This window comes from Tarenaya hassleriana, unplaced genomic scaffold, assembly GCF_000463585.1.
Source record: "Tarenaya hassleriana unplaced genomic scaffold, ASM46358v1 Cleome23, whole genome shotgun sequence".
Taxonomy (NCBI): Eukaryota; Viridiplantae; Streptophyta; class Magnoliopsida; order Brassicales; family Cleomaceae; genus Tarenaya; species Tarenaya hassleriana.
The window spans coordinates 2,434,493-2,495,474 of record NW_010965625.1 but is presented as its reverse complement, the minus strand read 5'-3'; the positions used below and the strand labels follow the sequence as shown (position 1 = coordinate 2,495,474).

The 60,982-nt window shown below is 35.2% G+C and overlaps 10 protein-coding genes across 17 annotated transcripts in view; 6 read left to right on the top strand and 4 right to left on the bottom strand.

Annotated features, from left to right (window-relative positions):
• The first annotated feature begins 1,246 nt into the window (after positions 1-1,246).
• LOC104815395 (peptidyl-prolyl cis-trans isomerase CYP28, chloroplastic) lies at positions 1,247-2,414 on the top strand. The gene is made up of 2 exons (XM_010543778.2): positions 1,247-1,967; positions 2,079-2,414. The coding sequence occupies exons 1-2, from the start codon at positions 1,307-1,309 to the stop codon at positions 2,285-2,287; spliced, it is 870 nt and encodes a 289-aa protein (XP_010542080.1). The 5' UTR covers positions 1,247-1,306; the 3' UTR covers positions 2,288-2,414.
• LOC104815396 lies at positions 2,344-8,235 on the bottom strand. Its single transcript, XM_010543779.2, has 9 exons — positions 5,083-8,235; positions 4,810-4,985; positions 4,659-4,730; positions 4,421-4,573; positions 4,114-4,277; positions 3,212-3,359; positions 2,958-3,080; positions 2,781-2,868; positions 2,344-2,687 (listed from the first exon to the last, which is right to left on the bottom strand). Exons 1-9 carry the CDS (start codon positions 7,829-7,831, stop codon positions 2,539-2,541), a joined length of 3,822 nt encoding a protein of 1,273 aa, XP_010542081.1. The 5' UTR covers positions 7,832-8,235; the 3' UTR covers positions 2,344-2,538.
• Positions 8,236-14,341: 6,106 nt separating this feature from the next.
• On the bottom strand, positions 14,342-15,251 carry LOC104815394 (the record flags this gene model as incomplete). Its single annotated transcript, XM_010543777.1, has 1 exon — positions 14,342-15,251. A coding segment is annotated over one exon (804 nt), but the record flags the coding sequence as incomplete, so codon positions are not given.
• A 4,117-nt stretch (positions 15,252-19,368) lies between these two features.
• LOC104815393 (E3 ubiquitin-protein ligase RLIM-like) lies at positions 19,369-23,383 on the top strand. 3 transcript variants are annotated; one of them, XM_010543774.2, is made up of 6 exons: positions 19,369-19,621; positions 20,354-21,250; positions 21,424-21,594; positions 22,212-22,354; positions 22,462-22,572; positions 23,050-23,383. In XM_010543774.2, the coding sequence occupies exons 1-6, from the start codon at positions 19,484-19,486 to the stop codon at positions 23,129-23,131; spliced, it is 1,542 nt and encodes a 513-aa protein (XP_010542076.1). In that variant the 5' UTR covers positions 19,369-19,483; the 3' UTR covers positions 23,132-23,383. The 3 variants fall into 3 exon arrangements, with proteins under 3 accessions (XP_010542076.1, XP_010542078.1, XP_010542075.1); XM_010543776.2 differs by having other exon boundaries at positions 20,351-21,196; XM_010543773.2 differs by having other exon boundaries at positions 20,351-21,250.
• Positions 23,384-24,724: 1,341 nt separating this feature from the next.
• Positions 24,725-31,834, top strand: LOC104815391 (110 kDa U5 small nuclear ribonucleoprotein component CLO). 4 transcript variants are annotated; one of them, XM_010543772.2, is made up of 11 exons: positions 24,725-24,937; positions 27,509-28,261; positions 28,348-28,416; positions 28,537-29,730; positions 29,818-29,916; positions 30,053-30,211; positions 30,362-30,447; positions 30,538-30,736; positions 30,890-31,000; positions 31,129-31,335; positions 31,559-31,834. In XM_010543772.2, the coding sequence occupies exons 2-11, from the start codon at positions 27,521-27,523 to the stop codon at positions 31,649-31,651; spliced, it is 2,958 nt and encodes a 985-aa protein (XP_010542074.1). In that variant the 5' UTR covers positions 24,725-24,937; positions 27,509-27,520; the 3' UTR covers positions 31,652-31,834. The 4 variants fall into 4 exon arrangements, with proteins under 4 accessions (XP_010542074.1, XP_010542071.1, XP_010542073.1 ...); XM_010543769.1 differs by lacking the exon at positions 24,725-24,937 and adding an exon at positions 26,487-26,584; XM_010543771.1 differs by lacking the exon at positions 24,725-24,937 and adding an exon at positions 26,497-26,589.
• Positions 31,835-33,093: 1,259 nt separating this feature from the next.
• Positions 33,094-34,867, bottom strand: LOC104815390 (40S ribosomal protein S11-like). Its single transcript, XM_010543768.2, has 6 exons — positions 34,770-34,867; positions 34,622-34,662; positions 34,427-34,527; positions 33,592-33,736; positions 33,421-33,510; positions 33,094-33,341 (listed from the first exon to the last, which is right to left on the bottom strand). The coding sequence occupies exons 1-6, from the start codon at positions 34,779-34,781 to the stop codon at positions 33,251-33,253; spliced, it is 480 nt and encodes a 159-aa protein (XP_010542070.1). The 5' UTR covers positions 34,782-34,867; the 3' UTR covers positions 33,094-33,250.
• Positions 34,868-48,140: 13,273 nt separating this feature from the next.
• Positions 48,141-51,534, top strand: LOC104815389 (ribonuclease 2). Its single transcript, XM_010543767.2, has 9 exons — positions 48,141-48,438; positions 48,805-48,833; positions 49,228-49,301; positions 49,483-49,584; positions 49,693-49,696; positions 49,967-50,058; positions 50,530-50,691; positions 50,941-51,025; positions 51,287-51,534. The coding sequence occupies exons 1-9, from the start codon at positions 48,203-48,205 to the stop codon at positions 51,325-51,327; spliced, it is 825 nt and encodes a 274-aa protein (XP_010542069.1). The 5' UTR covers positions 48,141-48,202; the 3' UTR covers positions 51,328-51,534.
• A 794-nt stretch (positions 51,535-52,328) lies between these two features.
• On the top strand, positions 52,329-55,215 carry LOC104815388 (GPN-loop GTPase 3). Of its 3 annotated transcripts, none has more exons than XM_010543765.1 (10): positions 52,329-52,415; positions 52,860-53,098; positions 53,251-53,359; positions 53,448-53,529; positions 53,671-53,756; positions 53,868-53,971; positions 54,080-54,210; positions 54,320-54,413; positions 54,757-54,812; positions 54,912-55,215. In XM_010543765.1, the coding sequence occupies exons 2-10, from the start codon at positions 53,054-53,056 to the stop codon at positions 55,021-55,023; spliced, it is 819 nt and encodes a 272-aa protein (XP_010542067.1). In that variant the 5' UTR covers positions 52,329-52,415; positions 52,860-53,053; the 3' UTR covers positions 55,024-55,215. The 3 variants fall into 3 exon arrangements, with proteins under 3 accessions (XP_010542067.1, XP_010542066.1, XP_010542068.1); XM_010543764.2 differs by having other exon boundaries at positions 52,383-52,648; XM_010543766.2 differs by having other exon boundaries at positions 52,410-52,476.
• Positions 55,216-55,317: 102 nt separating this feature from the next.
• Positions 55,318-58,118, bottom strand: LOC104815387 (60S ribosomal protein L5-1-like). Its single transcript, XM_010543762.1, has 9 exons — positions 58,038-58,118; positions 57,474-57,543; positions 57,288-57,379; positions 56,839-56,965; positions 56,662-56,741; positions 56,456-56,572; positions 56,002-56,136; positions 55,749-55,918; positions 55,318-55,657 (listed from the first exon to the last, which is right to left on the bottom strand). The coding sequence occupies exons 1-9, from the start codon at positions 58,038-58,040 to the stop codon at positions 55,537-55,539; spliced, it is 915 nt and encodes a 304-aa protein (XP_010542064.1). The 5' UTR covers positions 58,041-58,118; the 3' UTR covers positions 55,318-55,536.
• A 2,101-nt stretch (positions 58,119-60,219) lies between these two features.
• LOC104815386 overlaps positions 60,220-60,982 on the top strand; it is a 1,709-nt gene continuing 946 nt past the window's right edge. The window contains exons 1-2 of the mRNA XM_010543760.1: positions 60,220-60,376; positions 60,747-60,867. Of these exons, the coding sequence (XP_010542062.1) occupies positions 60,273-60,376; positions 60,747-60,867 (225 nt within the window). The 5' untranslated portion in view covers positions 60,220-60,272. The remainder of the gene's footprint in view (positions 60,377-60,746; positions 60,868-60,982) is intronic.

The window sequence follows — 60,982 nt, the reverse complement described above, 5'->3', positions numbered from 1 at the left end:
TATGTACACATCATCAAAATTATGACACATCATCATTTCAAACAAAAATAAATTACATAATTTATTTAAATTAATTTATATACATATAAATTTATATATATATATATATTAAATATATATATATTAAATATAAAATTACTTATAACTAATAAAACACACACATATATATATATATTATAAATTACATTATAAATAATATATATATACATATTATTTTTTTAATATATATTGTATATATATTAGTTATAATTACTTTTATTTTAATATGCATATTAGTTATATATATATATATATGTTGCATGTATAACTAATATATATACATATACATATTATTTTTAATAGATGTTATATATATATGTTAATTATAGTTACTTTTATTTTAATATGTATATTAGTAATATATGTATATGTTGTATGTATAACTAATATATATACATATACATATTATTTTTAATATTATATATATATATATATGTTAGTTATAATTATTTATATTTTAATATATATCATGTATGTATATAAAATTAATTATAATTATTTTTATTTTAATATATATATATATATTAGTTATAATATACATATATATTGTAGTTATGTGTATATATTTTATTAATTACAAATAATTTTATTTTTAATATATATATATGTGGAAATTTATATGTATATATATTAATTTAAATAAATAATTTAATTTATTTTTTTTTAAATGATGATTTGTTATAATTATGATGATGTGTTCATGTCATGCCATTGCCACATCATCATTTTTACTTGAGTTGGTATTTGCGGAGATTTTCGTTGAATTTTTAAAAAGTATAGGATTTTATAAATTAATCACATCAAGTATAGAGTTTAGTTGATAATAAAAAAAGTATAAAGTTTTTTCGTTGATATGGAAAAAGTATAGGGTTTTTTTTTTGCGATTACCCTTTTTATGAAAACCAACTTTATAAAAATTTGATTGATTATTTATTAGTTTTTGAAATCCAGATTCCGTAGAAAAACCCAAACTTAAATCTTCAAATATTTCACAAAAATATCAAGCCATGGGACCCGATGTTGTTCATAACCGCAATACGAAAATATCCTTCATCCGACGGACAAAAATGGAATATTCCCAGATCCAACGAACAGAAGTTGTGGTTGGTAAAACGCAGCGTTTTGCTTCACAAACGTGTCCGTGCCAAATTCCAGTTTCTTCTCATGTAACCAAAACGACGTCATTTAAACCTTTGACAAAAAAAATATCCACAGCCCGAAAACGGGGGACCCACAACGTTAGCCTTTCTGATTACGCGCCATTCACATGCTCACAACTCCTCCAGTTCCCATGGCTTCCGTCATCATCCCTCCGTCGCTATCCGCCGCCATCACTCGCCGGAATCTCCTCCTGACCACCACTATCTCAGCTGCATCTCCGTTGCAACAATCTATCTCTCCTCCGCCTGACACCACCATCACCGACCGCGTCTTCCTCGACTTCTCCGTCTGCCCCACCTACTTCCGCTCGGAATCCTCCTCCACCATCACCGCCGCATCTCAGCCATGCTCCGATTCCTTTCTCTTAGGCCGCGTCGTTCTCGGATTGTACGGACGCCATGTCCCGATCACAGTCTCCACCTTCAAGCTCATGTGCACTTCCTCTGCTTCGTCGTACAGGAACACACCGGTTAACAAGATCTTTCCCGGTCGGTATTTTCTTGCCGGAAGACAAGGAAGTGGCCGGAGAGATAAGGCGGAGGTGGTTCCCGATCTGCCTCGCAACACCGAGGTCGTCGATTCTAGGGCTTTTCTTCTCCCTCACGCTCGTCCCGGTGTCGTCTCGCTTTGCTTGTCCGAGAACGACGACGACGATGATACCAGACTAGATCCTGAATACAGGAACGTCGAATTCTTGATCACTACAGGTCCTGGACCTTGCCCGCAGCTCGACGGCGCGAACATCGTGTTCGGGACCGTGCTCGAAGGTCAGTTTTTCTGTAATTCCGATCCGATTACTCCTCGCGAATTAGGTGTTTCCAATTCTAGATTTCACTGTGATAGCGCTTCAATCAAATTCCGATTTCAAAACTTTTTAGGATTGGATGTGGTGACGAGCATTGCTTCGATCCCCACGTACACGCCATCCGAGAGGATTCGACAATTCAACGATCTAGCTGAGTTTCTCGGAGACGAACGAGCGCAGAACGCACGGTCGCTTTGGAACAGACCTCTGAAGACTGTATATATCAGCGATTGCGGCGAACTCAAGGTGACAAATCCTTCACTTTCTCCAACCTTACCTTAAGAACAATCACAGGATATATGCTGTGTCTCTCTCCTGCATCTCTACTCGAAGAACGCTGAATCCGAAATTGTATTATACTGAGAAAGACAAAACCTTTATGAACAAAGCATTTTCCATTTGTGTGAAACACTATCTCCTCCTGTGGGTGAGATTCTCAAACATGGCTAAAACCAAATATGGAAATGTTCAGACCATAGAGAAGAACATATGTTTAAGGTTGCCCTTTAGAGAAGGAAGGAAGGTGATATGTTCTAGGCCATGGAGCAAAGCTCGTTAACGATCTCCGTGAAGCTCGGCCTCTCCGATGGCTCCGCAGACCAGCATCTCTCCATCAGCAGTTTCCAGTCCAAGTCACAGAGGTCAGGGATTGGCGGCCGCAGCGTGTTACTAACTATTCCACCTGACCCGAGTTTTCAAATCGTATGTCAGAAAACCCGGTAAAACTGCAAAGGGACATCGAATGGGGAGAGATTTGGGTAGAGTGTTCTTTTACCTATGATTGCTCCGTAGTGCAAGTCAGCGTAGGGTTCTTCGCCGGTTAGAAGTTCCCAGAGGACAATTCCGAAGGAAAACACATCGACCTGGTTTTGTTACAATCGAGAAGAACGAATTGTCGGTTAGGGAGAAAACACGGGGCACAGATGAAGAAAGATGGGTAATGAAGAGTAACCTTCTCGGAGACGAGACTACTGATTCCATTGAGAAGCTCTGGTGCCATCCACGGGAGTGTTCCACGGACACCACCCGATATCAATGTCTGGCACTTCACCTTCGAAAGCCCTAAATCACCGACCTGAGACCGAGATTCAACAAATTCCACACATCTCACTGGTGGCAAACCAAGATATGAACGCTCGTTTTGGCATTGCGAATAATGAAAATCGACAAAAAATGGACAGGAATGAAATTAAAAAGACGATTGACCTTGCATATCGGGCGATGAGGATCACGAAGATTTACGAGCAAGTTGTCACTTTTCAGATCAAAGTGTACAATATTCTTGCCATGCAGATACTCCATCCCGAAAGCAATGTCCATGGCGATCAGTAAACGTTTTCGCTTATCAAAGTTCCTGAAAAACATATTAGTATCATTTCTGTATTTCATTGGGAAAATGGGTGAACATGCCTCCTAACTCATATAAGTATTAATATTTAATAGGGATTTGCCCCCTCAGCCTCTTGATGGTCGAGTACCCAAGCTTCGGTACCTATGGGGTGCAGCGAGTAGGAGGGAATCGAGCCAGCGAAATCACGGAGGAGGGCGGGGGGAGGAGAGAGAGGAAAGAGAGATACCAATGCGTACCTTATGCTCGAGGAGAGCGATGAGGGACGATTGATTAGCGGCGGAGCCGCGGAGATAAGGGTCGAATTTCAACTATCGGAGACCAAACCCTAATCCCCAATTTTTGTAAAAAATATATAATCCCCAAATTTAAATCCTAACTCGACTCATCCGTGGAAACCCTAAACCCCTCGTGTTCGCCGCCTCACCGCAACAATGACTTCTGCCCTCTCGTGACACTGCCTCTCATATCCTCGCCCCTATCGTTCTCAGTCCTTGACATTGCCTTGAAATGCTAAGGCCCCAGACCTCGGATTACCCGCAGATACGAATAACTAATCGACGAAACCAGAGCTCGAACCCAAAGGGTCGGGTTCTCGCCATCGCCAACCTCATACTCATCCCACTGCTGGATGGGTATACGAAATTTCAGATACCTGACTCGCAAGTCAGGTGGTACTCAAAATTTTGAATCCCGAGCACACGACCCACCTCTAGGTTAACTAGCTCCGAACAATAAATTCAAAGTAAGAAAACCGTACCTCATATTTTTCTGCAAGGCATTTCTTAAAGAACCGTTAACCATATACTCTGTTACAGTTGCCACAGCACCTCCGGGCGAATCAACCACGACGCCATAGAAGGCGACCACATTCGGATGATGCAACCCTGCTAGCTTCCGTGCCTCGTTCCAAAAATCATCTATCTAAATCATTTGCATATATTGTAAAGAAAAAAATTAGTTTAAGCTGTTACGAAGCCATGAAAGAAAAGCTTGAAGATTTTAACCGAGATTGTGAAATAGAATGTAAATGTATCGGATGGATAAATGGATACAATCATACAAACCATTCGTTCTTGCTCAGATGGCTTCCCAGCGAAACACCTATCGTTAATCCGCTTGATCGCAACATCTGTGCCTCGCCATTTCCCGTGATAAACCGTACCGAATGTTCCAGAACCTAGTTCTCGCAATTCTTCGAGATCACTATCCTTTATAATCTGTCAAATAATAGTGTATACAGTTATACTCGATATATACGAAATTCGGTAAAAGTGAACGGCTGTAAAACCTGGCGTCTCTAACCTGCAATTGGTCCAAACAATCGGAAACATTGTGCCCGAAATTCAGTCTTTCTAGAAATTGGTTCCCCATATCCTGAGAAACGATTTGTCACAAATGATCACACTTCTGAACGACATGAAACAGTACATTGAGGCCTTGGAGTGGGATTTACCTTCTGATTAGCATCACCGCTCAGAGAAACTTCTACTTTCGTATTAGCCTCGGGAACGGATTCATCCACGTTGCTCGGAAATTCAGCATCCGAAGGTGTACCCGACTGTAGAACAGATGCAGCAACACCCTCAGCAACATTCTGGAGTTCTTGCTTTATCCGTTCCTCCGAGCCGCCTTTTAAACCAAGATACCGATGAATAATTGTGCTCGAAACATAACCTCATATGAGAGCTACAATGCCAGTACATTTATAAGAAAGCGTTAATATCACCTTTAGAGGACACTGATTGATCTGCTTTGACATCATCCTCCTTCGAGATGGTTACCGACTGGGGAATCCTGTCTTGCAAATAAGTCCTTGTCTTTGGTACACCGCTCAACAAAGACGGGTTCTCGGGAAAATGATCTTGACCAACAAAGTCTCCCTTTTTAATCTGAATTTTGTTAGGTCTGAGAGGAGGAGGAGCATCATGTTGCATATTCCAAGGGTCCTGGTTGTTGAAGAGCGAGTTCGATGAATCTTTAACTTCTGCATCACCATTACTCGATGACAAGGATGACGGTAAATTAGCAGCAGCATCGTAGGCAGAATACACGGAATTCCTGAATTGGGTTTCTGATGGATTCACGAGCTGGACTCCAACCACCGAATGTGGATATAAACCATGATTACCTAAAAATGGTGACTGAGCTTTCTCATATGATTCTATAGGTTGAGATTCATGGCCTTGAAGAACAACTCTTGCACTCGGTAGCATCTCCCTCGGCTTTGTGTGATCCGTGTTATGCATTGATGGAGGTTGACCATACGTGTTATCTCGAAACATATCCCCCGGAATTCCTTCATTGCCAATCTTCTCGGTTGGAGGGACAAAATTCTCGGGGTTGGTATATGTTTCAGGAGCATTTATGTGGAGACTCTCCATCAATCCACCTAGTTGTCTATGATAGTCATGGGGCAAGACAGGATTCAAATGATTTTCCTTTTGGATACTGACTGGAATCTGTTTCGGAGTCTCTCCCATGGTTTCCTGAGGAACATGTTCAGAAGGTTGAACCCGAACAGTCCCGACATTTTCCTTGTGTATAATATCCATCTCCTGATGATTGGGGATCCTCTTTTGGCCTGTAAAGTTGCTCGGTTGGATTCTCATAGCATCATCTGGATGAAAAGTATGATAAACGGAGGTGGCATCTGGTATGGAGCTTGTATCACTGCCTCTTATTTCCTGTGCCACTGGATCTGAATGGGCATGAGGCAATGCCTTTTGGCACAAATGACAGTCCTCTACCCTTTGGGTATTTTCAGGTGAAATTATGGGCCGAGGCACTATTCCTTCAGAGAGAACAACATTGTCTGGAGGTGCCATCTGAGCCCATCCATAACTCCCGGGTGCAACTGTTCCCTGATATGCAGTGTAGTTCAGTTCTGTGGGAAATGGGACTAACTTTGGAACCCCGAGACCGTTTTCATCGGGATAGTTACCTGACCAGGTGTCTTGAGTCTGGACCACGGGCTGAATCACAACTGGCCGAACACCCGAGTGGGTGGTTGAAGGGGCAAATGTCATGTGGACAGGGCGAAAGAACTGATGGGGCGAGACACTTTGAACGTTTCCTTGAAAAGGTTGTTGAGTAAACATGGAACCAGCATTTGCCAAATGATGCTGGTTTGATGGATGGGCATATTCCGGTTGTCTAAATACTTGTAGACGAGGATCAACATAAGCCTGCGAGTGACGTAGAGGCTGTGCAGCTGTCGGTTGCTGGATGTTGACCGGTGGCATCTGCTTCTCTGAGACCACCTCCGGCTGAGAAGGACCAACCCTAGCAACAGGAACAGCCATCGGTATAGCATAATTATCAGCATAAGCCGAGGAATCGGGATGAAGGGGAACCGTTCTTGCAGCATTGTCATTAGAAGTAACAAGATTTTCCGGAGGTGCGAACGTGCTTGTGGTCACAGCAGCAGCAACAAAATCACTCTGACCAGGGCCCGAGCTATCAACAGCATCTGTAGCACTGTAATCAGAGTTCTGGTTTGAACTAGCACTTGCTATACTCTCCTTTCTTGTGATTCCACCGTTAATCCCATCAACAACACCGTTCACAGCCTCAACATATCTCTGCCCGCTATCGAGTGCATCTCCAAACTGCATTGCTCCCAAAGACTCAACCTCAGAAGCCGAAAACAAAAATACCCTCAGCTTAGCTGACCCATCTGGAGATCTCTCTAGCAACTTCTCATACTCCTCCATCATATTATCGAGATCCTCGGGGCACGAAACAGAGACCAATGCATCAAGATCCTCATCAGGAAGCTGGTATTTAATGACGACAGGTTGACCATACACCTCAAACATTTTTTGCTCTAAGTCAATGAATCTCACATTCTTTTGAACACTGATGATCCTTGTCTGCCCACCCACATATCTCAACACTCCATCACTTGGTCTAGGCCAAATCTTGCCCCCAAAGCTGCACAAAAACTTCACCTTTTTCCCTGATACCGAATCATCTCCACCATCTTCAATACCCGTATCAGCACCATTACCACTAGTCCTAATCCCAAGATTTACATCACCACAGTTCCTGTTCATTGCATCAACATTTGATCTCTCACTCCCACTGCTACAATCTCTCATGCTCAAACCCTGATTATACCCAAACCCAGCTCCAAATTCGGTGCTACAATTTTCATGCGCATTAAGAACGACCCTGTTGCCCAAATCGGGTCCATAACCTAACGCACCTGCGGAACCAATTCCAACATGCCCTACCGGAGCCAGAGGACGAGGGCACCACGTGGCGACGCCGGGGACCTGAGTCCCGTAACCTGCACCGACGAACCCAGATTCCGGTAAAGTCGGTGGAAAATAAACCGGCACAGAATTCGGGCTACCAGTTTCAATGGGTCGACCCGGTACAGCATGTACGGATATTCTCGGGTCTTCCGACACCGGAGTGGCTACGTTTATCGGCCTTAGCTCTTTTGGGACCGATGTCTGATCCAACGCCATTGTTAGGGCGACAGATTCCGTAGAGGGGTTCAAACGCAGAGACAGAGACCAGATAGGGCTTTTTTTTTTCTCACCCGCTTATCCGTGCGGACAAATTCAAGCTATCACCGAAGTTTGGAGCAGAAAGGAATAATACAATAGTGAGAACGAATCAAAGGCATAGATTCCGAGCTCAGTTTTCGGGGTGAGAGAAAAGAAGACGAAACCGACTCGGTGAAGAAGAGGAAGAAGAAGACGGAGGGGAATGAGGTTGTCGTGGCGAGGAAATCTCTAATGCTTCGCCCTTTGGATTTGATGTCGTAATCACGTTGACGGATCAGAGCCCACCTTGGATTTTCTCGGATGGGTTCGGGGGAAAATTAATTATTTTCTCGGGAAAATTCAAAAGAGGAACACGAGAGAGAGGGGGAGAGGGAGGGATGGGGCACGTGGTTTAGTCTCATGCAAAAGCTTTCTTTCGTTTTGGTTTTGCCATTTTTTTCCCTTCACCGTTTTTCTCTTTTCTTCTAAATATTTTGTTTTTTTTTTTTTCGTTTGTAAGAATCTCACTTAATCCTAATTTTTAATATATAATCGTACCTCAGTTAACTCCGTTTTAAAAATTAATTCTATATTTTGAAAAATTAAATAAATAAAAATATAATAACACCAAAATATGAAAAATATTTTAAATTAAAATCAAATCTAAATAAAATTTAAAAGGAAACGAAAACCAAAATAGAAATCAAATAATTATATTTTTTAATAACTACAATGCTTATTTCCCGATTTTCCACTGTATATTTTTACATAACTAATTTGTTTAAATTAATATGTGAGTGCATATTAATGAGCTTTGTTATATATATCAATTTTCAACCAATAATAAATGGTCAACGAGAAATTTAAATTCTAAACATATAATAAAAGTTGTAAGAAACTATACAGTTTATCCATACTTGGAAACCAATTGAAAGTATTATATATTTAGAACAAAAAATAATAATAATTTGACGCAAATGGGAAAATAAGTTGAAGTTTTAGGATTCCAATGTCTGAGGTTTCCCAATTTTTTAGGAGATCTTATACTTAAATATTCTTTTTTTTAACAATTTAATATTTTTCCTAATCTCATCAAACAATAGAAAGACACGTTTCAAGTTTATATTCTACTATTTTCAAATTCAAAATTTTAAAACAAATATATTTTTATAATTTTTTAAAATAATTATAGATTCCATTTTTTATATCATATTTCAATGAAATTCAAAATATTTTTTTATTAAAAAATATATTTACTTTTTAAAAACTTTTCGATATTTATTTGTTTTTGTATTCCGATTAGATTTGTTTTTAAAAATAGTTTGAATAAAATTTTAGATCCGAAATTCGATTGTGATACAATTATTTATTACTAATTGTTTTTTCTTTGATACCTGTATGCATGATCCAAAATACATATCTCTATCCAAGAGTGAATTCCATACAAATTTGAATCACCTTTTCTCTTTTAAACTTTAATTATTTTACAACAAATAAGCATGTGTATACTTTTATTCCCTCATGAAATGTATAAAACATAATACCAATTAAGTGATTTTTACACACAAAAACTTTGAAAATTATTTTATTTAAACAACTAAAATAGTCTATGCACTATATGTACATGTACATGGAATCTATCATTTTCACCTTATTTATTTGGGGAAATATAGAAATTGAGAAAAAAAAACAATAAATCATGATGATAATGATGTAATACAGTCTTAAAACATAATCACAAAACAAAGTTGTACTTGAAAATTCACTAAAATTAACAATATATTAATAATAAGTTCATCCAAAGAATTTATGCTATTTATGCACATATGAATGGGTAGATATCGTGCGTATTCATATAAAGAGCTATCATTAACTCTGGATTAGAAAAATAATTACCATCAAGTTCATGTTAAAACTTGATTTAAATTTGTATCAATTTTAAATTGATATTTAGTGACATAATTTTGACTTTAATGAGAGAGTGGGAGAGATACCAATTCGTAGGTTTTATTAGATGATTTTATAACCAAATTGTAGATTTTATTAGGTTATTTTATATTCATAGTTCTCATTAACATAACGAATATTACCATCACCTCATATAATTCTTAGGTCAAATCATTATAATAAACCCTAAATCTTAGTAATATCAAATAGTATTGAACCTATAGAACTTTGAAATAAGATCACTGTTTGATCAAATCATGTTGTATATCGAGAACATCGTATATCATTCAAGCAGCTACGATTGATATTAAATTCGAGTATAGATCAAATATTTGAGATTTTAAAAGATCCAAGCATAGATGAAATATCTGTTATTTTTTATATCATTCTCAAACCAAAAGTAGTTGGTATTATACAATTTGATTTGCAATTTCGAATCTTCATTAATAAATGTTCGAGATTGAAGAATGTAATGCAAGTTATCTATTTTCTTTAGAATTGTAAGGATGAATTTTATAAAAAAAAAATTTTTAATGTTTTTTATATTTCGAAAGGTTATCGAATTTTCAATCTAATTATATCTAAAAAAACTCGAAATTAGATGGTTTATCTGATAAATAAAAGATTAAAAAAAACTTGTTTTCAAATGAGATTTGAGTCTCCATTTAAAGATAATCATTTATATAGATTTTTTTCAAAAAAAAATTATATCTAAAAAAATCTATGTAAATATCTGTTTAATATCATCATATAAAGAAAAACATTGAAGTATAATCCAAAAATGAATTCAAATCCATCCTATGCATATTGTTCTGGTTTTTAATGGTCTTAGATAAAGAATGAATTAGAATAACGTAGAATCCATCATTTTGTCCATTTGCACATGAGAATCCAAATTTTTGTATATGTATATTTATGTTTTACAAACTGATGTTTTTTTGGAGTTTAATAGAATAACATATAACCAAAAAAATTTGGATAAAAAAAAAGGGGAGGCGTGAATGATGGTCTTGGAAATGAAAACAGACATTGTAACGGTTGTTATCTTATAATTATTTTAAAAAAATATCACACACTAATAATCACAAATTTTTTAACGCATATATGTGATTAGTTTTCGCAGTCTTCTTCTATAATATTATAATTAAAAAAAGATAAATGGAATATATAAATAAAACAAAAGAACTATACGGAAGTTGGGGTTAGGACACGACGGAATGATAATGACTCCTATTGAGATTTACATGGGCAGGTGTCTTGTCTCTTCACAGGATACATTTATTTCAGAAAGATATCTTATAAAAATATATTTTTATTGAAATATTGTAAAAAAAATAATTCCTTTATTTTGTTGTTAGATACTCTTCAAAGCCCCACACGTCGAGAACTCTTTTTTTTTTCCTTTAGCGTAAAATATAGATATCTTTAAAATAATGTTATGACATGACAGATAACTTCCAAAACTAATTAGTACACCAATCTAACATATATTATATATAAAAAAGATGTTAGAATCTTTTTATAACAAGACGGTTCACTATTTAGATTTGGATTGTTTATTGATGGAAAAAAATATTCAAATCATGTTTTTATCTCAAATTTAAATTTAAACGTAGAAAAATATTTTTTTCATCCTTTGAAATATATAGTTAAATTAAAAGTTTGATAAATTTTTTAATTATAAAAAAAGTTAACTGAACTTTTAATTCAGAGTCAGTCGTTGTCGAAGGTCTAACTAATTTCTATATCAGAAATCAATCGTTACAGTAGATAAATTCTAAATTGGTTAGAAATTGAATCTAAGGGTTATGCTTTTCCAACTCTAATTTTGAAAGTTACGCTCTTAATTTTTTATTTACGATGAAATGCTATATTAGAAGTATTAACAAATAAAAAATATATGAAATCGTGGAACTAAACGGCAAATAAATGATTGAATAATAATATTTGATTTAATGACAACACAACATTGTAAACACATTTAAAAGTAAAAATAATTTAATAATATTTTTTAGATATTTTAATATATATGATTTAAAAGAAATATATGAAAATCGTGGATAATCCTATCTGTATTGCACACGGGCCCGATCAAAGTTACTCAATATCCAATTTTTTTTTAATATATATATATATATAGTATTGGGTAATATCTCCATTCCCTAGCCAAAATAAATAATTGATTTCAAGAAAATTCGTACTATCTTTTTCACATTTCAGATATTTTGAATTTGAACAGTATTAGAAATTTTTGTGTAAAAGTCACTATCATATGCACAACCAACAAGCGTATACATTCACAAAATACTATTTAAAATTAGAGAAAATAATAAATAAATATACCAATTTGTTAATTTCTTACTCAGAAATATATAAATTTTTTAACTTCCAAAAAAATATATCAATTCACAATTTTCTGACAAATTACTATACGGATACTAACACGGTTAACTTTATAACAGTTTCCAATGAACGGACATGACTTACCGGATTTTCTACGTCAGTGTCATATATCAAAAATTTTCACATCATTAAAAAATAAAAACAAAAGTAAAATTAACTTCATTTAAAATACAAATAATTTAAAAATTTTAAATTTTAATTTTAAATTTTAAATTTTTTTTAAAAATACAAAATTACAAATTTGAAAAATAAAATTTTTAAATTTTAAATTAAAATTCAAAATTTAAATTTAAATTTAAAAAGAAATATTAAAAAATAAAACTTAAAATTTTTAAACTAAATATATACACATAAATATATACATACATATATAATTTTCCCATAAAATATATATACATATATATACATGTACATATACATATATTTCAATATACATATTTATTTTTTTAATATTTATTTTTAAATTTAAATTTAAATTTTGAATTTTAATTTAAAATTTAAAACTTTATTTTTCAAATTTTTAATTTTTTTAATTTTTTAAAAATTTAAAATTTAAAATTATTTTTTAATTATTTTTATTTTAAATGAAGTTAATTTTAATTTTGTTTTTATTTTTTTATGACGTGAAAAATTTTTTATATGTGACACTGACGTAGAAAATCCGGTAAACTATGTCAGTACTGTCACAAAAAATTGTTACAAAGTTAATGATATTATCATCCGTATAGCAATTTGTCAGAAAATTATGAATTGATATATTTTTTAAAAAATTAAAAAATTTATATATTTATGAATAAGAAATTAGTAAATTAGTGTATTTGATATTTTCTCTTTAAAATTATGCACATAAATACGTATATAAATATACATAGTATAATATTTGGATAAAATTGTGCTATGAATCTGACCACCACAAAAAAAAAATCCCAAACGGCACACAGACCGAGTCAATGAAACGTAAATGAACATGGCAGGGCCCCACACTGGTGCACACTTTTACTTTATATATATAGTTATAGCTAAGGTGACTATTTCGGATTTTAAATTTCCGTTATATTCGATTCGATTATATTGGGGTTTAATTATGTTGATTATAAAAAAATTATAATCATTCAGTTTTTATATAAATTTCATTTCGGTTTAGTTATTTTTTGGTTTAGTTCGACTTAGATCAAAATTTTTGTTATAAAAAACTTATTTTTTCGAAAAAATTATCGATTTTTCATTTATTTTTTTAATCACTTTGGTTTTGAATTTTTTAAATTTAGAAAAATCATAACTGTTCAATTTTTATATCGCATTCGGTTTGATTATTATTATATCTTATTCGATTCGATTATTCGGTTACTAAAATTCGAAAAAATTATAATTGTTCGGTTTTTATATCGTATTAGGTTTGATTATGATTATATCTTATTCCATCCGATTATTCAGTTCCTAACCCCATTCTAATGATTAACCTGAATGTGTGGGAGAGAAACTCGTGTGGCCCAATAATAATCGTAAGGGCCTATGATGACTAATGGGTATTTCAGTCATTTACTCTCGAAAATAGAACCGGCCATTTAACCACCTTATGGTGACTATTTCCGTGCCGAAATCAAACAGACTAATCCAAATCCTAATTATATTTATCTGGAATTAAGGTGTTGGATGAGAAGTGGTTTTCAGATTTTTTGGATTTTAAAAATTGAAAAAACTGACAATAAGTTTTTTGAAATTTGGTTTTCCTAAAATCCCGGAAATCTACTTTATGAAAAAAATCAACTAAAAACTAAAAACCACATTTTTTAGAATTTACAAACTTATAAAATCGAAAAGCAAAAAATCAAAAACTAAAAACCAAAAATCAAAAACTAAAGACAAAAACCCAAAATAAAAACCAATGTCATTCAAGGCCTAAATATAGAATTTGCTTTGATCTATTTTTCATTAAATCAAATTTGATTATAAAAGTAATATCGGGATTTTTTAAAGAAAATAAAAGATTTAAAATTAAATTAAATTAAATCAAATTTAATATAAAAATAAATGCATTGTATTTTTAAAATTTTGAAAAATATGAACTAAAAAAATAAATAAATTATAATCGATAAGAAATTTTAAATATCCATATATTAAGATAATTAGAGGGAAATACATAAAATATTTACCGTTGCTTCGAGAAAACAAAATTATTTGCAAAAGAAAAGAAAAAACGACGAAAAAGGAAACGGAACTGAATCCTCATGACTCATCACCGCAATTAACAGTGCGCTGCAAAAATCTCTCTCCCGGCGGCGGATGTCGACTCAGCCTCAGTCTCCGTTGAGTCCTTCGCTGACGACGGAGGAGAATGCGGAAGCCTGGAGGAGAAATTCCGTAGTGGATACTGGTCGAGGTCCTCGTCGTCTCCCTTGTCGAAATTCAGAGAATAACTATGCGCATCGTAATGAAAATCCGTCGAATGCCGTCGGACGTGCCTTCCGCTTCTGCCAGATAATCCGACGCCGGAACCACCACCGATTCGCTGGATCAGACTCCGGCACTTTTCCTGCGACTTTGACAATGTCCGTGAAAGCCTCGGCGACTTCGTCTTCTTGTGAATGTGACGTTCCTTTGGGCTCGCGGTTAAATCGTCATGGCTAGATTTGTCGCCGGGAGATTCCGGAGACGATGACGGAGACAGAGGTTGCGACGGAGCGTGGTGGTGGTGGTGGACCTGCCGGAAACAGCCGCAGATGCAGAGCGACGATTTGAGTTTCTGTTTCAGAGTCGGACTCATTGGTTGGCTCCCAATTCGCCAGAAAAACAACACCGTTCCGTCTATTTCAAAAACCAAGAGGAAATCGAAGACGTTGAATTCTGAACTGAGATCGATTCGATCGATGAGCGGAACGGGCGATAATGATGATGAAGGCGAAAAGATTGCAGAGAACGGGGTTTTCAGGCGATGAACAACGAGGGAGAGAAGAAAAATCGGTTTGAATTCCGTAAGATCTTTTCTTTTTTGCCTTTTTAATTTGAAAAACAACAAATTCGGAGGGGAGGTTTTAGGTTGTTTCCACTTTTTTTTAATGTAGTTTCCAAATAATTATCGGTTTTTGAGAAAACGCTTTATATAATAATAATGTTTACTATTACGGTAAAAGTTAAAAAATACATATTGATTAGTGATATATAACTAATATAGAAAACAAATTAGTGGTATACTTTTTTACCACTAAAATGAAAAGGTATATATTTGAAATATAAAATTTATCCCAAAATTTAATTTTTAACCATAACAAAATCAAGTAGTATCAATTACCAAACCCAAACCATATATATTTAACGTTAAAATTATTATTAATTAAATAATATCATTTTAAATTTTAACCATTAATTATTAATGTATTTAAGTTTTGAGAAAGGAATTAAATAATTAATCACCTTTTTGTATTTATATATTAAAAACCCTATAATATATACTCTTAAACAAAATTTAGTTAATTATTCTACTATGTAATAGTAAATTTATTTATTTTTATCGTTTTTTTTAATTAGGAAATTCTATTCTGGTTTTTCTGCCTTCCTTCCATCGTAGATTCGCAACCCCATTGCGCCTCGAATCCAAAGGCAAAGAAAAATTTATGTTGATGATTTCAAGTACAATGAATTTTTTATATAATAGAAAAGAATATTAGAAAAAAAAATACCAACAAAGTAATGGAAAAAAATTGAACTATATAAAGTATTTGTAGCCAAAATATCCTAACTCGTAATTTTAAAAATTCAAAATATATAGTGAAAAAATAAAGTTAAAACCCGAAGTGTATATACACGATAGTATCAGTAGTTTTTGTAGATTCCTTTCTCTATTTTCATTTCCTTTTCAAGGTAAGTGATGTAATTCTTCATGTTAATTTGATCTTCCCTGCCTTGCCTGTAATTGGGCCGCTTGTCTTGATATGGGCTTCATAATGGGCCTATTGTTTGGTCTTCATCTTCAGCTCGTTGTGTTTTTTTTAATATATAAACTTGGAAAAAGAATTTGTTTTAAAAAATAAATATTTTTATAAAAAATTAAAATAAACAAAATTTAACGTAGGAGCCACATCAAAATCAAAAGTAACTTAAGTAAACACGCCTCCAAAAAAAAAAAACAGAACTTGTTAACACAAAGTGTTCCATGAAAACGGATGTGTCTGTGTATATATACATATATATATATATATATGACATTTTTAACATCATTAATTGGTGAATAGATAAAATATATCATAAATAATTGACCAAAAAAATCTAAAAATATATAATATGTTGCATCTATTAATTACAATAGCATTAACAAATTCATATAATCGTTGATATATCAAAATGAGATGAAAAAATTATGATCAACAATAACCTTAGATATTTACTTACAATAAAAATTCCAACAGAGATTATGTTTTGTAATTTAAGTCCGATCTTTTCAAGGAATTTGGCATCCTTTCTCTTTCTTTTTTAATATATAAAAAAGTAAAAATAGTTGGTTTTTGGAAAAATCACCAAAAAAACCCTTATAGTCTTGTACAAAAAAACTCTTATCATTTTTTTATTATAAAAAAATCTATATTTATACTTTTTCACCGCATTATATTTCTTCAGATATTAGACAAAAAATTGTGTATTTTTTGTATTACCAAACAAATCCTATACTTATATTTATTTGCTGAAATATACCTATACTTTATAAATTATAGCAAATAAACCTATAAACGTAAATGCAAAAAAAAAAGCGGTCAAAAATCTGTTCAAACCTAATCCAATCGATATATATCCGAACCGAATTGAACCGATTAAAATAATATACCACATTGTATATGAATATTTCAAATCCGAAATAACCGAAATAACCGAAGTTATCCCGACCGGTTATATTCGGCTATTGTTAATTCGAGTTCGGTTTATTCATTTTATAATTATTTCGGGTTCGTTTATTTCGAATTTAAAATATTCATATTCAATCTGGTATATTATTTGAATTGATTCGATTCGGTTCGGGTATATGTCGGTCGGGTTCAATTCGGTTATTTTGGATTCGATTATTCTAGATTTTAAATATTCATATCCAACATGGTATATTATTTTAATCGATTCGATTCAAATATATATTGGTTGGATTAGGTTCGGACATATTTTTGATTTTTTTTTGTATTTGTGTTTAGAGATCTATTTATTAGAATTTATAAATTACGTATATATTTCCGCGAATAAGTATAAATATATAGTTTTTTTGGTAATAAAAAAAGTAAATGGTTTTTTTGTCTGATATTTGAAAAGTACATATATATTTCGGCGAATAAATATAAATATAAGATTTTTTGGTAATAAAGAAGTATAAAGTTTTTTTGTCGACATGATTTTTTGGCGATTTTCCTTGTTTTTTTTAGTTGAATATTATTTATTTTTTCCTCCTAGTCGAATTTGGCTTCCATCTATGAATTTGTGATTTCGATCAGTTGTTTCTTCATTAAAATAAATTTTGAAGTACATGATTGACAACGCATATCAGGAATCAAGAATATTCACCACATAATAATTATATGAGGTACACATATTATTAGATTGTTTTTTAATTTTAAAAAGAGTTGTACTAATTCAATTTTTTATATCAAAATTTTATATTAATTTATTTTAAATCAGATTTAATTAAATGTTTGTTTTTATTAAAGTTTTTATATTTAATTTTCATTTTCGTTTATGTCCATACTTTTTAATTTATATAAATATTTTGTTATCAATTTTAAAATAGGTTCGTTTGAAAAAGATTAAATAATATTTATTCAGTTAATTTATATGTAAATCTAAAATATTTACACCATTATATAATTAAAAAAATATAAAACAATTTAGTTGTCAAGAAATATATTTTCATGACATTTCTTACGAATTAAAAAAATGGAAGCAATTTTGCCCTAATTTACAAGCAATAGAACACAAGAAAAGTGTCATATTCTACGATGACAACGACCGGTTCATTAATTAAATTTAAATGATTAATTAAATAAACAAATTTCAACGCTAATGATTATAATTATAATTATAATTATATATATATATATATATTATTTTTTTCTCTCTAAACATCTTGCAGTAGGGATAAAACCGAAATTGCCTTGCAATAGCAGCCTTTCTCACCAACTCTTAGAAAAGCACTGCACACCTTAATCTTGTCTTTACTAACAGAAAAATAATATGCATAAAAACTATTTTGATATAACATATATATTTAATTTAAGAAAATTCAAAATTTTATATATATTTGGAAATTGAATTTATCCATGATAATAATAATAATAATAATAATAATATACTGCTGAATAAATTTAAATTTTATTGAATATTATGGACTGAATTGAAGGGACATTTTTTTGTTCGTCAAGCACCTTTTCCTAACTTTTATTCTTCCACAAAATCCCACCAACTACAGAGACCATTCAGAACCAAGCCAAATGATTACTTTTTTTAATGAGGGAAAATTAATAAATTATAAAAATAATGTATAATATAAAAAAATATAACATTTGGTTAAAAGGACATTCCGGAGTTTAATATGTAGAATAGGAAGGATTCGCCGGTGAGTGAGATGATAAGTTGATAACTACATCAATTTCCTAAAAGTCAATTTTTTTATTAAAAAAAATATTATTCATTTAAAATTTTGGTTTATATTTATATTTTATTGATTCGTATTCAATTATCTTAAGTTAATTTAAATTATTATTATATTTAATCAATTTTAAAATCCTAGGAATGTCTAATCCGATCAATAACAAAAAAATGTAAAGTAGGAGAAAACCAAGAGTTTGGTGGTACTAAATCAATGTTCAAAGAATATAAGATGTGGATAAATATCATAAATAAACAAATAATATAAACAATTTAAAAAAAATTCGATTCCACCTGTGGATGAAATGTAATTTCTAGATCAAAATAGTCTATATACAAAGGTTGGTTCCGGATCTAGGATGGATGTAGTCGGATCGAAGATTCGGAACTAATACTGTTTATAAAAAAAAATTAAAAGGAAGATAAGATAAAAATTTTATAGATAAGATAAAAACCACTAATTGATTTTTTTTATTTAATAAGAATCCACGTGGCACGTCGTTATAGTGCTTCAGAGTCGCATACGCAAATAGATACGGAGTCGTCGATCATTGAAATTTGAAATTTTGAAGCTTCCATAGAAACTTCATTTCTCTCTCTCTCTCTCCCCTTCTCTCCCCCGATCTCCGACCAAATCGGATCAATCTCCGGCGAAACAAGCACCGCATGGGCACCGGAACCAGTCGAATCGGGTCGGAACCTCCGCCGGTGCGGGTCAGCCGGAATAACCGGTCCCGCTCTCGGGCTCGTCTTTCATCTCTCCTTGTTTGCGGGTGTTCATCTTCTGACGTGCGCGATCGCGAGGTTTCTCTCGTTCTCATCTGATTCATATCTTATTTGTATTTCATCGATCTCTACTGGGTAGCTCCGTGTTGGCGTAATCCCTGTAGCTTTAATTTCCTTTGAAATCCAGCTGATGATCTCGGTTGGTCAATGATATTTGAATATTTTGTGCCATGCTTAGGATTCAATTATATGGTCTTTGAGCGGAAACGAAGAATTCATGCGGCCGATCCAAAATAAACTTGGATTAAGAGGATGTTGATGATGATATGTGGTCTTTTAGTGAATCTGGTGTACATATTGTTGACCTTGAATGTATTTGATTTCGACCTCGACCTCCGGTTAGTGATCTGGGCAAGGAAAATTTTTATCTTTTTTATGCAATACTACTGAATTTCATTTTAATGCACTTAGTTCTTCGACCATAGCTGGCTCAATTCCTTTGTTTAATTCCCAATCTTTAGCTCTTATTTATGGCTGTAGTCTGTACGTGAGACCCTTGTCGTCGTGATATGCCGATATCCAAAAACCAATTCTGATTGTTATATTGCTTAAATTTTAATCTTTTGGTTACGTTGGCTTCTGAAGATTGATTCATGTGCACTTTCTTGATTTTGGTTTTTGGTGATCTGACTAAAAGATGCTGCGGATCTTCTGACTTTGTTGTGTGGTTTTTTAGTTTGGGCCCGGGTAAAGCAAGATGTTCCATTATGCGTTTCTTATATGTGTGATGTGCTATTCTAATTCTAGCAGAAGGAACATTTCATTGATGTTAGAGCAAGTTCTTCAAAGGAAATAAGACCTGTTGTGGAAATTACTTCAGAGAGAAGTAGAGGAACAGAGAGGTTAAACTCAAATACAGAAGCTGGAAGCTTGTCTCAAATCAGTGCCTCGACCTCGACCTCCAGATGTGTGTCAGTTCCCCATGGTTTGGTGGGTGCTGAAATTAGTAAAGGAGAGATGTACTTGAAGAATTATGAGGAACTAGATAACCCCAATCGGATTAGTGTTGAAATTGATCATGGATATCCGACGGACAGAAGAGGTACTATTGCCAGTACTTCCTTTATAGAACAATCTTCAGACTTTGTAAATGCATCGGTCAACAAGGAACCAAACGACAGAATCGAAAATCCAGTGAATGAGCAGGGGCATTCTTCTAGTGTATGGTCATCGAGACATTCACTTTCGCAAGAGGCAAATGAGGCCGTTTGCAGCCGTTCGTCAGTTGATCTTGACGGATTTGATGTGGTGGAGGATGCAAGTGTAGAATCCAATGTAAGACCTGTTGTGTCCAGTAGGGGACAGAATGGGATGGATGAGAGATCATCTCATGATGGTCCAGTATCTACATCTTCCTACATTTACTCTGATCACCTTGATATCCGTAGTAACTCCAGAATTTCATCTTCTGCTGCATCATCAAGCACCCGCTCTGCAGTAATGTCTGTGAATCCTAACAGAGATTTCTCAAGTGACAGTGGGAACGATGCCTTATCTCAGAATAGGAGGCCAGCTGATTTAAACGGGGGTCCTCCCTCTGGTCAGATCGGGGTTAATAATCGGAGTGAACAAAGACAACACTCGAGATCTGAGGTACCTCTTGTAAAACCCATCAGTAGTAGTCTTTCTTTCAATCTGGAAAAACAGGTGCGTTCAGGGCATTTCCTAGGACTAAAGTTTTCTTGAAACATTTTGACAATTTTGAGTTGTCTTCATTTGCAGGGTATTTAAGCTGTGACAAAAGTGTGCTAAATTTGTTGCTTCCCCAATCCTCTTCAAAGTTTTGTTCGCGTGAACCATTTCTGAATTCTGGTTTGCAGATCTGGGACATTGTGTTTGGCATCAATGAGAACCAACGGCAAACTAACTCGTGCCCGTTTGGGGTCCATCCTGGTGGTTCGTGCTCATGTGATTCATTATTGACTGGTGAAGAGTCTAGCATTCACCTAAGCATATCACGCATAGTGATGCTTGCTGAAGCTCTGTTTGAGGTAATGTTTTTCAAATTGCTCACTATTCTTTAGAGTTTTCTCGCTTCCTCGACTTGTTTCTTCTTCATGGAACTGCAATAGGAGTACATTTGTTTCTAAAAGTCTTTATAGAATCAAGGCATACAAGTTTTCTCTCTCATCCAGTTTTTGCTATAATGAGGGATTTCGCCATGTTGCAATAATCAATTTCACTGCGCAAACTTGTTTTTACTTGTGCAATTTGTGCATGTTATTGTCTATAATTGAGGGATTTGGGCTCATTGAATGCTTATGAGTATAAAAAATGGCCGCACTACAGCTGCTAATGTAACTTTCCTAATACTTTTTCTGCATCTCGTAATACTTTTGGCCGCCCAATCAATTTTAAAACTTTTTTGCATCTCGTAATACTTTTTCTGCTTTCCCTGAGTTCGGTATTGGGTGAAGATCTTTGATGTCTGTTTTTTTCTCCCCTTAATTCTGTTTGAAATAATTTGTCTCTAACGGGCAGCATCTCCTCCTCTTTTATCAACTGAATAACGGGAAACTTTACAGAACACAAATGTAAAATATATCATATACTGCATGATATATCGTTGCTACATTTTCATCGATTCATTGTTATATCACCCTCTCAGGTGTTGGATGAGATGCAGCCCCGATCAGCCTACTTTTCATTACCATTAACTTCACATGTAGCACCCGAATCAGTTGTTGAATCATTCCCTCTCAGAGAATACATGAAGCCCAAGACAGCCGAGTCAACAGATGATGTACAACAGTAAGTGTCTGTTCACCAAGACAAGTGATACTAAACAAATACCTTATGGTTTTGGTCACAATGAATGGATAAGCTGCAAATGGGCTGATCCCTTTATGTTTTTTCAGGTGCTACATATGCCTCTCAGAGTACGAAGACGGGGACAAAATACGTCTTCTTCCGTGTCACCATGAGTATCACATGGCTTGTGTCGACAAATGGCTCAAAGAGATTCATGGGTGAGTGTTTTGTCCTTGTAGGATGTATGAGCATGGGAAAACTCGAGATTGCGGGTCTCCACTCGACCTGTGAGTTGTGTATCTGAAATTTTGGGTACTCGTTCACCGCCTGGACGAGTACGGGTCTGTTGATGCTGAGAATTCGACTTTCGGATTCGAGTACAGGTCTCAGTCAGCGATTACCTGTATATGTGGGTAACTCGAGTAGAGGGGGAGAGAGGGCGAGGGAACGAGAGAGAGGCTGTCCCCTCTCACTTGCCCTCGTCGGCCGGGTATCCTGCGGGTACCCGAGCCATCCCCACACTCCGCGGGTACCTGAAGTTTGGGTATCTGACCCTTACGAAACCCAGGTCAGGCAGTCCGATCAATATACCCGAGGAGGTCGAGGTTGTGTACACCGGAAAATTCGGTAGCCCACCCCTAATTCTAGCTGCTGCAATTTCTCTGTCTGAACATTTTTTCTTCTTTTGTTTCCAGGGTCTGTCCGCTTTGCCGAGGAGATGTGGCCGGTGGTGTGAGTGTGAATGAGGGTTCAGACTCCATGAACCCTTCTTCTTGACAGAACTGTACATATGGTAATATGTATATAAGCGACAAGCAGACATGTACATATATGCATACAAATATGATTGGTGGCATTTTAGAAGACAGAACAGAGTTTCCTGTTTGGGTCAGAAAGTAGTGGAAATACTCCAAAAACATTTGTAGTGATATGCTTCTTTTGTTCTGTCCTGTTTTGTTCTTCCTTTCATTCTGTTACTACCACTGTCTCCTCACACACTAGAGATACACAAAGATGCGATTGTTAATATATATATATATATATATATATTAGTGTTTCCTAGTGTTCTTAATTCTATAAATACTTATTACACCTATAGAATTACATAGTTATTTACAGAATTACAGTGGTAAATGTGTTCGGTGAAATCCTAATGCTATATTTACAATGATGCCCTTGTAAAATAGATAGATATTATGCATTTCCATGGCTCGTGTCGGGCCCCGGGGCTTGGCTTTGAGGGGTGCTGCGTAAATTGCTCTTACGTCTAGGACATTAAAACAGTAAAATCGCATACTCGTCTCGTGACATCCGACTTTATGATATTCACGGCTATTCATACCCAAATTTAAATCCGAATCCTCGAATATCCACGAATTCAAATCTGAGTTCAGGTAATAGAATTTTAAAAAATGGATACTCGTATCCAACTGATTTTGTTATATATAATTATATCATATATTTATATAATATTTTCATAAAATATAATTGTTTTCCATTAAATAATTTCAGATTTCTCCAAAAAATTAAATTTATTACTATTATTATTATTCTCTTATTATCTTATAAGTAATTCGTCGATATTTATACATATATCTTCATTTTTAAATTTTTTTATATAAATATTATTAGTTTTCTTAAATAAAGCTGAATTTAGATACTCGAGAATTCTCGAATACTATTTCGGAGACCGTATTCCGGATATTTTCGAAAAACGAAAACTTTAAATTAAAATATCCGAGTCTTCTGGGTACAAATTAAAATACCCTAATTTTTCCTGTATCCGACTGATGTCCACCCTTAGTTAGAATATGATATTGCAACGTCAAACAACGTTATGTAAGAAAATATTACATGTGATACGATTCAGGCTGTGATTGGTTGCATCACTGTCATCTGCAAACAGAACGAATACGATTTTTGGTGGGTGGTAGCAGCTGCAAAACTGAATGGTTAAACTGCAGAAAAATAATCGCAACAAAATCTGAAAAATCGAAACGCTGCTTTTTAGGTGAGTTTTGGTAGCATTTTCTAATCTTTTAATCAAAAGACCAAAATATTCTTGCTAAATTTTTTTTTTAAAAAAAACCTAAATCTCTCTTTTCTCTCTCGCGTGAAACTAGAGTTGGATATTTTTATCCGAACCCGTGGTTTTTCGGATACTCTGTTTCACTGGTATCTGGAAATCATAACTTGTGAGATAATAAGACAGATATCGGGTCCTGTGAGACAAAAAATTCGAGTTTCGAATTCGGGTTTGAGTTTGGGTATTTGACAACCGATTATCTCATGGGTACCCGAGTATTAATGAAATTGCAAAAACTCTTAATTATGTAAGACACTTACCAAAATACTCCTTTCCCCAACAACCCTAATTCACCCTAACCCTAATGTCATTTTCAATTTCGGCCTCTCTCTCTCTCTCCTCTCCTCTCCGCAGAAGGGGCCGTTCAGTCTCATCTCCGCTTACCCTTGCGAGTCTCCGCCGTGCTCTCCCTTAGCTCGGAATCTGCCGTGCTTCTCTCTGAGCTTCCCTCCGCCTTGCTCTCCCTTTCATACTGTCAAATTATCTCCGTCGTCGCGGTAAGTTTTCAGACTTGTTCGACCGAGCTTGTCTCCGCCTTGCTCTCCCTCTCTCTCTCTCTCTCTCTCTGTGATTTGTCTGGTTGCAGCTTCTGTGTATATCCTAGTTTTGCTTGCTTTTCTGTACCAGTGGAAGGGAAAATCGGAGAAATCCTTCAATCCCCGACACTGCGTTTATAAAATTGATTAGCCACAAGTGAAAGGATGAATCATCTCTGTAGGAACTTGATCAGTGTTTCTAGTTGAATTCTTCTCGAGCTTTGGGCATTAAAATCACGAGCTTTTAGGGTTGGAATTGGAATTTTAAGCTACAGAATGAATTGGTTGAACTCATTCTCCTCTTCTCCATCGAACTCATTCTCCTCTTCTGTCTATTGGAGCATTTTCTTCGCCGGAAGCTCACCGAAAACTGGTCGAACCGCTTCATCTCTTTCGTCTCCAGGTATGCCTCTGTTTCTGCGAAAGTTTCCTTTTCTCCTTGTGGGTGCTACTTCGCTCGCCTTTCTTCCCTGAAGAATTTGATTCTCATCCGAAAACCCTAATTTTCTCCAGCGATCCATCTCTCTGAAATACATCGTCGTGCCGCTCTCTGATTCTCTGTCGTCTTTGGGTTTTGCAGGATTCATATGGGTTTGTGTTTTGTCTGTGTTTCCTCCTAAGTATGTCTCTGTTTAAATCTTTGGATCAATTCTCTGCATACACTTGTCTTGGTTTTTGGTCATTTCTTCAAATGGCTTTAGGTTTTGGTGACATCAATTGGTTTCAGAAGCAACCCCATGGAAATGATTTGGGTTTATTGTTAAAACACGAGTTGGGTTTTTATCACGTTAGTATAACGTGATAGCAATATAAACTTCAAATATAGTGGTTTTGAAATATAATTTATAATTGTATATATATATGTATATATCAATGATTAATCATTTTGAAATATGATTCAAGTTTTTTCCAATAGACATTTTAATAATAATATTTATAATGTACACAACTCCAATATTCTTTTTATAATACTGAAATTCAGTCAGCATTTGTCTTAACTACATTTTGCAGAGAGGTAAATTTTTTGTGCACGAATAATTAAACTGATGATATCTAAATCGGAGAATAATTAAAAAATTCTTAAAGTTTTAATTGAGTTAGAATATCTAAATTTTTATTTTAACTTAACCTATTTAATTTATAGAAAAAAAAACAAATTACCATCCCAACAAAAAAAACACCTAAATCAACAATATTCATGAAAGACTTAAATGACAAATTTAATTTACTTAAAAGAATATAGATGCATCAACCAAAAAAATGAAATTTGAATTAAATTATATATAAAAAAATGGGTTGCAACCCTAACTATGTGAAAAATAGAAAAGAAAGTTCCAAGAATCTAAAAATCTCTTATATGAATAAACTAGAAAATAATATAAAATTAAAAAAGGAAAATAATTATTTAAAGACAAAAAAGAAAAAGGGCCTAAATGCATTCAAATGAAGAATGGGCCGAATTTAAAGTTCCAGAAAGCCCATTTACTCCCAAGTTTCGTTTCGACAAGAACCGCCCCAAGCGAAAGGTCTGGTGTGATTTGAAGAAGTGAAGAAGAAATCTCCCATCTTCGCATTTCCCTCTTCGTCCGAAAACCCTCAATAAACCTCGTACTGTATTTCTCTCTCTTTAGCTCTCGAGCTTGCTTCTTCTGTTGTTTCGTATCTCTGTGTTCTCTAGGTAGTTCTTACTTTAGTTCCTGCTTGTGGGTTTTGTTCGAACGGATCTCAAATCTGCTTCACTTTGAATCTCGCGCTATTGCTTTTTGTGTTGATGAAATGCTTTGCCTGATGGGATTTTGTTGTAGTGGCCCAGTTTTACTTTAGCTTCTGTAGAAATTCTCGCTTCGGTCTCAGTATTTGTTGTCGGTTTTTACTTGAAAAGGGCACTCCGGTTTTCCGGTCTGTCTGTATCAAGCGCTGATTTTGTTGTCATTGCGGTATGGAGGAGATGTTTTTTCGCTATTGGGTTATAGATGAAATGAAATTTGTAGCTAATTTATTGATGTTATTGGTATCAGTTTAGATCATCTCTTCGGGTTTTGTGTTGCATCTTCACTTGTCTAAGTTCCTGCTTGTGCGTTTGCTCGAACAACTCTCAGTTCATATTCTCTTGAATCTTGGGTTATTTGCTTATGTGGTTGATTAAGTCTTAATCTGAATAGGCACATATCAGGTATGCCAAAGATATATGGAGTTTGTAGTAGGCATGGTGCTGCTCTTCAAGTGATTCAATTCTTCCCCTAGCATCTCTTGAAATTATTGCTTTAGTCGGCATTTATAAGAAGAAAAGGATACTGTTTATTTTTTGTCTCTTTATGGACTGCTGATTTTGGTTTAGTTATAGAATCAGGGAGTTGATTTTCGCCAACAGGCTGTAGATGAAATAATTCATACAGTTTTAGTTTCTCTCTAATTCGAAACAGTTTTAGTTTCTCTCTAAATCATTCTATAAGCTAGAGTTTATCGTAATGCTCTGATTTGAGTTCATGGTGATTCATAATTCTTTGTTGCTTGATGGGGTGTTGTTAACAGGTTTAGCAAAAGATGGATGATAGCTTGTATGACGAGTTTGGTAACTACATCGGCCCTGAGATCGAGTCTGACAGGGAGAGTGACGAAGAAATAGAAGACGAAGAGCTCCCAGACAAGGCAGCAGAGGAGGATGGATCAGATGGCGAACATGATCGTGGAGCTGCTAATGGCTGGATTACGACAATCAATGATGTTGATATGGAGAATCAGGTGGTCCTTCCCGAGGATAAAAAGTACTACCCGACCGCAGAAGAGGTTTATGGTGAAGATGTCGAGACATTGGTTATGGATGAAGATGAACAGTCTCTTGAGCTACCCATTATCAAACCGGTCAGAGACATTAAATTTGAGATCGGGGTTAAGGATTCGTCTACTTATGTGTCGACACAGTTTCTTATTGGCCTCATGTCAAATCCTGCACTTGTGAGGAATGTTGCTCTTGTGGGGCACCTTCAGCATGGGAAAACTCTCTTTATGGATATGCTGGTGGAGCAAACACACCATATGTCTACCTTTGATGTGAAAAACGAGAAGCACATGAAATATACAGACACAAGAGTTGATGAACAGGAGAGAAATATATCGATTAAGGCGATTCCCATGTCCCTTGTCCTTGAAGACAGCAGATCCAAATCATACCTGTGTAATATCATGGACGCCCCAGGACATGTCAATTTTTCTGATGAAATGACTGCTGCTTTAAGACTTTCTGATGGTGCTGTTTTGATCGTCGATGCTGCTGAAGGAGTGATGGTACGAGTTTCCGATCCTTTTTCTATTGGGCTCACATTTGTAATTTGTAATGTCTACAGTCTATAAAGGTTTTTCATTATTGTCAGGTAAACACAGAGAGGGCTATTCGCCATGCGATCCAGGAGCGTCTTCCTATTGTTGTTGTTTTGAACAAGGTGAATGCCCTGCTTAATAGGTTTAACATTGGTGTGCAGTTTGATATTCTTTTGTGCAATGTATCTTCAAACATTCTTCTTGACTTTGTTGACTTGTCTTTTTTTTTTTCTCTACGAAAGGTTGACAGGCTCATAACTGAGCTCAAACTACCTCCAAGGGATGCTTACTACAAGCTAAGGCATACAATTGAAGTCATTAATAACCACATAACTGCTGCTTCAACTACTGCTGGAAATTTACAGCTTATAGACCCAGCGGCTGGAAATGTTTGTTTTGCTAGTGCTACTGCTGGATGGTCCTTCACATTGCAATCTTTTGCTAAATTGTATGCTAAGATTCATGGGGTACAGATGGATACGGATAAGTTTTCATCCCGTCTTTGGGGAGATATGTATTTTCACCCGGATAGGAGGGTGTTCAAGAGGAATCCTCCAGCTGGTGGTGGAGAAAGGTCATTCGTTCAGTTTATTCTTGAGCCACTGTACAAAATATATAGTCAAGTGATTGGTGAACATAAGAAGAGTGTGGAGACCACCCTTGCAGAATTAGGAGTCACTCTCAGTAATACTGCTTATAAGCTGAATGTTCGGCCATTACTTAGGTTAGCCTGTAGCTCGGTTTTTGGATCTGCATCGGGTTTCACTGATATGCTGGTAAAGCATATTCCTTCCCCCAAAGAAGCTGCAGCTAGGAAGGTTGAACATATATACACGGGGCCCAAGGATTCTTCCACATATGATTCGATGGTAGAATGCGATCCTGATGGACCTCTCATGGTGAACGTGACTAAATTGTACCCGAAATCAGATTGTAGCGTCTTTGATGCTTTTGGTAGGGTTTATAGTGGTAAGATTCAAACAGGGCAAAGTGTCCGTGTACTGGGAGAAGGGTATTCGCCTGAGGATGAGGAAGATATGACTGTAAAGGAAGTGACCAAGTTATGGATCTACCAAGCCCGGTACAGGATACCTATAAGCAGTGCGCCTCCTGGTTCTTGGGTTCTCATTGAAGGTGTTGATGCATCCATCATGAAGACTGCCACATTGTGTAATGAAAACTACGACGAAGATATCTACATATTCCGCCCACTTCAGTTCAATACACTCCCTGTAGTGAAGACGGCCACAGAGCCTTTGAATCCTAGTGAGTTGCCTAAAATGGTGGAGGGACTTAGGAAAATCAGCAAGAGCTATCCTCTTGCTATTACCAAGGTTGAAGAATCGGGGGAGCACACTATTCTAGGCACAGGTGAGCTGTACTTGGATTCTATCATGAAGGACCTGAGAGAGCTTTATTCAGAAGTTGAAGTAAAGGTATCTAATTGTGTTCTCTAACTTGCTCTTTGATGTGGTGATCCTGTGGAGTGGGTTTATGCTGATATGTCGGCCTGTGGTTTGCAGGTTGCAGATCCAGTGGTCTCATTCTGTGAGACAGTGGTTGAATCTTCATCAATGAAGTGTTTTGCTGAGACACCAAACAAGAAGAACAAAATAACTATGGTGAGATATGTCCCTTTTTAACCTTATCATATGCTCTCATTTTGGCTGGAGTGAGCTGTTGGTGGGTGAGGGCTTGTGCCTAGAAAGTCACTGTGATTACATTTTGATTAATCGAGTGATTATTTTAATGTCTAAGATTGCGGAGCCACTGGATAGAGGACTTGCAGAGGACATTGAGAATGGTGTTGTAAGCATTGATTGGAACAGAAAACAACTAGGTGACTTCTTTAAGACAAAGTATGACTGGGATTTACTTGCAGCACGTTCCATTTGGGCATTTGGCCCTGACAAGCAGGTAAGAGCCTGTTCCTTATCTGTTTTCTGTCGGCTTTCTGCTGTCTTCATGCCTTCCTGATCATCATGGTTGCTTTCTGAGTAGAGGTCTGACATCGTTGGATTAGTATGTTGATTTCATATGTTAAACTGTTGATTTCTTAACAAGCAGGGGCCTAATATCCTATTGGATGACACCCTACCAACTGAGGTTGACAAAAATTTGTTGAATGCAGTCAAGGATTCGATTGTTCAAGGGTAATCCTTTTTCTTTTCGAATCGTACGGTTTTTTTTTCTCTTGCCACCAATTCGTTTGCTATTGTCTGATCTTCTTTTGTGTTCTGCAGGTTTCAGTGGGGTGCAAGAGAAGGACCTCTTTGTGACGAGCCTATCAGAAATGTTAAGTTCAAGATAGTTGATGCAAGGATTGCTCCTGAGCCGCTGCATCGGGGATCTGGTCAAATCATTCCCACTGCACGTCGTGTGGCATATTCAGGTTTTCTTATGGCAACTCCCAGGCTAATGGAGCCCGTGTATTATGTAGAGGTATTATCCTTTTCTAATCGCATTCGCCATTGACGATACGTTTGAGCTTTCGCTACAAATGGAACTTTGCTAATCTTGCTCTTTTCATTGCCTTCTCTTTCTGCTGCCTATGCATTATTTGACTTAGTGTCATCATAATTGTTACTGTCTCAGATTCAAACTCCGATTGACTGTGTAACTGCAATCTACACGGTACTGTCACGTAGACGTGGGCATGTTACTTCTGATGTTCCTCAGCCGGGTACCCCTGCTTATATCGTGAAGGTCTTTCCCTCATCCTTTTTTATACCCATACTGAGTTTTCTTGCTTCTTTTGCGTCTTTTTTGTGATCCTAATCTTCGTTTTTTTTCTCTGGTATTTACTCCTTTTCTTCATTGATTCGGGCATTCAGGCTTTCCTACCCGTAATAGAATCATTTGGGTTTGAGACGGATCTGAGGTATCACACACAGGGACAGGCCTTTTGCGTATCGGTATTTGACCATTGGGCCATAGTTCCAGGAGACCCTCTTGACAAGAGTATCGTGTTACGCCCACTTGAACCTGCTCCTATTCAGCATCTCGCCCGTGAATTCATGGTGAAGACTCGACGTAGAAAGGTGCTCTTTCTCACTGAAGAATCTCCTTATGATACCTTGTTCTGAAATTCATGTTGCAAGATTTTTTACTCCTTTACTTGTATAATCACACATCAAAGTCCTAAAACATTGGATTCTAGGGATTTGTGCAGAAGAATCCTGATCATTAGTAGAACATCATGCAAAATGCATAAGTGATCGTAATATTATGATATGTAAAACCGTGTTTCTCGGGTTTTTGCAGGGAATGAGTGAAGATGTGAGCATCAACAAGTTCTTCGACGAGGCCATGGTGGTGGAACTTGCCCAGCAGACGGCTGATTTCCAAATGATCTGATAAAAAAACACTTAGAATCAAATCTAAGTAGGTACCGCTTTTTCTTTTGTTGTTTACGACTCTTTACTTGTTTCTCTCATGCCGTATTGTGGAAATCTCTCCGAAGTGTTAGGTTTGAGTTCAGAGACCTTTAGAAGAACGAGTTTTTAGACCGAGATTTATGCAGTATGAAGTCTGTTTCCATTCTAGCCAGCAAAAAGCTGGCCCCCGAGCCACTCCTATCGAGTCATGTGTTCCGAGATCGGCTGCAACGACTGTGGTTACGAGGTCATATTGGTAATGGTAACCCGGAATTTCGAGTATCTGATTTGAACCGCGAATCGGATACTCGTTCAACGGTGGAACGAGTACCGGTTTTGCGACGGTGAGAAGGCTGACTTTTGGAATCAGATTTGGGTTTCGCCCTGCGGTTATGGATAATATGCATGGGTAACCCGAGTGTCGAAACGAATAGAATTAGGGTTTTCTAAGAAGGGTCTCGGGAGATTAGAGTTTAGGATGTGAGGCCGTAATATTCTTGTCGTGTTGTCCTCACCCTCGAGCCTCGGCCTTCGCTTCTCTCGGATGCGTAAGCATTCGGGATATCTCGCGGGTGTCTGAAACTCGAGTACTCGATCATTACAATTTTGAAACCGGATAGTCTAACTGAGAAGCACGAACGTGAGGTTGAGATCGAGTGTCATGAAAAGTTTGGGTATGAAAAAGGCGGCCCCCGGAGCCACTCCTATCGAGTCATGTGTTCCGAGATCGGCTGCAACGACTGTGGTTACGAGGTCATATTGGTAATGGTAACCCGGAATTTCGAGTATCTGATTTGAACCGCGAATCGGATACTCGTTCAACGGTGGAACGAGTACCGGTTTTGCGACGGTGAGAAGGCTGACTTTTGGAATCAGATTTGGGTTTCGCCCTGCGGTTATGGATAATATGCATGGGTAACCCGAGTGTCGAAACGAATAGAATTAGGGTTTTCTAAGAAGGGTCTCGGGAGATTAGAGTTTAGGATGTGAGGCCGTAATATTCTTGTCGTGTTGTCCTCACCCTCGAGCCTCGGCCTTCGCTTCTCTCGGATGCGTAAGCATTCGGGATATCTCGCGGGTGTCTGAAACTCGAGTACTCGATCATTACAATTTTGAAACCGGATAGTCTAACTGAGAAGCACGAACGTGAGGTTGAGATCGAGTGTCATGAAAAGTTTGGGTATTTGATTGGTGGCTATGCAAAGCCGAATCCAATACCACTTGACCAAATTCAATACAAAAATCAAATAAAAACCGATTGTGGCAAGTTCCACTGCTTACATAAATTCCGTACGGACGGACACAATGCGACGAAGCGATCGCATAGCGACAGTTCTAAGCATTTTCATATTCTTCCTCTTAACCAAACGAGCCTTGAAACGTTACTTGCCATCGAATAAAGACTAGCACAGTAGGAAAGAGAGAGAGTAACGCTTTGAAACCTTGATTAAAAAAAAACCCGAAATAGACAAAATCGTGCGCAACAAAACACTCGAAATGATTTGTCTTACACAAACTTGAAAACAGCGTTTTGAGTTCGGTTCTATCCAGAAAAGCAAACTACTGACTGATCAAACTCTTACATCCCAGTGAATGCCTTCTTTCCACCGGCGGCCGAACCGGCTGGGATCACCTTCAGCACGTTGAACCTAACCGTCTTTGACAACGGCCTGCCATCAATTCATAAAGACATCAGCATCTGCCAAAAAAACTGGCGATTCAACATGTAGAACCAAAGAGAAACTGTACCTGCATTGGCCAATGATGACGTGGTCGCCTTCCTTGACACGGAAGCACGGGGAGACGTGAGCCGGAATGTTGGAGTGCCTCTTCTCGTACCTGTGGACAAAGGGTAGATTTGTCACATCTATTTAGATATTCTCGTTATACATAAAAACCCAGGTAAGCCCGAAAAGCTACCTTTGGTATTTCCTCACAAAGTGAAGGTAATTCCTCCGTACAATAATGGTTCTCTGCATCTTGGCGCTGTGGCAAGTACCGGCCAATATGCGGCCTCTGACTGAAACAGGTCCGGTGAACGGGCACTTCTTGTCAATGAATGTTCCTGGATCAAGACGTAATCAACACCGTTACGTCACGATGGGAAAAAAGAGAAATCATTCTAACAAGTTGAAACACAATTGACACCAAATCAGATACTTAAACCTATTCTCTGAACATTAAAAATACCATTCTATTCACCCATCTACAGAATCCCAATATGTGACCCTCGAGCTTAACCAAGATGCAATAAAACCATAGGTTAGATTCTAATGTAGAAACCAGACTCTAAATCGCAACCGAGTCATCAACCAAAGTGGTTACTAAAACTTATATTCAATTACAAGGCAACCCAGTTTGGCTAATTGCACATATTAATCACAAAACCAGACACGCAACTAAATGCAGGTAGAGATCATCTCACCCAAAGAAACTACAGGAAAACACTACTTACTTGCAACAGTAGCAACAGAAGAGACAACATAAATATAAAAGACATTGTTCCTCATCAAATATCGGAATCTACCCTTTTCTCCAAAATTTCTCTCAATAACGTGAAAAGAAGAAAGCTTTACAATGAATTTGACAGCTTTTAAGAACAAATACCACGAGTTTAACATATTGACCGACCATGTTAGGAAACGTAAGAACAATTAAACTAGCATATTCATTAAAACTAACAAAACAATGAAACCAAGTTCAGATTGAAAACTGGATAGTGGATCAAGCTAAGGCTTGGAAGAAAAAGCCACACCTTCAATGGCTTCACGAGGGGTCTTGAAACCAAGACCAACGTTCTTCCAGAAGCGGTTTCCACCCTTTCCGGGCCTCTTCCCCTTCCCAGTTTTCTTCGAGCTGAGTTATGAAAAACCACAACAAAATCAAAAAAATTGGACAAACTCAGAAACGAAAAACACGCAGAAGTATAAACTCTTATCCCGCATATTACCATAGGAAAACCCTGGGTTGCTTCAAGAAAGCCTTCTCGGTCTGCAGAAAACAAAACCCAAGAGAAGAGTTTAAGGAATTAAGATCGACCATCGAAAAAGACGAAGTTAACGGAGAAGGCGGATGGTTCAAATACGACGACTAGAAACCTGCTCGGCCATGGCTGGTTGCTCTCACGTGAAGCTTGAGGCAATGTGGGAGATACAGATGCGAAAGAGGCAGCGACTGAAGCTTACAACAACGAGGAACCCTAATTTAGGAGACGTATATAAACAAAGGTACAGAAAGTGGTTTCCCGTTAGTTTTCGGGCCGAAACTCAATGGCCCATTTAAGGCCCATGGATTCCATTTATATATAATTTAGTAACTGAAAATGCTAGCAATACCGACCCATTTAAGGCCCATTTGCTCTAACTAATTTGGTTCGTGAGTTAAACGAGCGGGTCGCAAGTGCAACACCGACTCATAAATTCAACACAATATTCAAAATATATACCTTTTTTTCTTGTAAATATAAGTATGTAGATAAATATTAAAACCACGCCCAATGATAACATTTGGATTGATAAAAGAATATTAGACGAAAAAAAAAGCCTAAGAAGTCTAAAACGCCAAATATGATATTCTATTTTTCAATTTTAGCATTACGTAAAATATGAGGGGTAGGTTTGAATACGGATAGAAACAAATCTCAAAAGTTAAAAAATAGATCCACTTCGCGAGTTAACCTGAAATTTTAATTTTTATTATGGATCAAAATTTAATTTTATTATTATAAATGTATTTAACAATTTTTATTTAAAATTTAATAAAATTTTATGAAAAAATTAATAAAATCTTATGAAGAAATTAATTTTTTTTATCATGACTATTGTCAAAGATGCACTTGTGATGATGAAAGCGGAAAATGTGACAACAAATCTGTACATGCTTAAAGGAGAGACACTACGGGAAGGAGAAGCAATATGATACTCGTAACCCGTATACAGTATACAGGTTGTGCCACATGGACGAGTATGATAATAAAATAATAAAACGCGGAAGTGAAAATACGAAATCCCAAAACATTTTATCAAACCAGAGTAAGCAGTGGAAAATACATCATGTGATCGACGTCGCAAAACAACACATGTCCGAATATCAAATAGTACAATTGTACAAAAGGCAGGAATACAAGTCCCGCAATCCAAAATATAAAACCCGTACATGATGTTATCTCTCTCAAGTCGTCATCGTCTAGATGCGCTATGCGTACTCATCGTGATCTGGAAAAGATAAAACCACGAGGGCTAAGCACAACTGCTTAGTGAGTAGCCCGGGTTGAACCCGGTAATCTCGTTCTCAACGAGAACGGTGTCAACCGATGATTCACAATCAACATGAAAACAATAATAATCACATCAGTCACAATCACATCATACCCATATGACGTCGCATCATATGGTTAGCCATAGACCCTAGTCAAGTCAGCATGACTAGGAGCATCTCACACGTCCGTCACCTCGAGTGACGTTGGTCATCGCATCGCATGCGATTACACGCGTTTCACACGCTTATCACGTCTCATGACTACCGATGTCAAGTCCATGACACAACGGAAATACAATCACACCCGTATGGAGTCCACCATAGGGTCTAGCCATAACCCTAATCAAGTTAGCATAACTAGGAGCGCCTCCCCCGTCCGTCACCTCGCGTGACGTTCGCTGTCGCATCGCACGCAACTGTATCACAATCACACCCGTATGGAGTCCACCATAGGGTTTAGCCATGAACCCTAGCCAAGTCAGCATGACTAGGAGCACCTCACGCGCCTGTCACCTCGCGTGACGTTGGCCGTCGCGTCGCACACGACTAAATACATACACAATCACGCTTTACTCACGTCGCACAAGCAAGCTACAAACATGGCACACATCGAGCATACATATACCTCTGGTACAATCATGTGTATCACGATATTCGGTCTCGAGCATACATATACCCCTGGCACACATCGAGCATACATATACCCTTGGTACAAACATGGCACACATCGAACCTACCCAAGATATTCATGCAACGAGTCTCACTCATCGTTAGATCGCACATCTCACTACGCGTAACCAATCCAAAATTTTCCGAAAAGTGGATTCTGTACCCTGGACTGGTTGGTCTAGACGTCTGTTTAAGGTTTCTGTAATCGCGAGTCCAGACCGGTCGGTCCATGTCTGGAATAGTCGGTCTAAGGCCTCCCAGGTCAGACCGGATGGTCTAATCCCAGACCGGTCGGTCTGCGACCTGGACTTCGTCTTCTTCACGAAACAGGCTTCTGGTCCGACTTTGTTTGACAATTTCTCCCTCATTTCTCAACCAAATCAAGTCTCGTTTGTTGTTTAAATGTTCATTGAAATCATCGAAGATCACACGATGAAAACAAGTTCACACAGATCGAACTCAAGTCACTCACCTTGTTCTTGGCTCAGATCTGGTTTTGACTGAATTTGTTACCGCTTTCCAATGTGTTTCTCGTCGGAAATCTCTTCTAGACACTCTAGGGATGTCTTCCTTCGTGTTTTCGAGCTCCCTTTGCGTTGGTTCTTCCCCTTTCTCTCCCTCTCTCTTGTTCTCTTTTCAGCAATATCTCTACCAATGGCCAACCCCCAGACATTGGAGGAGTTTATGGCGTGTGAGGGAGATGGAATGGGCTCAAGCCCAGGCCCATGGTGGAACCTGCGGCGTCCTGAATCAATTGGGCAACCATTTGACGTTGGTGGGCCCCTATTCTGCCGAGAAAATGCGAACCAAGGTGGCAAGTCGGCCACTTGCGTCCTCTGTTCTCCAGACTGCTCGGTCTGGCTCTGGACCGGTCGGTCTGGATCAATTTTTCAGTTTTTCTTCGCATGCCTCAGTTCGCTCGGTCTGACCTCGGTTCAACCCTGGACCAGTCGGTCTACCCCCTAGACCAGTCGATCTGGACAAGTTTCCGCGTTTTCTTATCTTTTTCTCGTCTCTTCGCACGTGGCGATTTCTGTGCCTTCTCTTGGTACTATACTATTCCTTTTTTATGATTTTTTTTTCGCCTTGTCCATTTAATTATTTATCCCGAAATCAATTAAATATTCGGATCGGATTTTGGGGTATTACAAACAAGTGCCGCATAATCAAGATCTTGGAACATATCAGATTAAGTTGGCAAAGCGAATGAAATAGGGGGCCGGGTTCTCTTTCTACAACCCTTTTGAACAGAAGAATCGACGATGTTGTGACACAAAAAGCTTGATCACATGCCGGAACGAGGCTTGAAGATTCTTGCAGAACGAAATCTTCTCCCGGGGCTCAAAAAGGTGACATTACCCTTTTGTGAGCATTGTGTTACAAGTAAGCAACACAAATTGAAGTTTAGCAGTTCAACTGCTAGAAGCAAGGTTGTCATGGACTTGGTTCATTCTGATGTTTGGCAAGCACTAATGACATCCTTAGGAGGTGGAAGATACTTTGTATCTTTTATTGACAATTACTTCAGGAGATGTTGAGTATACCCCATCAAGAAGAAGTCAGATGTATTTGAATCTTTCAAAATCATCAAAGCACGTGTCGAACTTGAATCTGGAATGAAGAACAAGTGTCTAAGATCAGACAATGGAGGAGAATATACCGGTGATGAATTCAACCGGTTTTGTCAACAAGAAGGTATCAAGAGGCAGTTCACGGTGGCTTATACACCACAACAAAAATGGTGTAGTAGAGCGGATGAACATAACCCTGTTGGAAAGAACAAGGGCAATGATGAGAGCTGCAGTATTGGCCAATACGTTTTGGGCTAAAGCAATTGATAACTCCTAATTCTCTCTATATTTCCTGGACGTTTTTATAGGATTTACATGAGGATCATGTTCATTTGTAGGCATTATGGGCGCGTTAGGCTACGGAACTCGGTTTGGTTGTGTTTTTATTGGATTACAGGTCTTGGATGAGATTCGGACCAAGATGGAAGCAATCTGGAGCTAAAAGGATGGAATACATCAAGAACTTCCTATCCTGACTCGGCCAGAGTCAACCATGGAAAGTGGGCCGAGTCAACACGCTGAAAATGGCCCAATTCAAGCCTGTTACGAGGAGTCCGAGTCAGAACGTCCGAGTCAGACTACCCCGAGTCAACATGCCCGAGTCAGAACGTCCGAGTCAGAAGATTGGGCTGGGCCGAATTTCTTATGTCTCGTTTTGACTCGGTCGAGTCAGAGTACTGACTCGGTCCGAGTCAAAACCCAGAAAAAGCCCAGATTCGAATTTTCAGAGTTTGATCGGGAATAGAACTTCGGGAGCGCCGCCTAGGGTTTATAAAAAGACTCTACAGACGTCCAAAAGGGACACACAGACTTTATACAGACTTTGGAGAGCTTTGGTGAGAGAAATAAGAGTTTTACGGGATTTCGGGAAGAAGAAGGAGAGCTGGAACGTGAAGAACGCATTGCTGTCCATATTGTGAAACACAATAATTATCATTAAATACTTTATTTATTAAGTGAACATAAAAAATTTTAAAAATTAAAAGGTTCATGAAAAAAAATAGAATTTAATTATTTTATATTTGGTCGTAAATTTGAAAAAGTATAAAGGATAGATAAATCGGAACAGATAATTGATTAATCACTTTTAATATTTGTTTGTTACTAGAATTACAAATAAAGAGTCTAATCACAAATCATATTATAGTGAGTGATTTTCAAAGAAAACATTTGAGTATTGGTCGTTATCCACTTAAATAATTTATATAACAACTAAGTATATTTGTCCATTTCATTTAATTTTATTAGATGGAAACAATTATAAAGATAATTATCAAGATATGATAAGTAGTTTTTCTATTGACATTTGCATTAATTTTTATAAATTTCAAATGGGTCTAACGAAAACTGTAGAAACTTTTAAAATTTGGATGAGATATAATATAAAATTTTAGTTTGGTTACGTAAGGATTCTCTAGATGTCATTGGATTTTTATTTTAATAATTTTGCAGAAACTTAACAATTTTGGTCTTAAAGTGTATACTTCGAATAAAAGGTCATACGGAACGAGTTCTATTAGAGTGTGTCTCGGTTTGAGATGTGACATTTTATTTGAAACTTCAACTCACATCAACTGCTTAATCGCATAATCAAATATCTTAGAATGGTATATAAATGATCAAATAAACCAAATTAAGATGATAATAACAATACGAAATAAATTTAATAAAATATATGTCGAACTAAATGAAATATTCGAATAAATGAGATTCCGATTTATATTTATTTAAATTAAAAGTGGTTTGATTTCATACGGGTTGTTAAATCAATATTATTGTGATAAAATATACATATCAAATAAATATGGCATAATCTTGGTTTTTTTATTTAGGGAATATCCCAAAACAATACTTGAACTTTTCAATTTTCATAAAATAAAACCTAAACTTTGTTTTTTATCAAATAAAACCTCAACTTCATTTTTCAGTCTAAAATAAACCTGAACTTTATAATCATTATCATTTTTAACCCTATTGTTGACGTGATATTTCCGACATCCTACGTGGCAAGTCAATACTTTGACCGTATTTGACACATCATCATCCACGTGTCACGATATCGAAACGTCACGTCAGCAATAGGGTTAAAAATGACAAAGGTTATATTAATAATATATATATATATATATATATCGATTTAAAACTATCAAATAAATACATAAATTTCACTATGATTATTAATGTTTTGATTTTGATAAATATTATCAAGAAACGATAAATACTTTTCCTATTGACATTTACGTTAACTCTTAAAAATTTAAAATAATTCTAACGAAAACCATAAAAACTATTAAAGTTTTAAGGGAATGTAATGTAAAATGTTAATTTTATTGGTAAAGATCCCTTGAAAGTTATTGGATTGTTATTTTGAATATTTTTCTCAAAATTTATCAAAGTCTGACTCGAAGTATATAATCCGAGAAAAAAATCATTAGGAATGAGTCTTAATAATATCTATCTGAGTTTGGTAAGCAATATTTTATTTGAACTCCAACTCCTATCATAGATGGTTTATAAAATAATAAAAGATCTTTCATAAATGAAAAATTAATTTAACATATTCATTGCATAATCGAATATCTTAAGATGGATACGATATGATTAAATAAATCAAATTAGAATGAGAAAAATAATAAAAAAATGAAACTACAACTCATATTTATTTAAATTAAAAATGATTTGATTTCACATGAGTATCGAATTATTATTAGTATTATGATAGAATATATATAGCATACAAATATAAAATAATTTTAGTTTTATACTTAAAGAATAAAAGTATAAAGATGATAAAATCTTAGTTTATAAGAAAAAGAATACACTGGCTTAGTATCAGTGTGGTATTTCGACTCTTAAATTTTTAATATAAAACACGAAAATATAAATATAAACGTTATTCACAATCATTTTTTTCCAAAAAATACTCAATATCTTAAAAATTATTTATAATTTTCATTTAAAGATATAAAAAATAAATTTAAAAACAAAATATAATATATTGAACTCTAAAACTAATAATAATTTTTTTAAAATTTATATATATTTATAGTCCGCGCGATGCGCGCGGGATAATACCTAGTAGATTATAAAAGTACAGTTTGTATAATATGGGGTTGACATGTGTCTCTACAAATTTTTCATTTATCTGATTCTACCATCATGGAATTAATGAATATATTCAATGGTCTTCAGTCTTCGTGTATTAAAAGAACCATATTTAAAGAGAACATGGACTACTTAGAGTTCGTTTTATGAGGATATGACTACAATGATTATTTTTTAAAATTAATGTATTACACGATTTTCTATTAGATCAAATAATTAATCATTTCTCAATTAGTGGGAGTTATGGAGATTGATAAACAAATTCAATGGACTTCGTGCATTAATCGAACCAAACTTAAAGAGAACATGAACTAATCATTAAGGAAAGACGTGTATATAAATGTGTGTAAGATCATGGAGGTTTCTTCGTCTGATGATAGGTCCAGAAAAAAATGGATTATAACTTAGCGATTGTCAAGATGCTCTGCTTCTAGCTCCGACAAGCCAAAGCCACGCCATCTCAGAACGCCACCTCGTGCATTAATCGAACCAAACTTAAAGAGAACATGAACTAATCATTAAGGAAAGACGTGTACAGAAAAAAATGGATTATAACTTAGCGATTGTCAAGATGCTCTGCTTCTAGCTCCGACAAGCCAAAGCCACGCCATCTCAGAACGCCACTTCTCTCGGCGATGTTTTTTCAACACATCTGATGTCACCTTATACACGTTATCAATTTTAATTTAAAAAACGACATCAGCAATCCGTCAATACGTGGATTTCCGATCGTTTGAAATTGTGGTCAAACCGGTCAAAGGTTTATTAGAACAATAATTTGCAAGTTCGAGGTTTTATTTAGTGACAAGTTACAAGTTCGGGGATTGAATGATAGTTTTTCAAGTTCAAGGTTTATTTGTATATATTTTTGCAAGTTGGAGGTTTTTTAGGGGTTTTACCCTATATAAATATTATTTGTTCAATTTGAAAATATATATATTTCGAGGTTTTATTTAGTGACAAGTTACAAGTTCGGGGATTGAATGATAGTTTTTCAAGTTCAAGGTTTATTTGTATAAAATAAATTATTATAAAATTAATATTTAAAAAAGTAAATAAGCGATGAAAAATGAGTATCATTAAATAAATAATTTATGAGATCGATATCAACGATTTATTTTGGGTGTTCTTATTGTTGATTTGTTGAATTCGAATTTTTGTTAAAAAAATTAGTTATAATACAATATTGAAATAATATTATTAAATATTATAATTATCGTGTGTTCTAAAATAGTTAAATTTATATAATAACTTAGTTATAAAGATCATAAAAGTATTAGTTAACTTAATATTATAATTATACTATTTTAAATCATATATATTTTTATATTTATATAGATAAATATTTTAAAAATTAAGAAAAAATAGCATATAAATACCTAAATTTTTACAAAAATTCCAGATAAATTATCTTAACTATAAAACTTTCATATAAATATCTGAACTTTTTAAAAATCTATATAAATACTTAGACTTTTAAAAAAATTTCAAATAAATACAAATTTCAAGTATTTTTTAAATAAAAATAAGTGATATCATTAGCAGATTTGGATTTTATTTAGGAGTTTTTCAGAAGTCTAGGTATTTATGTAGGATTTTAGAAAAATTCAGGTATTTATATGAAAATTTTATAGTTTAGGTATTTATCTGAAAATTTTGTAAAAGTTTAGATATTTATATGCGATTTTACCAAAAATTAACAAAGTTTTAAAAAACTTACATATAAATATACTTTATTTGAACTTTAAAAATTTTACAAAAATACATGAATTTTCTAAAAAAAATTAAATCTACATCCCCTCTAGCACCGTTGATTGCCTAACGTATTTGATGACATATTATTATCATGTGGGATAAAATATCACATAATCATTATCGCTCGGAAAAACTTCAATAAAAACAGTAATATATATGTAATATATATAGATATATTCATAAAAATATAAAAATACATACTTTCATATATATACACATTTATATATATAAATATATATATATATATTATCAGCTATTTTTCCTTATATGTATTTTGGAGATTTATATATGTTTTAGTAATTACTGTCAATAAATTTTGAATTTACAGGTTTTTTGTTGTCAAATTATCTCTTTAAAATTAGAAAAAATTAGTTTATTCGAAATTAATTACGTGAGATATATATATTTTGAATTATATAGATTTCAACTGAATTATAACGTTTAGAAGTAATAAACGAATAACAATTTTCAAGATTTGATGACACGATTTGTAAATTTGATCATTCTACTATGACTTATACTCCAATAATATCCGTCAAATAAGTATATGGTGTAGTGAGAGAGAAAAATATTTGATTATTTTTTTATATTTAAAATATTATAGTGTGATTTTTTTTTACCAAAAACTCTAATAATATTTTTTAAAGAATAAATATGGCATATAATATATAATTAGGTGTTGCTAACGTGACAATACAGTCCAACGAAAAAATTTGACTTATCACCTCTCATCAATAATGAAGGTTGAAAAAGACATGTTTATAAAAATTTAGGTTTATTTTGGGATAAAAAGAGTTTATATATATTCACCATCAAAAAATTGATAAGTTTGTATTTATTTCCTTTTATTTTTTAAATATATTTCATATAAAAGAAGTTGAATCTTTCTAACATATGTTTTATTTATGTTTTTCTTCTTAAATTTCTTATTATTTTATACTTTTATAAGATTAGTAATTATTAATTTTTTTTCAAATTCGCTTTGAATAATTCAACTCAAATTTAAATTTAAATTTTATTATATCTATTTTATATTTTATCATTAAAAATATTATTTAATTTTATGAATAAATAAAAATTAAAAAATAATAAATTAATAAAATAAATAATAAAATTAATAAATAAATCTATATATACAGACATTAATAACTTATTTTAATATAATTTTTTTTAAATTGTTATCTCCTTTATTGTACATCTACAATCATAAATCGTCTATAATAAAAAAATTATTAATATAATATTATATACTTTGAATTTTAACCACAACCATGTATCATTTGTTCAATTCAACCAAAATGTTTTTTGGTGTAATGTGATTGTTGTATTTATCTATAGAGAAAAAACCAGTGTATAAATACTATATATCGTCAGTCATTACAAAATAATCTTGGGATCTCATGTGCAAGTGATTCTAAAATAACTATTTCTACGCTCACAACATAATTCAATGAGTTAAAGTTTCGCGGTTCCATAGTTGAAATCCTTCATTCTCAGTCAAATGGGTTATCTTCTGCAAAGATATAAGAATGTCTCGTATCCCTCTATCTATTATGGCTCTTACCTGGTGTATAGGATTGAAAACCTCTATGTGGATTTTATAGGAAATTTAGCAATTAACTTGCTTCCTCCATTATGCAATGATATCTCCGGTTCGACCAAGTTATAACAACAACTTTGTAATTTGTTATTAAATATATATTGTACATTCACGATCACAAATAATTTTATAATCTTTTTTCGATTTATATTAAATTTTATTTTTACAAAATCTAGACACTAAAGTTATATAAAAAAATCATTGAAAATAAATTTTAAATTTTATAGATATCTAAATTTAATTTTAAAACAACCGGATGAATAGAGTTATTCCAAGTTGACACAAATTCTATTGGTTTTCCATTAGTTTTTAACAAAAGAATCATGATTTTCAAATATTTTTGTAAAAACAAAATCTCTCTTCTTCTTGTCTTAAAGTTAAGTTGACTTATTATGATCATTTTTTTGTCCGTACATTAGTGTTATTACATCTTAGTATATCTTACCTTGGTTGGCCATAATAATAATAATAGTAAATGCTACCTTGATTATGTTGAGTAAATCATAGCCGCTCATCCCAGACATGTAGTCTATCATGATCAAGTTTACCTTTGCTCCTTTCAACATTTCACATTACCCCAAAATATTCAAAGTAATTTATTACATTTAAATGAATTTAAGGTATGATCGACACAGTTCATAATATCGAATGTCAAACACATTATTTGATCAAAGCAATGGCATTATTTTAGATGGGCTTTTGGTATACACCTTTTATATATAGTAACCGAAATTGTATGGTCACTGCACACAACCAACCATACATACATACAACCAACCATACATACATGCATACATAATGTATGTTCTTCTATCATCGCCCATATTTTCAATACATATATGCATATGGCGGTATATACATGAAATATAGGATCTGCACACACCCATATATATATATATATGTATGATGAGTTCGTGTATGTAATCAAGAGAAAGGGAGACATCATGGTAAGAAGAAACTGTCAAAGGTTTCTGAAGAAGCTTCCTCAATGAAACTATCATCAACGGCCAAAACATGGAAGTGGTATATTATTCTTCTTGTTTGGTTTCTGGTTCTATCTCTATTCTCTTTCGACAATGAGATAGAGAAAGAGAGAATGAGACAGAGAGTTGATGTTTGAGCTTGAGAATCTTGGTTTCTCATAGGTCAACTAAGTTTAGGTTTTTCGCATCTCTCGGAAATAATGAAACACAACATAGCACAAAACCAAAAAATGTTGTGTTATGTATCTTGACTATGAACTCTCGGTTGCTACACAGATAACATCCGTTACTGATTGAGCTGTAGATGCAACGATCAGAGACAGTCTTCCGAAACCCTATGAATGAATGAACAATCGAATTAGAGAAAACTGGAATCCGCTAACACCTCATATCATCACCGAAATCAACCGCAAAAAGTATCCAAATCACCTCAGACGTGACGGAGGAGACATCACCCTGCTGATTGTTGTTTCATCGGTCACATGACGTACTTGCCTCATATGAAGAAGCTCTCCGTGTTCGTCGCAGAAGCCTCCAGCTTCGACCGCATGTAGATATCCTCTGGTGAGTGGTGTACCTCCGCTGCCGCGCTTCTCCGATGCTCTAAAATCACTCGCCGATTCATTCTGCCGCACGTCCGGGACGGATTGATTCAACAACATATGAAGATTCCGAACGAAACCGCAGAACTTAGAAAAGTAATATAGTAACTATGATATTAATAACCACGACGTTCTAGTTTCAATACGTTTCTTGTTTTATTTTATTTTTCAAGTGTTTACTCTATTAAATATTATGTATTTCTCTATTTATTCTTTATTATACCCGTTTCTTCTTTATGTAATAAAGCTAATATGAATTTCTCCCTTAGAAAAGTGATATAATGACTACGATATTAATGAGAACTGTCGACCTCTAGCATAAATACATTTTTTTCCGTTTCAATTGTTTACTCTATTAAATATTATGTATTTCTTTCTTCACTCTTTAGCATAACCCACGTTCTAGTATAAATATAGTTTTTGTTTTATTTTCAGTTGTTTACTATATTTATTGTATTTCTCTATTAACTCTTTACCATAACCGTTTAGTAATAAAACTATAATGAAGTTCTCTATTTAATTCTCCATTTACTCCAAAATATATTTATAATGGAAATTTTGAATGACCAATCAAAATTTATAAATTTGCCACATGGATGATTATGTGGATGATGAGGTGGCTTCACCAAATCTCTTTAAACTTCTTTATTAATATATATAGATTTAGAAATGCATTGAAAAATTCCATAAATTAATTCGTTATTCATTCACGAATCAATAAATGCATTAAATATTTACGATTATACTTATTCATAAATATATTAATTCTTCGTTATAATTATTCTTTATATTGATTTTGGTGGGAAAAAATTCAATAAAAGTTGTAATATGGTAACAAAATCATTTTTAAAAATAAAAATCGACTTTCTCCATATACCTTTTGAATTCTTTTTTTATTTCGTGGATATTTTTCTCTTCTATTAAAAAATGTATGTTTAGTTCGCAAAATTGCTACACGTAATTTAAACATATACAAAAAACATTTTGAATATTTTACATCTATTTCTGATTTGAATTTAAATAAAATTTCATATATTTTTTTATGAAAATATAATTTCTATAGACATGTTTTTAAAATTGAATATAATTTTTTGGTGAATTTTAGATGAATCACGCATTAAAATGTTTAATTTTTTTTGGATTAATAATACGGAATTTTGTAGAATACATAATTTAAGAATTGATAACAATGTGTATACAAATTATTCGACGTATATGAAATTGAATAGATCCAAACCAAATATGTTGTTTTCAATGTGCATGATTTACGATAGATTTTTTATGTATGAGAAAATAAATCAATATTTGCATCACAGAAAGAAAATGTTTAGGTTGGTCTGCGATAATAAAAATACTAAGAAACAAATTTAACAAAATACAAGTCAAACTAAATAAAAAGGTCCAACTAAATGATCCCTAACTCATATTTATTTAAATAAGAACCAATTTTATATGGTTTGTTGAACTAATATTATTATGATAAAATACATATATCACACGTATATGGTATAATTTTAGTTTGTATTTTTTTTAATAAAAGCGATCATTTATCATATTTTTAAAAACTATTTATCATTTTAATTTAAGATGTGAATTATAAATTCAAAAATAAAATAAAATATATTTAATTTTAAAACTAATAATATTTTTTTTTAAATTATACGTATGTAGTCCGTGTGATGCGTGCGGGTTTAAAACCTAGTAATATGAAAAGCGGAGTCGGGTTTTTTTGGGCAAAGTTCAGTATTGTGTGGTATTTGTTTTGACCATTCTAATTTCTGAACTTAAGGCAAACGGCAGCGTTTCAACAATAACCAAACGACGTCGTCATAAGATTTGATCGAAACGATGCCGTTTTGGCTTAGATACTTTTCAAACACGCAATGACTAAATCACCCCGCTGTCCCATCTATTAACTCCATGATCCAATCCGAATATTCGTCGTCGTTGATTCAGAGGCAGGTTGCAGTTTTCGATCCAACAGAGACCATGGCATCGACCTCGTCTCGGAGATTTCTTCTTCTTCTTCTCCTGGAAGTCTCGCTCGTTGTGTTTCTCGCCGGAGATGCTGCGTCGCTTCCGGAGATCGGAGGACTCGCCGGTGACGACGTTGGAGTCGGTCGCCATCAGAGAGAGTTTGATTATTTCGCTCTCTCTCTTCAATGGCCGGGAACCGTATGCCGTGGAACTCGGCGTTGTTGCTCCAAAAACGCTTGTTGCCGTGGGTGAGTTTGATTGCGCTCTCTCGATTTTGTATCATTTCTTTATCTCTCAAAACTCCTTTAGGATCATGTTTACTTATGGATCTTTGCGGCGTATGTCGAGAATCTGTGGAATTGAAGTGGGTTTTGAACAATTCATATATGAACAATGACTGTGATGCTATCGGTCAGGCGTTTTCTCTGAATTTCAATTAGATGCGACAATTTCTTTTAGCTGCATTAAGATGGTACTTGATTGAGTTCAAATGATTTACTGTCGGTGTCATGCCATGCTTGTGAAGTGTATGGATTAATCTATTAATGATCCAATGGACCGGATGCTAAATCTGGAGCAATCAAGGCTTACATTTATTTGTTTCCTTTTTTCAGCTCGAACTCTCCAACTCATTTCACCATCCGTAAGTATGATTCTCTAAATCTTAGTTTCAGTTTTAGGAGTTGATGTCTCAGTTTTGAGTTTGAGAATCTGTTGTCTCAAAATTTGGCTGTTCTGTTGCATCTTTGGTAAACTTCGATTTGCTGCTGTGGCTGTTTTAGGGCTTCTTTTTTCGGTATAAGAAGCTGTATAAGTGTGTTTTCATGGAAACTTTTCTGTAACTTTTAGGAGGTGGATAACATACTGGAGTGAGTGGGTGGCTGATCTTGTTTATAGGATATTTCTTTCACCATGGTTATTGCTGAAATAGATCAGGCTTTGTAATTTTTGTTTTGGAGGGTTGACATGAATGTCCTATCAGCCTCTCTATATCGATATAATGACACTCTAATCATCTCTGTATATTCATCTGGTAGATGGATTGTGGCCTGACTATAACGACGGATCCTGGCCTTCTTGTTGTTACCGATCTGACTTCGATGAGAAGGAGGTGAAACATTTAGATTTCATTTTTCCCTTTTTTTCTTTTCCTTCTAACGGGTAATAGGGACAGTTCCCTGGAATCTTGGGTGCTCCTTTTAATTGGCCAGAGAATACTATTGGAATAAGAGTGAAGTAGAAATACCGTCTTAATACCTGAACTTGACCTACTGAAAGAGTGCAAAATGCAGATCTCAACGTTGATGGATGGTCTTGAAAAGTACTGGCCCACTCTCAGTTGTAGTTCACCATCAGGATGCCATGGTGGAAAAGGGTCATTTTGGGGTCACGAGGTGATTATCATCATTTAGTACAATTTCATATCTCAGTCTTCTTCACCAAAAACTAACTGAGTTTCTCTTGTCGACTTTCATGGATCTCCATGCAACACACTCTGGCAGTGGGGTAATCATCGTCAATCCTTGCCTTTTGAAATTCATTTATCGTTTTGAGTTACCTCCACACATTTGTATGCGAATTTGGATTTGTTCATGGTATCAGAAAATGCAGAAATCATACCTCTGTAACTCTGTTATTCAAGTGGAAAACTTTATGCTTAAATTCAGAATCCTTTCATCGTGTTTAGTTTATGAATTAACACGACTCAGCATTATCTTTGTGGCCTTTTGTTCCCCAGCAAAGTATTGATTGTGTTGATAATTTTCTTTTCTGCAGAGAAACACGGGACTTGTTCTTCTCCTGTAATTCGCGATGAATATAGCTACTTCATTACCACACTTAATATCTACTTCAAGTACAATGTCACGGTAAGTTTTTGATAGTTAAGCTTTGTATTTTTGAAGTACCCAGCGGATTGAACTTTTATTTCAATTTTGTATCATGAAACACAATTTAAGGTCTGGGATCGGAATCTGAATAAATGTTTGGAGGAGTGTGAAAAATTGATACTTTGAAATTTTGTTGTCATATATCAGCTTATATGGCTACTGTTTTGAAAGCTTTTTTGGTTGGGTTTTTAAGCATTCGAATCAGTATAAATTTTTCAATAATGTGTCGGAGCTTCCAGAATGTGATGACCGTTGTATTCTCATCTACTCTTTAGCTAATGATTTCTCCATGATATGGATATGGGCTGAACTTTTTGAACCGTGTAAATTACATCTGGCATGCTTTCTCACTATCTAATCTCATTTGATCTATGCGTGTCATACGTAATTCTGTCATAGCTCAGTGATGAATTAATGATGTCATTCTGCCTTCTGTAAAATCTGGAGTAGGATGTTCTGTTTGAAGCTGGCTACGTTCCTTCCAACTCCGAAAAGTATCCCCTCGGAGGAATTGTCACTGCCATTCAGAATGCTTTCCATACAAACCCTGAAGTGGTTTGCAAAAAAGGTGCAGTGGAGGAAATCCGCATCTGCTTCTATAAGGATTTCAAGGTCTGAATTCGAAACCTCTTTTTTTCGTATTGTCAGTTCCCATACTGCTGTGTGTGTATATGCTAAGGTTTGTTCTTCAAAAACCTAGTCTCCCATCCTTTGAACACTAGAGAGAGTAGAGTGGTGAAATAATGCCCATGAGGATTGCATTTGATGCCTATATGTTTCTGTTCTTGATTCGAACATATGTATTGTTATATCGTAAAGAATCGTATCAAGCATCATCTGACCGTTCCTCATGGTTTACAGCCGAGGGATTGCATTGTTTCGAAAGATATATCATCGAGGAACTCTTGTCCCGAGTACGTAAGCTTACCGGCATACACATCCTTGGGTAAGTGACTACGCTCTTCTTTGTATATATTTATGTAAGGTAAGGTTCGCCTACAATACACCTCGCTCAGTGGAGATCCTTTGTGCGCTGGGCTGCCTTTTATATATATGTTTCATCCTTGCTTGTAAATTTGGCCATTGCAAGGAGTGAAATGATTCGCCGCATGAGAAATGTGATTGTAAACCCTGAAAATGCACGGTAGGGAGATTAGGCACATATGTTATCTTATAAAGCCAGGCGATGGTTTTTGGCATTGAACAGGGCATGGGGATGATGGTGATGGAGAGGCCATGATCCTTTAGGTGTTTGCCCGACACAGGAAGAGGCTCACATTCATACGAATTGGATGGATCTCTCTCTCTCTCTCTCTTGTATTTTTAGAAGCATATATTCCAACAAGTGTTTTTTTTTCCTTCATAAAATGTTGTTATTGTATAACCGAATATGGAAATTGCTATGGTTGGGATAAGAAATGGACCACGGGAACATGTGCTCAATGGTTGGTATTATGTGCTTTTTTTTTTTCAATATTAGCTTGTCGTTTGACTTTTTTTAGATTGCATTATCTGTTCTCATTTTCAAGGGCTTCTATCCAAAATACCTCTTATTATTGCTACAACTATTTTTTATATACCTTTTTCTTTCTAGGTGTGATCATTTTCTATTTTCTAAATGATCACATCAGTCATCACATTAAATCTACGGTGGTTTTATGAAATGATTAATATGATATATAATATGTGACTATGATTATTTGGTGTGATCACTATAAATTTAACGTTATGATCATATGATCATTTTTAAAAAATGATATGTGTAGAAATAGTTTTATTAATAAAAGTATATTTTGAATAATACTCTTTTTTAATGATAAGTGTATATTTTCAGATTTTATTAATATTTTAATCCAGTTTTGTTTTTTTGTTTTCTATCTAATTCAATTTTGGTTAAATTTAAACTAAAATACATGTGATTGGTTTTAAATAAAAATTTTAAAATATAATTATGTACTAAGGTTAAAATTTACATTTGCGAAAAACGATGTTATTAAAAAATATATTTAAAAAAAATTAATTTTTCGGGTTTTTTTAATTCGGTTTTTTTAGTTTTGAAAATTTCAATTTTTCAAAATTAATATTTAAAAATTTTATAAAAAAAATACCATATTTTTTTATTCGGTGTCGTTCGATTGCAAGTAACCGAACCGAAACGGCCAAGCTAACAGCAGCAGTGCTAACCAAACTCCCTTAAGCCCACATGATACACGCGGTTTGTTTGCTCTTGATTGATGGAACAGGTCTTTCTTTCTTTCTCTCTCTCTCGCGTCTTTATCTGCCCAGAGAAATTAAAATCAGAGGGAAAAGGGGAATAAAAAAAAACCCGAAAAGAGGTGGACGTGCTTTGATCATCTTGCATTTTCTGCTTCTCTAGTTCGGAGTTTCTGCTCTTGGGTTTCCGATCTTTGTCTTATCCTGTTTTCGTTTCCCCTTCAAGCTTGGAAATTTTTGTCGGCGCTTGTTTGATCTTTTCGTCCGAAGCTCACGATTTTTTTCTTTGCCTTATTGCACGTTTGCCGCAGAAATTTCGTCTTATTGACCTTTTTTTAGAAAAAAAAAATCACGGGTTAGGGTTCTTCTCTTCTGTAGTATGATGTATGATAATGGGTTTAGGCAACTTTTAAACCCTAAATCTTATACCCTCATCGAAAGTTCCTGGTTTATTGCATCGAAGTTTTGTCTTTCGATTTATGTTGATAAATTTGGTTTATCATATTTATGTTTCCATAGTGAAAAGATCCTTACAACGAGATGTTGATGTTCGAATGGTAATTCAGGCATTGCAATGTTGTTGTTGACCGCTTCCGGTTTATGGGTTCCTGTGACATCTTGAGACTACTGTTCGGTCTGGGCGTTTGGTGCACTGCTTACGTTACCGTGGCAATCCTCTCGTCTTTTAGGATCCTCTACTCGATTTGCTTCATCTGAGTTGTCGGAAAAGATAGCCCTTTTTCTTGGAGATAGTTCATCGATGGGTTATGCACAGCTCGTTATCGGGCCTGCGGGCAGCGGAAAGGTTCGGTTTCCATGGCAGAAAACTCAGTCTTTTTCATTTTGTTTCGACTTGCGAGTTACAATGTTGGGTTTTGTTGTTGCAAACGAATTGGATAAGATTGTATAGTTTAAGTTATCGGATGTTCCGGCTAACGGGTTCTTTTCCTGAACCAGTCGACTTACTGCTCTTCTTTGTATCAACACTGTGAAACCGTCGGGCGAACGATGCATATCGTTAACCTTGATCCTGCTGCCGAGATCTTCAATTATCCCGTGGCTATGGGTGAGTTATCTGCTGCTGCTTTCGTTCATAGTGTCATTCACTTTGTTATATTTTGTTTCACTGAAGCTTGGTGGCAAACTGTTTGTAGATATCCGGGAACTCGTTTCTTTGGAAGATGTCATGGAGGAGCTGAGTCTCGGCCCCAATGGCGGTCTCATGTACTGCATGGAGTATCCTTTTTCTTTTGTTTTCGTATTAGCGTACTTGTGAATTTATTAGTATTTGTGGAAAAGAGGCCGTTTTTATATGCTTATTATATGCGAACGAACCTATTAGATGGAGAAAGGAAGAGCCTTGACCTTGATTCTTAGGTACCTCGAGGACAGCTTACATGATTGGCTAGACGAAGAATTGGAGAACTATAGAGATGATGACTACCTAGTTTTTGATTGCCCAGGTGATTCTTATGGTGCTCTTACATGAGTTATGCTTTTTCTACATATGCATCTCTGATAATATTTCGGGTTTTTTGTTTGTAAGACCATCCGTTTTCTGTTCTTGGTTTTAGGCCAAATAGAACTCTTCACGCATGTGCCTGTACTCAAGAACTTTGTGGAGCATTTGAAGCAGAAGAACTTCAATGTTTGTGCTGTTTACTTGCTCGATTCACAGGTTTGTTCGGTTTTTTAATTTTCCCCTCTTTCTCACTCTTTTCTTTATGCTTTTTCGGAAGTTTCATGAACCCATTTGCGCTGATGGAAGAGTTGTCCTTTGGGTCAGTTTGTAACAGATGTAACCAAGTTTATAAGCGGTTGTATGGCGTCTCTTTCTGCGATGATCCAACTTGAACTGCCTCATGTCAATATCCTCTCAAAGATGGATCTCCTGAAGGATAAAAGAGACATTGAAGAGTGAGTCTTGTCTTCCTTTATCTCTTCCCAATTGTTTGCTGTGATTTTTCCTTTTTTTGTTCAGTTTTGAAGTTCTAATATCTGCTTCGGTTACTTACTCGGTATCTAGCTACTTGGATCCAGAGCCTCGGGCATTGTTGTCGGAGTTGAACAAACGGATGGCTCCCCAATTCGCGAAGTTGAACAAATCTTTGATTGAAATGGTATGCGATAGTTTCTTCATCGTTTCGTTGGATGATCATTGGTTCTGCCTGTCTTCTTTTCTTTTCAATATCTGCATGCTCGTCGTAAGACACTTGTGGTCGAAATGGCTTCTTGGATGATCTCTGACGATGGATAGAATCTAATCAAAAGCATTTTGTACCGTTGAATTGCTAGGCGAATACTCTCATCTTTGCATTCACCTGTTCTTGACTAAAATGCTTTTCAAAGCATGCATTTTCATGGTTGACAAGGGATATCACATCATGGAGTAGAGTTTTGCTTGTTCATCTGTGTTCTTACATAACGAATCAAGAGTGTGTTGTTCTTTTCTTCGTGTGGTAGGTGGAAGAGTATAGCATGGTGAGTTTCATACCGCTCGACCTGAGGAAAGAGCGGAGGTACGTAGCGTCTTTATTTATATATCTCCACTGGCTTTCGGCTTTTGTGTTCTCGGGTTGACAGAAAGTCTGATGATAACAAGTGTTTTTCATGGGCAGCATACAATATGTACTGTCTGAAATCGACAACTGCATCCAGTTTGGAGAAGATGCCGATGTAAAGGTTAAAGATTTCGATGAAGATGAGGATTATGGTGATGATGAGTCATGACAGATCAATAGCTCCTTCAAGTTCAAAAAAACTTTTTTTTTTTTGCTCATTGTTTTGATTTGAAGTTGCCTTGTTTGATTGAGTACTTTGAAGTTTTAACTTGTAAGCTCTTGCGAGTAGCGGAAAACTCCATCATGTGCAGAAATGACAATGTACCCTTTTGTCTATGATTCGGATTTTGGCAGGGCTTGACCATGACTTTCAAAAACTCTTCATCTCTGTTCATCAAATTCGGCTTCCAAAGAAAATCCCATTTGTCAATTGTTTGTTGAATAACGAAATTGACATAAAGACTATGTTTTTAAGCTTCTATAATCTATTAGAGAATAGGAAATAGTCAAATGGATTACAAACAAAACCGTTAACGTCTTACATGTAATCCTCCATAAGCCAAAAAATGTGAAACAACAAAAAAGAACTGTCCTTTTTGTGTCTGAAATGGGAAGAACTTGTCACAGTTCTTGAGATAGAGAAGAAAACTACAACCGAAACCAAGATGAAGGTTTGATCGATTTACTCGTCATCTTCATCATCATCATCGTCATCACCAGCTCCAGCTCCAGAGTTCAACGCCTTCAATCTCTCGATCAATCTTGCCTTCCTCTCCTCGTAAGTGAGTTTCTTCAAGTTGTACCTGTAAATCAAACCGAATCGAAATCCAAGACTAAGTTTCTCCAAGATTAAACAAAATTAACGGTTCTCCTTGTCTTTTTCTTTTTTATTACCTCTTGTGTTCTGTAGGAGCAGGCTTGTCGGATTTCTTCAAGGTGGGGTCTGCCCGAATAGCAGCATGGACCTTTTTGTACAAGGCCTCTAGGTTATCGGCCTCGATCCCTTTCTTTGCGTACTCACTGAAGTGAGATTGGTATTTCTCTGGCTCATCTTCCATCATGAGCTGTTGTAAAAAGTTGTCATCTTTGTCTGTTTCAACTCAAAACCGTAAAATCGTTTCTTACATTAACATTTTCGAGACATTACCTTCATGTAACTCCCAACATGGCCACCGAAGATGTAGTTTCGGTGGGTTTCGGCATCAAGTTGTTTGGTTTCTTTGTTGAAACCCGCGAATCTCTTGTCGCTGTGGGGGATGTCGAGTCCTCCATCCAAAGCACCCTTGAATACGAGGAAGTTGCACAAGAAAACAGTTCATGTATGAGTTCAAAAGGCAAGCATTTTACTGTTCATACAAGTATCCAATATTAGACCCAATTACCCAAACTCAAACCCGATTCTCTGGGTTTTCTTATCACTAAAATCTGTTTTCATCTCGTTAAAATCCAACCTCATCTCACCTAGTTCTAGACTTCTAGTGCCTAGGTACCCGAATTTCAGATATCGAATTGAGTACCCAAAATTTGGGGATTTTTCGGCCCTAGCAGAGAGACAATAAAAAAAGATACATCAACATATAAATCAGATGATCATTACATACCTTGAGGGCACCGAAGATACGATTGCCTGTCGTGGTCCTCAGAAGTCCAACGTCAAGAAGAGCACGGAAGGGTCGCCTAGTATCGGTTGGTTCCACGGAGAAATCCTCTCCGGTTGCCTAATGAAAAATGAAATTTCAGCACAAAACCAGAAAGATGAAAACACAAGCTTCCTCCACCGAGAAATTTGAGACAAGCAAGCACATACCTCGGTGTTGCCCTCGTACTCGGAATCCATTTCCAACATCTTGAGCACACGACGGGCCAAGAGAAGGCCAGTGCAGTAAGCTGGTTTAACCCAAAACACTCGTAAGAAAATCCAGCTCCTAAAATGTAACATATAAAATTTCAACAAACTCGAAACATAGGTTTAATCAAAACATACCGGCCGCATAATTGGTAAGACCAACTTCAAGACCATAACGAGGCAGCTCATGTGCATAAGCAGCAGCAAGAACAACATCACCAGCTATGGTTGCTGACACAATTTGTGCAACAATGTCTTTGTTGGTCTTTAAGATTGAGTCAAAGACAAAACCAATGTTATATTCCACTTTTAGCAAATCATATACAACGGTCACACTAAAGCTCTAGTTCATATCATAGCTGTTCGCATTAAAATCAACTGGCTATACTCCTACAAACAACTTAATATTCATTTACTAGTATAAGGTAGAAACTGTATGATAGATAGTATGAATATCCGGAATAAAAAAGCACAATTGAAGCAGAAATACAAATCCCTTTAGCCAGGCGATTGTAGTTTGAACTTGCATAATAACAACCAACGACCCGATACTTCGACTTGAGCAAATTCTCAGTGGAAAAGGATACGAATCTAACAACAAACCGATACTTCGGAGTGTTGTACTTGTTCTTGTCTTGGTTGATCAGGCGGATCCTCGCCCGATAATCAGTCTTGCCATCTAAACAGAATACAAAAGACATTACAGCATTTCATAAGGTCCGGAAACTTGAGCAACCAAAGCATCCGAGGAAAGAGAACAGCACAACGTATACCTCGCCTTCTCTTGTACTTCACTTGATACCTCTTGAAGTAAGCCTTCGACTTCTGGGATTTCACGAACACCTAAAGCAGAAATCTCAAACCGGCATTAGCTTGTAATAAAAAAACCACAAAGATTTAAGGTGATCCCTGCATCTGAATATGAAAACCCAAATCGAAATCCCCTATTTTTCAACCTTTATTTCAGAAAAAAAGTAAAACCCAGATGGCGAATTTCGCATCTAAAGAGTTCTGGACCTCTAGTGTAGTAAATCAAGCTATATATTCACTAAAACAATAAAACGCTGCAACTTTTTCGTATATCAAGCACACTCCAAAGGGAGAGAAAAATCATGTTAAGTTAGGAGAAAACGACATCAGAAAACAACCAAAAAGGAATCGGAACAAAGCTTCAACTGTTGCATACACCGAAGAATATACAACCAAAAAAAAAGAGTGATGCAAAGAAATATACACGAAATGAACAACGAATGCAACTTGTCCACAGAGAAAATGGGTGTAAGATCAAGGAAAAGCCATGGCCGAACACAAAGGGAGATATGAAGCTGAAACCTTACCATTGGTGATGCCGGCCGGGCTTGAAGACGATGAGTGAGTGGCGAGAAGGAGAGACTAAAGAGTAAAGAGGCGTCTAAATAAGCAAAACCCTAAGGCTCTTAGATCAACGGTCACGATGCACTTAAATTGGACCTGTTTTGACGGCTGAGATTTTTCAGATGACTTGGGCCTACGGGCTATATATGAGGCCCATTGATCTTGAATCCAATGACCTCTCGTTCCTAAAATATGATTTGAATTCTTTAATGAAATGATTGGAAATTAAGTCAGTGATCTATAAGTTTCAATTTGATTAACTATTTAAATAAGTTGAAATTTAATTAATTTAGACAAATAATTTAGGTTAAATAATGAGAATTATTCACAATAAAAAAATCGTTTATAATTAAAAATAGTGTGAAATATTGGGTGAAACTTTTTCAGAATTTAACAGAAAAAAAATGACAGTTTTTTTCTCAAAAGAGGAGAAGTTTATGATCAAACTGTAGAATAATTTGTGAATCTTTGGTTAGATGCAGATTTTCCCCCAAGTTTCTTTGGACCAAAATTTTTTTTACTGTATTATAATGTGAAATTATACTTTTATATTTTTCTACGGTTTTTTTTTCAAGGTATATTTTTCTATAGTTTATCTATTAAAATTCGAGATATTACTAAAATAACAATAAATTTTATTAAAAATATCTATTGAAATTCGAGATATTACTAAAATAACAATAAATTTTATTAAAAAATAATTAAATTTATCCAATGACATTTTTTATTTTAAAATTATATTTTCTATTTTATCTATTCAAATTCGAGATATTACTAAAATATCTATTCAAATTCGAAATACCTAACCACCATTCGATTAACCCTATGGGGATCACCCCTCTCAGACCAAACATCAACTACTCTTCCCTCACCACTGACCTCCTAAGTAAAAGCTCCATTGAGAGGTCATCAACAAAATAGACTTCCACCATCGTTTTACCTCTTTTACGTAAGTGTACGGTTAAATCCTTTTTTAGGAATTTCAAGTATATGATTAAATTTTATTAAATTATAATATATGTCCGTTTGCTTGACAAAAAAAAACGTCCGTTTGCCAATGTTTTCTTGTTTTTTGCTTAATTGATATATAGTTAGGGGTGGGCATAATATCCGAAAAAATCGAACCGATAGATCCGTTATCTGATTTGTATCCGAACCGAAAATTCGGATATCCAGAGTTTACGGATCGGATACGGATATTGGTTTAAAAATATTTGTCGGATACGTATTTTTAATAAAATTATTAAATATAGGATAATTTAATAAATAATTTATATTTCAGGGGTTATTTTGGGAAATAATAAAAATATATTAGGGTTTTTCTTGACAAAAGGTCAAAAACTCAAATTAATCACCATCCTCTCCTACTCTCTTTCCTTATCATTCGCCATCTTGCTTTTGGGAGATTTACAATTCTGCTACTTCAGTTTTTATTTTTGGGTGAGTAGATTTTGCATTAAGGATAAATATTATTTGTTTTGTTGTCATTGTTTTTTTCAGAAATTCTCTTTCATAGATATTTCTCTGGAAGGGATGAGTAATGTCTAAGTATCGTATCTCTTTATAGAAGGGACGAACAAACTATCATTGGTGTGCATTCTTCAACTTGTTCTATGAATTTTGACAATTTGTTTATTGAAACACTGAACATTAGCGAATTTTGTTTGCTTTTTAGTTTCTTTTCTTAATTTTATTTTTTATTTTTTTCATATTTTAATTCGGATACAAATATTCGCAAATATCCCTTATTTTTTCGGATATCCGAAAATATGAATATTCGAAATATACGGATCGTATACAAATAATAAAATTATATATTTTTACAGATCGGATACGGATACAGATATCTCGAAAATCCCGAATATCCGATCCGTGGTCATCCCTATCGTATCTACGTAAAATAAAGAGTTTAACATCATACATTTTTTTAATCAAATAAAAATAAAGAGTATTTTGGAGATTTGATATATATGGATATTTTAGATTTTTTACTTAAAAATTAATGTATAATTTGTAAAAACAATTCAAAGCTTTTTTACCGATGTACCATTGAAATTAATATTAATGTGACATATGGCGTATTTTAGGGATTTTTCTATATATATATATGACTTTTGACCATTCTAAATTTTTTGGGGTGTGTGATTAACCCTAGCTAAAACTCTAAACCGTTCTCCTGCTCCGTCAAACTGGAAGTGATGTCAGGACAAAATCAATCTATTTCGGGGCTCATTCACAATCCGGGAATCTCAGTTCACTGGTCCGCTGCTGAGCAGAAATCGTTGGAGAATCTCATCGCCAGGTATTTCTCTCTCTATTGTATGATTGTATATACACGCATAGTTGTGTACCTAGACGTGAGATCCTTTTGGGTAGTTTGCAATTCTGAATCCGTGTTTCATATCGAAGGGCGATTGTTTCTTGGATCTTTCAAGTCTTTGTTGAAATCCATGCGCTTCTCATGGAGGGTTTATGTGGTTTTTGTGTTTGTTTCTTGCTTTGAGTGTCAAAACCTGCTCTTTTGATCTTTTTTTTTCTGGTTCTTTATGTAAAGTGTTAGATGATTCTGTAACTGTTCATGTATCATATATGTTATGTGTATATTGGTATAATAATCATCGTAGACACTGGTGAAATTATGTATCTTTATTGAATTCAACTTGAATTTGCAGATACTTCTCTCCACATGATACCTATACAGACTATGAGAAGGTTTATATGTATGCTGCAATTGGTCGTCACTTTAGAGATAAGACGGTAAGAGATGTGGCTCTGCGCCATAGATGGATGATGGTGAGCACCTTCTCTAACGCTTTACACATCGTTCAAAAGTTTCTATTTTACGCCACCGCTCTTTTTTGCGAAACCAAGCATAACCCCGTGAATGTGTTGTGTGATTTTAATAGGA

Bases quoted from the DNA above. Each gene is read 5' to 3' on its own strand.
- LOC104815395 (XM_010543778.2), top strand. From the start codon at position 1,307: ATGCTCACAACTCCTCCAGTTCCCATGGCTTCCGTCATCATCCCTCCG. The intron at 1,968-2,078 runs GTCAGTTTTTCT...AAAACTTTTTAG, and splicing joins GTTCGGGACCGTGCTCGAAG to GATTGGATGTGGTGACGAGC.
- LOC104815396 (XM_010543779.2), bottom strand. From the start codon at position 7,831: ATGGCGTTGGATCAGACATCGGTCCCAAAAGAGCTAAGGCCGATAAAC. The intron at 2,869-2,957 runs GTTACTCTTCAT...TAACAAAACCAG, and splicing joins GTAGTCTCGTCTCCGAGAAG to GTCGATGTGTTTTCCTTCGG. The intron at 2,688-2,780 runs GTAAAAGAACAC...AACTCGGGTCAG, and splicing joins GCACTACGGAGCAATCATAG to GTGGAATAGTTAGTAACACG.
- LOC104815393 (XM_010543773.2), top strand. From the start codon at position 19,484: ATGGGCACCGGAACCAGTCGAATCGGGTCGGAACCTCCGCCGGTGCGG. The intron at 19,622-20,350 runs GTTTCTCTCGTT...TTCTAATTCTAG, and splicing joins CTGACGTGCGCGATCGCGAG to CAGAAGGAACATTTCATTGA. The intron at 22,573-23,049 runs GTGAGTGTTTTG...TTTTGTTTCCAG, and splicing joins TGGCTCAAAGAGATTCATGG to GGTCTGTCCGCTTTGCCGAG.
- LOC104815391 (XM_010543772.2), top strand. From the start codon at position 27,521: ATGGATGATAGCTTGTATGACGAGTTTGGTAACTACATCGGCCCTGAG. The intron at 29,917-30,052 runs GTGAGATATGTC...TTAATGTCTAAG, and splicing joins AGAAGAACAAAATAACTATG to ATTGCGGAGCCACTGGATAG. The intron at 30,212-30,361 runs GTAAGAGCCTGT...CTTAACAAGCAG, and splicing joins CATTTGGCCCTGACAAGCAG to GGGCCTAATATCCTATTGGA.
- LOC104815390 (XM_010543768.2), bottom strand. The intron at 33,737-34,426 runs GTGTGGCTTTTT...GTCTTGATCCAG, and splicing joins CCCTCGTGAAGCCATTGAAG to GAACATTCATTGACAAGAAG. The intron at 33,511-33,591 runs GTAGCTTTTCGG...CTTTGTCCACAG, and splicing joins TTTGTGAGGAAATACCAAAG to GTACGAGAAGAGGCACTCCA.
- LOC104815389 (XM_010543767.2), top strand. From the start codon at position 48,203: ATGGCATCGACCTCGTCTCGGAGATTTCTTCTTCTTCTTCTCCTGGAA. The intron at 48,439-48,804 runs GTGAGTTTGATT...TCCTTTTTTCAG, and splicing joins AAAAACGCTTGTTGCCGTGG to CTCGAACTCTCCAACTCATT. The intron at 50,059-50,529 runs GTAAGTTTTTGA...AATCTGGAGTAG, and splicing joins ACTTCAAGTACAATGTCACG to GATGTTCTGTTTGAAGCTGG.
- LOC104815388 (XM_010543765.1), top strand. From the start codon at position 53,054: ATGGGTTATGCACAGCTCGTTATCGGGCCTGCGGGCAGCGGAAAG. The intron at 54,414-54,756 runs GTATGCGATAGT...TTCGTGTGGTAG, and splicing joins ACAAATCTTTGATTGAAATG to GTGGAAGAGTATAGCATGGT. The intron at 54,813-54,911 runs GTACGTAGCGTC...TTTCATGGGCAG, and splicing joins GACCTGAGGAAAGAGCGGAG to CATACAATATGTACTGTCTG.
- LOC104815387 (XM_010543762.1), bottom strand. The intron at 57,380-57,473 runs GTATACGTTGTG...TATTCTGTTTAG, and splicing joins GAAGTACAAGAGAAGGCGAG to ATGGCAAGACTGATTATCGG. The intron at 56,966-57,287 runs GTATCCTTTTCC...TCAATCTTAAAG, and splicing joins ATCGGTTTGTTGTTAGATTC to ACCAACAAAGACATTGTTGC.